This window comes from Arvicanthis niloticus, chromosome 2, assembly GCF_011762505.2.
Source record: "Arvicanthis niloticus isolate mArvNil1 chromosome 2, mArvNil1.pat.X, whole genome shotgun sequence".
NCBI classification, from domain to species: domain Eukaryota; kingdom Metazoa; phylum Chordata; class Mammalia; order Rodentia; family Muridae; genus Arvicanthis; species Arvicanthis niloticus.
Genome location: NC_047659.1, coordinates 24,402,745 through 24,474,833, shown reverse-complemented (window position 1 = coordinate 24,474,833; position 72,089 = coordinate 24,402,745).

The window sequence follows — 72,089 nt, the reverse complement described above, 5'->3', positions numbered from 1 at the left end:
ATACTATCCATGTTGTTTACAGTGGAGTTAGTCAGTTTATTAGTTAGAGTGCTTCATTATGTATATAAAAAATGCCAATGATAGTCTTCTAGTCAAAATAAACAGGCATAAAGTGTTCTGCATACACAATTTGTGGGGAATAGTTACTTTGCTATTTATTTAATAATTGACCATAAATGGAGTCAAAGTGCAAAGGGAAAAACTAAAAAAGCAGCTCACTAAGGGCTTTTTGAAAGATTGATAAATAATGTGGAATCTCAATTAGGCTGGAGAAGGAATGCAGATATTAAAAATTTGGTCAAGAATCTAATTAGCTGGAGGTAATTAAACAGTCTCACACGGGGTCATTAATCTTTTCCATAGACCTTTGATGTTTTGCACAGTGTCTTCTAGTCATTAATAAAATTCATAACACTCCACTTTGTGCTGTTTTATCATCGTGTTTTTTACTCTGTAAGAGCATAGAGCAAGTGTCATTATATCACAAGGACCTTACTTTAGTTAATTTCTTTTCTTCCCCATATACTTGTTGGGATTAACTATTTAGAAACCCAGATGAAAAGTAAAGGACACAACTGAATGTATACTTAACTTTAGTAAATAATTTAATCTTACCCTTTTGTTAACAATTTGTGTGTTTTTTTTTACAAAAAAAAAAAAAACAAACAAACAAGGTCCATGCAAATGTCTCTGAAAAAGGTAAATGATTTTGGAAGGTAATTTAGTTATCAGAAGATGTACAAAGTCACATATTAAAGTTTCAATTCCTCAAAGATAGGTTTACTTAATAAAATAAAATGAAAAGAAATTATTGAGCAAAAATTATACATTGAATAGCAATGGACCAGGATGCATTAGTACTGCATTATTTTGATAAGTTTCCAAATATTGACATATTCAGAACAAGCTGGATTATATAAGACAAGGAAAATACATATCCTTCAGAAAATATGATTCTTATGATAAGGAGAAAAATATTTTGTCATCAGAAATGTAACATTTATGCATACATTACTTTAAGTCTTTAAAACAAAGAAAGCCTATTGTTTCATTTGAATTAATTGTATCTATATTAGAGCCTGTTATTTCAGAACCCATTTTTCATATACCTGGGCAGACCATATTAGATTAGTAGTGGGTGCTAAAACAGATTCATTTATTCCAAATATTTGGCTCAATCACATAGCGGCATTAGAAAATGTAGAAAATGTATCTGAACATACAGGAAGCCTTAACATTTATTCACTAAAGAAGTCCACAGAAAGGATTATCTGCAAATACATAGCATGCGAAGCATCATTTTTTACGCATGATGTTTCTAATGCAGTGTTTGTCAGCAAACTAACGAACCCAGGCTTATTTAACTAAATTCACCTAAATTTGCTTCTGGATACTTAGGATTTTAAGATATTATCATCTTTGTTTCAGAATCTGTAGGTGTTGTTTTCAAGGTTCACATATTACAAATAATTACCTTTAGTTTTATAAAAATCATGATAAAGAATATCTGTATGATATTAACTCCTAAATAATATCACATTAAATATTGTAACAAACTATGGGATTTAATAACAATACATACGTATTTTTTGATTAGACAACAGGAAGAATCAAGTCATGAACATCCTAAAAGAAAGATCCTATTAAAGAAAAATATCTCGACTTTCATTATCAGTATGTTGTATGAGAATGTGATACAACCCGTTTAGGTTAATATGAGGAGACCTCATGTACACGAAGGAATCACTTAGAAAAATCCATTTGAAATCCCCAGTCAAAAATAAAAACACTCACTCACATTGATTAAAATTTAATAGTGATTTGACTAATCATGGTGTTTATGCTAAGCAATTACATTGTATTGCTAATTGTTAATTTGTATAGCTTTGTTATTCTCATTAATCTAAAGCAGGTTGAGCTTAATGACTAGAGGAATGTAAATAAAATAATAAAGTATTTAAATTTTTTCAGGGGCTTAATACCATGGAGGAGTAACCAAAAATAAAATAAAAGTAAGTTTAGATCAGACTATGAGATACAGGCCACCTGTGATGGATTTTCTGCATTTCATTTGTGCAGTAATTATCTGTCTTATATGAAGCCCCAACAGTTATCTATTTTAAGAAATTTAAAATAACTTCATGCAATAATAAAAAAATGTGCACAGGGATGTTGGTAACACTGAATTGAAGTAAAATTTAAAATAGAAAAGCTTGCTTAAGATGCTTATATGGTTTTTTTGTATGCTTATATGTTTTTAGTGAGGTTTTAGGCATGCCAGTTTTATTGAATATTTTTCATATAGGAGATACTGCCTATCTTAGAAGAAAAAATAAACAGACCACATATTAATGCAATTTATCATCTTGTGGCATATAAAAATCTTTAAAAGCGGTTTTAAAGCAAAATGATTTAAATGTAAATAAAAAATCTATGTATTTAATAAATAATATCAACGCTGTGTTTTCATGAGTAAATAAACTACATAAATATTAAGGCACTAGACATTTGTTATTTTAATATTTAGGTGCTTTACATATAATGGTTATGTTAGCTCACTGGATATTCATGTGAAATTTAAATAGTTTGCTCAAAAATTGACAACTGTGTTGTTTGTTAAAGGAATAAATATTTTCTTTGTTAGGTTCATCTGTATCTTTTAGTCTGGGGCTTTTGCCTCTTTCTTTATATGAATATCACCTAGGAACAAAGCAGTCGCACATTTGGATCTGATGGAAATCTGAGGTTCAATACTAACCTCCAATTTCCTGCTTAACTGTAAGGTCATTCCACAAACAGCAGGGCATACAGAAATACACAATTCAGGACTATTATATCATTTCCTGTCCTTCTCCCCATCAACTGTTCCTGCCAGAATGGTAATCATGACCTATTTTCATCAAGTAAAAGTAGCTAAGAAAAGAAACATGCAGTAGGAGAAATCTCTTTCCTAAATGTAGTTATAAAATCTGGACTTAAGAGGGCAGGAGATACTCTGTATCCAAACAGCAGAAGATGAAGAAAAACTCTGAGAGAAAAAAATTATCCTTATATTCGAGTGTATAATAAGGTGATTTATCTTCAATAAACTCTATAAATGCTTTAGTTACATTGACACCATGATTAACTGGATTTACAATATTGGAAGTTGTGGACTTTCCTACCCACAGTATTCCGTTTGTTTACTTCATTGAATTTGAATTGACTATGGATTTTTTGTTGTTATTCTTTTTTTTTTTTTTTTTTAGATATTTAAATTTTCTGGTAGTTTTTGGATTCATCAGGAAAAGGGGACTTAACTTTAAACTGTGAGTAGGGAACATACCATTCACTTAAAGTGGCATGTAAGGGGTTTCAAATCTTTGCTTTATACTAAAATATATTCCTTATAATCATTGATAACATGTCATGAATGAATGCATCACTGAATTAATATAAATTTCTATGTGCAATTAATGTTGAATTTCTAATATCTCAATGGAATGTCTATGCCATTCATTTTCTTATTAAATTTAATTTTAAAAATTGGTGGAATAGGAAAATCTAAAACAATAAACATTTTGGAAACTGAATCATTAGTGATGATCATTTGTAGTAAGATATTCAGGAAAATCTGTCAATAAGTATAATGCATAGTAGCATTATTTTCATGTGGCAAACGTGTGTGTGTGTGTGTGTGTATCCACTCATACATCTCTAATAACATATTCAAATAATTTTGCAAAAAGTTCAGTGTTATTTCTATAGATATTTTCAAATTTATTATTTATTTCATTACCAAATTTTTATTATGTGAACAGGATACTTTATCTATTTTGACATTCTTTAAAATCCAATTAAATATGAAATTTAAGTTGTAACTATAATAGATACTATTTGAAATAAAATATTTTTTAAAACTTTTTATGTGTCTCAGTATTATTCCACTGACTAAACACCATAAAAAATAGAAATAGAAAAAAAAAAGTAAACAAAACTGTCTACATTCCTTAGTATTTGAAATACTTAGGGAGCTGAAGAAGAGGGTTATTAGGAGGCTAAGAATGGGTATAAAGAAATGGACACTGGACTTATTCTCATTTTGGAGGATGTTATAAATTCTTCCCCTTCTCAAAGTATGAATACTTCCATCACATTGACCATTCTGAACACTGTCTACTTCTCTCATGAAGTCACTAAAGTAAACAGTGGCTTTTTATTAGAGGCTTGTTTGCCTTGTATCTAAGCATTATAAAACATTTTTACTTCTAAAATCACAGGATGGACTCTGGGTTACTTCTGGACTTGCCCTGTTAATGATTCCCCCTTTTACAAATTCTTTATTTTTGAAATTATGATTATATCAAACTCCTTCTATTTTCCCTATAAACCCTTCCATATACTATTCACTGCTCTTTCAAATGTGTCATCTTTTCTTTTTTAATTATTGATACATACTTTATATTTATAAATAAAACTTGCTCAGACTATATAATATTACTCATAAGTTAATTTTTTGATTGATACTGGATAATCAATTGTTGAACCTTCTTTTAGTGTTATTGCAGGAACTAAAGAACTGTGAAATCTGCATTGAGACTTATTTTTATTATTGCTAATATCAACTTACTAGTAATTTATAGACTTGAGTGAAGATCATCTCTGATACAGAATTAGTTCACAGGCAATCCACAATATTCTCTGTACCATTATACCTTCATGTGTAGCATTTCCTCAGTAACATACCTTGGGACTTTAATCAGTAAAATGAATTTTTAAATCAAGGTGTTCCTAGCATATTCCATCTAAATATCATACTCATGAAATATTCAATTTATATACTTCAAATGTTCTACAATTAAATTAAAATATCTCGTGTACTTATTGATCTAGTCTTAAGAATCCTGAAAGGCTTTGGGTCATATGAGGACATAATAAGTTTGCTATTTTTCATGATGTCTCTGTACTACTTAGCTCAGGACTGAAACTACATTCATAGTATCAGACATAATTGCCATGTTTCTGCAGGGATGATTCCTCTGCAAGAGTTTCAATACTCGCTCTAAGGTAAGATAAGTCACCTCCTTGTACGAGGTAACTTCTTGACATTTGCTTTCTATTTTTTTAACTTCCTGAGATTTAATACATAAGAAACACCGATCACCTTAGCCAATACCCTTATTCCAACATTTTGTAGTGTGCTCTATTGAGCCTTTTTCTGAGGAAATTAATCAATCACTGCCTATGAAACAAACAAAGGCTTACTGAAGGAGATACCAACCTAGACACTGATGATATCTTTCATTATACAAACACCTTTGCCTCTACAACCACAACTAGATGTAAAAAAAAAAAAAAAGTAATTTGAAAAAGTCAGATATAAATCTGGACCAAGATATGCTACACCCTTAAAGATCTTAATGAGCTTTCTAAATAATATAAACAAATTTTTGAGAATATGTGTCCAAGTGGATATCAAATTGGTTGGGCAGTGAGAGAACTATAAAGCTAGATTAGGTTGAGTTTGTTAACATATGTCCCTGGAGCTGAAATTGTGAGATTATATTCATGACTCTGTCCTCAATAATGGGAAGTCTGGGAGACATGCCCTGCATTAACCCTATAAGAAACAGATTTCTGGGAGATGTACTTATGTCATTGATTAGTTGTGCTAGATGTGATACTGCCTAATGTTACAGTTTAAATACACTGGGTCTAATTAGACCCCATAGTATCAAGAACCAAAGGCATTACTGAGTCACCAAAAACAAGGTGAAGACATTTATTATAACAGACATCATAGCAAAACAATGTTCAAAATTTTCCTACTGATGTAGACCCTTGACACTAGCTCATTAATCATAGTGTTTCCAGAACTGAAATAAACAACACTACTGTGATAGCTTGTTTTAGTTTCCAGCTTTACGCAATCTAGAATCATCTCGGAAGACAGACTTAATGAGGATTGTGCAGATTTGGTTGGACTGTATGTCTGTCTATAGCAGATTGTCTTGGTTACATTAAGGCTGGATGACTCACGTATCATGGGAAATACCATTTTCTGAACTTGAGTGATGAACTGGAAAAGTGTGGAGAATGTGAACTGAGTATGAGCATGTATTTGATGACTACTCTGTTCCTAGACATGACATGATCCAGTTCCTACCCCAAAACTTCCTTGCTATGGTTGATTGTAAACTGGAATTTTGAGATGAAAATCAACATGTTGTCTAATTTGCTTATCAGCAAGAACACTGAAAATGGTAGTAAGATACCTACAAAGATTTTTCTCAAGTTGCATAAGTAGAAAAATTCCATAACAAATAAATTAAAGAATATCTTAAATGACACCAATTTCTATAGTCAAGTAATTTTTCAGACCCAAGCCCCCCTAATAGAAGATGACCCCCCTTTATCGAGGACGGTCATCTCGATAAAGATCTCACTGCCACAATGAAGATAACTCACTTAATATTTCTCTAATGCTTATTCCAAAGAACTATTTAGCTACTTTTGGTTACTGCTATAAAATACTTTAAGGAAAAGCAATTTGTGGAAAACGTTTGGGGTCACACTTTCCCAGAAAGTGTCCATAAGGTCAGGGAAGGCATGGGTACAGGTGGAAGATCTCATCTTAACAGATCTTAACAAGCAAATAATATGCGGGTTGGCTGAGGCTATAAATTTTCAAATCCTGCCCCACATACTGTACTTCCAACAGCAGTGTTCCATAAATTCATCAAACAGTGCTACCACTTGAAGACCAAGTGATCAAGTACACAAGCCTATGGGAATATTGCATATTCAAAACTACACATCTTACAGCTTTCTACACAAATAACCAAACATTTTTTTTTGGAAAAAGAAATAATCAGAACTTTTAGATCCAATTGGATAGTGGCTCTGGCTCTGAATTAACATTGATTCCTGTGGCCCCTAAACAGCTTGTTGACCTCCAGCTAAAGTAGGGAATTCCAAAAGTCAGCTGATCAGTGGAGTTTTAGGCAAAGTCTCATTCATTGTGGAGTACAACAGATCATTGAACTTACCCTGTGGTTATTTCCATAGTGTCTTAATGAATAATTGGAAGAGATACACTTAGAAATTGGCAGAATCCCTACATTAGTTCCTTACTCTGTAGAATGAGTGCTATTATGGTTGGAAAGGTCAAATGGAACTTAATAGAGTTGCCTCTGCCAAATCAAATAGTGAAGCAAAATCACATCACTGAAGGGACTACAGGTTTGTGGAGTCAATTGAGATTTTAGAAAACTGGTCTGTAGACAATGATTCTTGTTTTAAGAGATAGCTCTTATCTTCCTATTGGGCTTTTAGTGTAAACTAAATTCTTGATTGTAAGTTACCATGCATCTTGAGCTCACAAATATGGCACAAGTGAGATAGATTTAAAATTCAAGAAAGTTGAATTAGCATAGCCACAATCTATCATTAGATGGAAATGATACATATCTAGTCAGTCCAGAGCAAGTTCTCAAGGCAAAATGATATTACATGAATTTGTTGCATAATTGCATTTTCCTGATACAATTCTTATTACCTTCACAAAATTATTTGTGCTTTTACAGTCATGTGATATTAGTGTATGTTGTAGAGGAACCGAGCAAGAGGGTTTGGTCTATGAATATTTCTGCAGGCTATGGAGACACTACCTGGAACTGTAGACCTGGAGTATCACAGTCCCATTCTAGGACAACAGTAAAAGGTAGAGGTGACAGAAAACGTCTGTCGGCAGAACACTGAGCACTGCTCATGGATGGACATTTTTCTGGTAAGGGAAAACACCAACTATGTGAATATATAATAATTTACGAGCTGTAGCCACTAGTTAAGTTGTACAGTTGGAGACTTTGTGGTATGATACCTAGAAAATTTGTAAGAAAGACATTTGAGGAACAGGTTGTATGGGTAGATCACTTTAAATTTCCAAAGGGCATAATGATACCTGTGTCCCATGTAAATGTATATCAAAAGGTGACTTCAAAAAAAAAGTACCTCACAGACACTAGATAGTATGACTCATTCTGTCAGTAGTAATTTCTTTCCCTATTCATCCCAGTCATAATCCAATGTTCCCATGAATAATATAGCCATAGCCATGGTAGCAGAGATAGCAGTGATTCATGCGCCCACCAACATGCATTTTTATTCACAAAAGCAAACACAACTATTATTGATGCTTAGTGATAAGGCCTCCTGTGGAGACTAATACTTAACTCATAATGTGGCATAATTCTCTAGGAAAAACATTCAAAGATCTGGTGACAGGTTGTCTACATTGTATACACTGTCTATGTTGTGTATATTATACAAAGGACAAGCATCTTGTCTTCAGAATAGATTCTTATTCTGGAAAAGGATTTGCCTTTTCTGTACATAAGTCCTCTGCCAAAACTACTATCTGAAGACTTAGAGATTGCCTATCCTCCTCATCTTATTCTAAACAACATTTTTTATGAACATAGTTCACTCGACAGCCAAAAATGTGCAACAGTGAGCACATGCTTATGGACTTCCTAAACCACATTTCCCATAATCTCAAAACAGCTGTCTTGCTAAAGGTGTGGAATAATCTCTTAAAGCTATAGTTACAGGATCCAGGAATATGGCTTAGTGTTAAGTAGCACTAACTGTTTTTTAAATAGGACCTAGATTTAATTTCTATCACTCACATGGTAGCTCAAAACTGCCTATGGATCCTGCTCAAGGGGATCCAATGCTTTCTTTTTTTGCCCTTTGTGGGCACAAGACATATGTGATACACATATGTAAGTGTAAGCCTCATACATATAAATAAAATAAATAATTTTAAAATATGTTTATTAAAATAGAATTGCATTACTTTCCTCTTCCCTTTTCTTCGCCCAGTTCCTCCTGGGCATTCTCCCTCTCAAAACCTTCCTATGTTCCCAACTATCAAGAGAGACAACCTACTGATTCAACTTTGTTGCTTGTTTTGATATGGTCTTCAGTGATGAACACTCTGTATTGGCACAGGAGACCCAGTAGAAAATTGGACAGAATGGTGATATAGAATATCAGGAAGCCTATTGTGAAGCAGTCTGTCCTAGAAATAGCTGCAAAGTCAAGACAAGTACAATGACAAGCAATGGACATCTTAATATGGAAGGGTAAAATTTTCATTGGGACCTCTCTTTACACAAAGAACCATAGGCAGGTAATGACTGCTACAATAAGAAAAATTAGCCTCTCCCATGGGTAAGCCACTTTATTGATTGTTCAATAATTCTCTTTATAAACAAATTGACCTAATGTTTACACAATGGACATGCTTGCTGACAGGATCCTTATACAGGATCCTGAGAGGTTCTTCCAGAGTCTGACAAATACAAAGGAGGATGCTCACAGCCAACCATTGGACTGAGAGCAGTGTCCCTGATGGAGGAGTTGGAGAAGAAATTGAAGTAGCCGAGGGGGTTTGTAGCCCCTTGGGGGGAGCAACAGTGTCAAACTGCCAGACTCTCCCCAGAGCTCCTGGGGACTGGACCACCAACCAAAGAGTTGTGGTCCATGGTTCCGGCAGCGTATGTGGCAGAGGATGGCCTTGTTGGACATCAGTGAGAGAAGGGGCCTTTGGTCCTGTGAAGGAAAAGCGGGATTGACTAGATGAGAGGGGGAACACCCTCATAGAGGCAGAGTGGGTAGGGGGGATAACATTAGAAATATAAATAAAGAAAATATCCAATAAATGAAAAAAAAGGACAAGGCTGAAGGGACTACAAAAGAAAAGTATCTAAAACATTAATTAGGAGACAATAGGTTAAAGGGCTTTTGTAGATTATCCAAAAGAGGGTACATTCTTTGAATCTGTATTTACTACATAAAATCTGCATTTACTATGGTGTTCCTTCTGAAGCTAGAATTCATGGGTCCAGGAATCTGGGATGAAAGTAGTAATGGCATAATTCACTATCATCCCAGTGACTCACTAGGCAAATTTCGCTTCCTGTTCCTATGACATTCTCTTCTGCTGATCTAGAAATTTTGATTTCATGGGGAAAATGGAAGTGGGAGTACTTCTCCCAGGAAGTGTAACAAACACACCATTGATGAGCAAACTCTTCCTGGCCACTTTGCATTCCTGAGATTAATGAGTCAACAGGATGACAAAGGAGTTACAGTGATAGCAGAGGCAATGGACACAGTCAATGGGAAAATGTTCTGCTTTTCCACAATGCAGTAAGGAAATCTATTTCTGGAGATTAACAGAGGCTTTCCAGTTCTCTTGGTGTTACTTCATCATGTGCTTAAGGTTAGTGATAATTATAAAAACTCAATCACAGCAGGATGATAAATGTCCCAGACCCTTTAAGAATAAAGTTTATGCTGACAACTGGGACAAAGTGACTGTGGTGAGTTTAATAAGAAAATTATTCATCAGAGATATGTATAGGTATCACAAGTGGTTTTTCCTTTTCTTTTTCTTTCTAATAAAGCAGTTCACTCCTACCAGTGGAGGGGATGGGTGGAGGATAAAGGTTATTATGTATAAACCCTCCAAGTAAAGAACCAAGAAACAATCAGGTTCTTGTTGGTGGTGGATAAAATAAAGTGTGGGTAGCAGAAAAATTAATTATAAACAATGGGAAATGCCACTTGACTGTTTACAGAAATAGTGTGCTTAGAGTGTTTCTTAACTATTTTTAAGACCATGGTTTTACACATAGGCACCTGCATTGAGTTTATACTTGTGGCTTTATTCCTGTTTGCTTTTCCTTTTCCTTTTCTCTCCTTTTCACTTCTTTTCTTTCTCAACCATGTAGTGTAATATTGGTTAAGTTAAATGTATGTATATTTGTTATACTGATTCATATATTCTGAGAAAGAATAGTATATTTTAATTTCTATACAGCATATTACGATAGGTATGATTATGGCATTTTTATTCTCCTTTGGAAACTATGTACAAAATAAAATTATTTGATTGAGTGGAAAATTCTATAATAATAGACTAGTGATGGCCAATCTTAGTTGTCAATTTGAGTGGCTCTACCATAAACTATGAAACATGCTTTCTCAACAAGTATTTTATGACATTTCCTGTAACAATTAGTTGAGATATGACCCTCTTCCAGAGTAGGTAACACCTTCTGGTTGTTGCCCAGATATAAAGATATCTGAGGAAAAAGTAGTGCTACTTTTTACCTATCTGTCTTTACACCTTGATGGTAAGTTCATGCACTCTGGTATTGCTACAGATGCAGCTATTCTTTGGTGACAGCAGAACCCAGCATCATTAACCCTTCAATATGGACTCAAGATTATATTTTATATGATCCTTCAAGTCTTCATTTTTTGCTAAGACTCTTGAACCATGTAGTGGACTCTGAGAATTGACTTGTCTCCAATGTTAAGAGTCTTTTGGGGCAAAGTTCATTCTATAAATTGTGTTATTTTATTCTAGACTGAAAAAATGTCAGATGAACCTTCATAGTCTTTTTTTTTTTTCAAAGACTTTTAGTTCAGCTGTAAATGAGTATATGGTTAGAATACCCATTATCCTTAGGCAAGTCACATGATTATACAGATACAAGAGATTAATTTACTTCTTTTTTCTTTTATGCTTCCTACTTAAAATAAGCACTAAAAAATTTTCAGTGTTGGCATGGCTTTGTTTTCATCAGATTGACTTTCTATGTTTATTTTACCAAGTAGCCTCCAAATGTTATTCCCAGAGATGGGAGGACTAAGACCACTGACCCAAATCATGTGACCAAATTAATTAAAACAAACAATTAATTAAAGCAAGGATTTGTATTTGTGTACACAGGCTGCCTCCATCTAAGGCAAGATTCCAGAGGTTGGCATCGGAGGCAAGGAAGACAATTTTTTTATAATGCTCAAGAGTAGTTTCTAAATGGGGGGTTTGGAGGGCACAATATGTAGGGTTACAGGAGCAGAACATAAGCAACACAAGTTAGTCCTACAAACCTGCTCAAGAAAGACATAGTTATACAGTAAACACAACAAGAAGCTAGCCATAACATTCCTTTTGAAACAAAGGTAGGGTTTCAAGAAAGTTGCTAACTTTTGTGGGAAAAAAAATGATTGCCATACCTGAAACAGGCAGTACAGAGTCACTTGTAGTTAAGGTTTCAGATAGTATATAGCCTAATCCTTGAGAAACAGAGGTTTATTCATAAACAAGAAAGAACATTGTTTGTCTGTATTATAAGAAGGACTTTAGTCAGAGGACTGAGGGAGGCTGGGTTCTTCATCCCCCCCCCCTTTGTATTTCTTATTTGTCCCTGAGGGGTGAGAGCAGGATTGAAGCCCAAGGGCCAGGAGAATGAATGGAAATATGCAACCTAAAGAGGTGGGAGTGGGGGGGCACTCTAGAATGTACCAGAGACTTTCTAGGTGAGAAATACTCAAGACTCAAAGGGAGGGACCTTAGAGGAAATGTCCAGCAGTGGGGAGAGGGAACTTGTAGAATCGACCTTCAGTAGAAAGACAGGGCACCAGATTAAGGGATAGGGTTGCCATTCCACAGTCAAACACTCTGACCCAGAATTGGTTCTTTCTAGAAAAACTACAAGGACAAAAATAGAGAAGAGACTGAGGGAAAGGAGGTCTAGTGACGGGCCCAAATTGGGACCCATCTCAAGGAGAGGCTTCAAGGCCTGACACTATTATTGATGCTATGGTGTACTTACAAACAGGAGTTTAGAATGGTTGTTCTCTGAGAGGCCCAACAAGCAGCTGACTGAAAAAGAAGCAGATACTTACACGCAACAAATGGACAGAAGGTGGGAACCACATGGTTGAATTAGGGAAAGAATGGAAGAAGTTGAGGAGAAGGGTGACCCCATAGGAAGGCCAGCAGTCTCAAGAGACCTGGACCCCCGAGAGATCTCAGACACTGAGCTACCAACCTGGTAGTATACACTAGCTGATCTGAGGTCCTTGGCACATATGCAGCAGTGGACTGCCTGGTCTAGAGTCATTGAGAGAAGACACACCTACCATGTGAGAGACTTGAAGCTCCAGGGAATGAGGAGGGCTGGTGGGGTGTGGGGATGTGGGAATGTGGGATGTATAGACATCCTCTTGAAGATTGGGGAAGAGGAATGGGATGAGGAAATGTTGAAGGGCAGAATGGGAAGAAGATAAAGACTGGACTATAAAAAAAGATTAAAGATAAAAAATCTTTGATAGGATTTTATCATTTTTTATTGGCTTGGGAAGGGAAAATTTTTTAATGTAGTAAAAAATGCACTGCCAAATCATAAATTATACCTGTTTGTTTGGCTAGATAGAACAAATATTTTTAAGGTAATATAATTTTGATAAATCAATATGTACTACATGTAACTATTTTATGCAATGTATTTTCCTCTGTAACTACATTCTGCTGAAATTAGAATGTCATTGTCAAGGACCAGGGAGGCTGGAATATTAATCAATACCCAGGAGGAGCTTAGGAAAATGGGACATTCATCAGAAGCATCTGGTTTGCTGAGCCAACTGTAAAGAAAGGGAATAATCACATGGACTCTATTAGTTTACAACAGCTTTCAGAAAATCCAGGGCTTTCTGATTTTTAAGGGTTAGCATGCTGCAGATCACCTTTGGAGAAGTTTGTAGTTTGCATCTGATTGATTCTGGATCGTCTCTTCTAGCTGAATGGAGTTCTACCAAGACAGATACAGACTAGAGATAGAAGTTAATGATAAAGAAGTTAAAGAAAACGTTTATATTTGGAGCTTCCCTCTCATGAACAGTCAATAGTTAGGAAAGCTTACATTGTTGATTGACAAGAGTTCTTACCTGAAGTCCATTTAAGCTATGAGAGGTGGGTAAACATCTTCAGTTTTTCTTTGACTCCCTGAAGCTTATATTACCATTATTTGTAATTTGCACTGAAATTCATATTGTAGGAAAAGTAGGTAACAGGTGTCTGTTAAACAGTTGGAGTAGACTCACATCTTTGAGTCATAACAAAAGCTATTGCTTTGCATTTAAAAAAAACTATGAATATTTGTTTGGGCTGATATACAGATCAGCATAAGTGTTTTTTAGTAAAATAAGGAGCATCTTTAAGTTTATATTTAGAAGAAGACAACCAGAGAAAATTTAGTATCTTGAACTTGGGACTGATAAGTAGTATTCAGTGGTTTGCCTGTTTACCAGAACTCCATTGATCATTGTTAAAATTATTAACCTCTGATACAATAGAGTAATTTATACTTACTTTGGTATATAAGTCATTTTCTTACATCCTCATAACTTATTTGTACTTTTTATATCTTCAGAATTTTTTTTTTTAGGTTTTTTTTTTTTAGTTTTTTTGAGACACGGTTTCTCTGTGTAGCCCTGGCTGCTCTGGAACTCACTCTGCAGACCAGGCTGGCCTCGAACTCAGAAATCTGCCTGCCTCTGCCTCCCAAGTGCTGGGATTAAAGGCATGCACCACCACTGCCGGGCTCTCAAAAATTTATAATCCAAACTATTTTTAGGCCTTTGTAATTTATATAAAGCTTGAACTTTTTTCTTTTTCTAAAAACTATGTGCAGTTTCATTAATTCAAGGAATTATTAACATGCAGATCAAGAATTTGCATATTTTTTCTTCCTTTGCCTCAATGCTCACATATGAGAGAAGTAAAAGTGCTATGCCTTTTCAGAGTAGAATTCCATACAGCATGAGGAACTCAGGAAATCCTACAGAGGTTGCAGGGAGGAAGGATTGTAATAAGCAGACAGGTCAAGGACAAATATATATATATGTATATATATGTATACATATATTTATATATGTATACATATATATACATATATATACAAATATATATACAAATATATATACATATATATACAAATATATATACGTATATATATATTTGATATATATATTTATATCAAACTAACAAACAAACAACCCTAAACCCCACAGAACCAACTACTCTAGGCTCATAGGGGCTTGAAGAAATCGAATCACCAATCAGATATGCATATATGTTAGAGTTGTGTGCCTTGGTCTTCTTGCAGGACTCTGACCAGTGGGAAAAGGGGCTGTCTCTGGCTGTTTTAACTGTCTTTGGGGCCCTTTTCCTTCCACTGGGTTGCCTTGTCCAGACTGAATACAAGTGATGATGTCTAGTCTTACTACAACTTGATATGCCATCTTTGGTTGATAACAAAGTTACCCAATGATTTATCGTTGGATATACTTAAGTCTTTGATTACTGAGAGCAGACTTTACAAATCAATTAATTTAAATAGTCAAAGATACAAATGAAACCTGTTCATCTTTAAATATGAAGCCTGTTAGTAAGGCAAACCTGTCTGTGAGTTTGCATTTTTTTAATCAGGCAAATCAGGGAAAAATAACGCCTGTTTTTATATGTGCAATGCATTGACCAGGCAGTTGCTGCTAAATTGATGAAGCTACAGTGAGCCCTCAACACCATCAGGAATCTGAGAAGGATAAATTATAGGACAATAGAATCCAAATGGACTATGTATGAATTAAAATGACAGATGCCCTAGGCTTCCCTGGTTTTAATGGATTTATTGGAGGCAGTGGTTATAGGACTTTGACTGCTTTATAAGACAGCATTATATCTTCAGGTACCACATAGGATAGTATCAGCCTTTGGATGCCAGACTCAGGTCTGAGGGATTTTGCTATAGACAACAAACCTGGTAGAACAACTTTACTTTGATAAGTCAGAGAAGAGCAGTCTGCCCAATAGTGTCCATAGTTTGTGCAAGGCCCTGGTGACAGGTGAGCTTGAGGCAGTTTGCCTAGTTGTTAGCATTACCATACTCCAGATGTAATCATCATTCCCCATATGTCTTCTTTGGAGTCCTTTGGGTTGCCTCTTGTTCGTGGAATCTGTATATAATAGCAATCTTTCTCCATTAACATTTAAGATGCTATATTCAGCAGATCTCTAAAAAGGTTTGAAGGCTATCTATTAGCTATACCTAATTTCAAATAAAATTTACTTGGTTTTAGTTACTTGTTCCATGTTTAACCTTGAAAACATATACAGGAGGTTAAATAAAGATTGTTCTTGTAAATGAATTTTGTTTGTAAAGAATTTGAACATTTATAAGATGATAATAATCTGCATCTCTTAATTACCTTTACTAGTTTATAAAAAGTTAGTAGCTTTTATATGATTAAGATTCTCACTTTTATCCTTGTTAATTTTAGCCTTAAAAATTACAATTCTTAATTTGAAGGCTTTTTAGTATTAAAATAAAACATTAAATTACAAATACAGTATATAGGGAAACTGGCATATTTACTATCCTGGTCCTTTCATGATACACCATTTCAGCATATCATAGTTTCTTGTATGACTTAGTTTATCAACAATAAATAAAGCTTAACAAATTAACCAAGACAAGGAGGCTAGACGTATATGCTTAAATCAGTCTCTGTTAGACGGAATAGACCTTAGGTTAGGAGAAATATTATATATGCTCTGTATCAGACTCTTTAGGTCATTGTCTTGCTGTTCCATAAGATAGTACTATCCCAGTTTCTGGTGTTGAGTAGTTGTGGCCCTTAGTTGGCCAACAACATTGCTGGGTGTTTTGGAGTCCAGTGTAAACTTTTTCCTTTTTCTGGATGAGCCTTCAAACATAAAAAGCATGTTTTGGTTTGAGATATTTCAGTTAACAAAAGCAGTCAGAGGTAGAACTACAGGAGTTAAGAAGCACATTTGAATATTTACCTAGAATGATTGAGACAGCGATGAATATATTGTTATCCTGTCAGCATAATCTATGTAGCCTTCTAATTAGTAACCTTCTATTATGTTTTAAGTCAACTTTTGTGACCAATTCTATAGATTTTTAACCATATCCAATAAGCTTATACATACTGAGGTACAGAGAGCACACATACATCTTACAAAGACAATATTTATATATTATCTAAAGATTCAATCAATTAAACCAACAGTATGGTTCTTAAAGGCCATCTTGTACTAAGAAAAACTAGTTCATTCCTGTTTATGATTAAACCACAGTTTCTCAAGGATTGGGCTATGACACACCTGTAGCCTTAATTACAAATGGTTCTAAATGGTCTGTTGCAGGAATGGCAATCATGTCTTCTTTTCAAAAGTTAATAACAATCTTACAACCCTGCCTTTTTTTCAAATGGGATTTATGTTACTTTGTTCTGATTACCTGCTCTTATGCCTACTTTGCAATCATAGGAGAGTGTTAGCAGCTAGAGCTTAGTCTGGCTCCCAACTGCACCTATAACTGGCACAGAAACACATACAAGAGAGATGGAAAATGAAACCAATACAAAGAGCCCCAGGTTGAATGCACAAGAACAAGCAAAACAGAAGACAATATATACAAAATATAACAATAGCGACCTTGAAAACAGCAATTAGGGTCATTCAGAGTTTTACCAGTTTGACTAAAGAAAATTTCTTAATAAATAGTAGGTCTTCTCAGTTATCTCTCTGCATAAACCTGGATAGCAGGAACCCACCAGAGATTTTCCTAACTACTGGTTTTCTCAGGTTCGCTTAGGCTGGATCTTTGTGAGTTCCATCTCAGCTCTGGATACGGCTGACGCTCCACAATGTACTTCTCCTCACTCTAAGCTTGTCCGCCAGTGTCCTGGCATATCCTTAGGGTTCTTCCTTCAACTGTTGTGCATCCTAGGCCTTGAACCCCTGCCAACGGGCACTCAGGCACAGGCCTTTCCAACTTTCTTGGCCCTTACATCCCCAAGTGGGGATTCTATAGTACCAGAAGAGAAGCAGAACTAGATGTCACAGAAAAAATTAAAAGCTTTTATGACTTAGAAGAATGAGTCCTAAAAAAGAGATAAATGTGCTTGCTGTTTTCTATTTTGATGGAGAGCATTTGCTCAGGCAGTCTTAGGAACTGAAGGCATGCCTCAGTGTGTTCTCAGATTTATAGCCCCTAGGGAACAGCTTTCCTGTCCCTGAGGACCAGAGGGAAGAATACAGCTTCTGAATTTCTGAATTTTGGTTATATTACACACACACACACACACACACATATATATATATATTGAACTCACTGGGGTCTGTAAATTTTAATCCCAAAGATAAAAAGAAAAAAAACCACTGACTCAAACTATTATGGCTAAACTAATTAAAACAAGCAATTAATTAAAGCTAGCCATTTTATTTTTTCATGTACACAGGCCGTCTTCTCCTAAGGTTGGGTTTAAGAGGTCAGCATTTGCGATGAAGAAGGCTTTTTTAGTGATATATTATAAAGCTCAGGGGTAGAAAGTCTTCAAATGGGGAATTTGGCAGGTAACAGGAGCAGAACATAAATATAGTATATTATTCGAAAGGATTTCCTGAAGAAAGACTTGGCTACAAGATGGGCACAATGGCAGATATCATAAGACGATAACCAAAATACCACTTCTGAAACAAAGGTACAGTTGCAAGATGGTTATTAACTTTTTAAAGAGACCTGATTGCCATTCCTGCAACAGGCAGTACAAAGTCACACAATTGTAGTTTCCATTTTAGGTAGTCCTATACTTGAGAAACAGAATTTTCATCATAAACATCAATGATCCTAGTCTATCTATAATATTAGATGGCTTTTCTATTTAAGATGGAGGCAGGATGGTTCTTCATATGATCATTTTTGAGGTTATGTTTTAAAAAAGACTTCAGATTATAAATAATCATTATATAATATCCATATATCAATCCATAGACCATTTTCTACATATTGACCAGTTATGGATTTCTGTGATGATCTCTATCTACTCTAAAAGGAAGCTTTTCTGGTAAGGGTGGGAGCACCACTTATCTGTGGTTACAAAAAATAGATGTTTAGAATAAAGCTGGGAATTAAACATCATAGAAGATAGGAGAGAATACTTGTATGAGGCAGAGGACCAGGGCACCTGATGTTATACCATGTTTTCTAGACATGATACAGTAGCTGAACCCAGGAAAGCTCAATAATGTGGTTTCCTAAGCAAGACATATGCCTCAACAGCAGTATGAATGGAGAAACTGCATTAGGCCAAATACCTATGTGCTTTCACCACAGGCAGTTAATGCAGCTGAGAGAGGAACACTCATTCTCTTTCAGGTAAGCCTCCTAATAAGTTCTCAAATTCAAGAGGATCATCTCTAAACACATATATGTACTAGTTATATGAAATGAACTTAGCAGATTGTTTTTAGATGTGTGTGTGTGTGTGTGTGTGTGTGTGTTTGTGTGTGTGTGTGTGTAAGACAACAATTAGAGAAGAGTAGGTGTTCATCAATTTAAAACAGAGTTGAGGGATATGGGAGGAATCATAGGGCCTAGGGGTAGAAATGTTTTAAATATGAGACTCATGTATGAAATAAAAAAAAATGTAAAATAAAAATCGAGTTTTTAAAGCTGTATTACTATTTGCCAAACACAAAATTTTGTTTTGGACAGATGTGTCTTTTTGTTATTTAGATTTTTGTTACTTGCCTTAGTAACTTCTGTTTGATTGATTTGACTTTGTTTTTAGAGAGTGAAATAGAGAGGGAGGGATGGAAGAAGAAAGGGAGAGAGAAAGGTACAGACAGAGAAAGAAAGACAGAGTAACACATGAAATTGAATGACTATGGAGAAGCAAGAGGATATCTGAGAGGATGGAGAAATATGATTAAATTTATTGTATTAAATAACATTGTATTAAATAAGAATAATTGTATTAGATCATTTTTTAAATTTTTCTCTCAGACATTACATCTCAAACACAGTTTTCCTCCCTCTGCTTTTCCCAGTTTCTCATCCTACCTACTCTCTCTCTCAGATTCACTCCTCTTCTGTATCTCTTCAAATAAAATATCAGGTATCACAAGTCTATCACTGAATATTACATAACAAAATACAATACAACTAGATACAAATACTCATCAAAGATAAATGGCTGGAAAGGCAGCCTCTCCCAGGCAGATTAAAATGCTCCCAAAGCAGGCAAAGGAGTCAGACAATTTCCACATCCACTGTTAAAATTTCCATCCTGATAAGCCCTTAGAAATAGTGATCACATGAGTGATCAAGGGACTCTGTTTATTGTCGTGCATGTTCTTTGACTATCTAGGTTTATTGCCTTGCTTGTTTCTTGATTATTTGCATGTATTGTATTGCTAGTTCCTCAACCTAGAATTGACTTTAATACTTGCATGTAATTTAAACAGTATAAAGGCAAAAAAAAAAAAAAAAAAAGAGAGAGAGAGAGAGAGAAGGAGGGATGGAATAGGGGATTAATAAGCTGGGGGAATGGGAAAGGGGGATGGCATCTGAAATGTAAATAAATAAAATATTGAATAAAAAAAGAATATCACTACTACTACTATGACTTATATGCAAAAGACATAGCTCACACCCATACAGGGTCTGTGATTCTCACCTTAGTCTCTGGGATCCCCTATGAGCCCTGGTTAGTTGATTCTATGGACCAAGTTCTCTTGTTGTCCTTGAATCTGCAGGCTCCTATAGTCTTTCCCCTTCCTCTTCTGCCAGGTTGTTCTGACTCTGAATAATGGTTTGCTCTGGGTCTCTGCATCTGTTCCTATCAATTGCTGGATGATGCCTCTCTGATTATGATAATTTTATTTTCCAGTGTTGTTTGTTATCATAGATAGATAGATAGATAGATAGATAGATAGATAGATAGATACACACACACATATACTTGTATGTGTAGTCTGAATGCAGCCATGTGGATGAAAACCTTAATAAGCTAAAACATTTTACATACTAAGTGCATATATATTCTTTAGAGATTGTTCTAGATCCAAATGAGGCTATATTAAGTCTAGAAAAACCAGTATATAGCTCTTTTCTATGACTGGTCAAGTTTAAGAAAACTGGAAAATAAAAATAATTCTAAGAGATTAATCATAATATTTAACAACAAATATGAAAGTATATATGCAATCAGACAATAATTGTGTACAATGGCTAATAGTGTGTTATGGTGTTGAAAATAAGATTTGAAAATATGACTCATTACAATTTCAAATTTAACTAATTGGCAAATAGTTTAAAATTAATTTAATAGTACCTCAATTAGTATTAGTTGAATATTTTTAATATCTTAATTTATTAATAATTTCATAAAATATATTTTAATCATATACATACTTTAGTCGTTTCTATAACTCCTCTCATATCTATCTACCTCTTTATTACAATTTATTATTCATATGGGAATAAATGTGATCACACTGTTTCCTAAACATGCAAAATAACTAAAAAGTCATAGATTTTTGAAGTGTCATATTTATCTACACAACTCATTCATAATTCTCAACACTATCATACTTTTGAACAGTGGAAGGATCAGAGAAATGTGCTTATACACATAGATGGGTAAACTAAACAAAGAAATAAACAATAATCTTATAAAATCTAGAAAAGGTTGTTCTGGAATTGAAAAGTATCCAGGAGATAGTATTCCAGATGTGTTTTCTTTGGAAAATTCTGAATTTTCCACACCCATAAAAAACACAGACCAAAAAGGCTATCTTTATTAAATAAGCTACTGTCCTCTTTAAAGAAACTGATAAAAACTGATTTGATTTATCCATCTTAGTCCTCAAATTCTGGATGTTTATCTCATTAAAAAAAATCAGCCATTTAGTTAAGTTAAATTTATTTCAAATCATCATTGTTATTCAGTTTTAAGGCAAGTAAAAAAATTATGCAGTACTATAAAATTTAATTTTAAAGTTTTTTTTTTATCTTGGACAAAGGAGCTTGAAATTTTTTCATTTGTCAAAGAGGTCTTTTAAGTACATGTGAAAATAAAAGTAGTTTTTAGTTCATTTTATTTATGTCTTACTCACACACATGGAGATGCAAAAGATGTCCTGAGACTCATGGCTTTGGAAGAGCTTAACATTATTTCAAGAAGTGCATACAGAACTTGGACTCTCACTACTGGCTCTATAATAACAGCTGGGCTCTCTGTAGCTCTTTTCTAATCTTATTAATGACTACTTTGTGATTTGGAAGGAAATTTTAGACTCACCTTTACACACACACACACACACACACACACACACACACACACAAACACACACACACACGCACACACACACATACACAGGAGAGGGAGAGGCTGCTTAAGGACAACTTTCCTGCTGTGCAAAGAAGATGCCAAGATACTGAATGCTTTTTGATGCCTGCAGGTCACTAACGAAATGGAGAAAGTAGAAAAACACACTCACATGTTATGGCTCTAATTCAAAGTCATTTTTCTTTACTTTTCCATCCATGGTGTCCAAATAGGGTCAAAAAGCCAGCACCTCAGTTATTTTGTTGAAAGTATAACAAATGCCTTAACTCTCTGCACCTATTACAGCCACAGTGAACACTAAGTAAATCAAACTTTAAATTACTAATGTTTTCTTCTAGATACAACTGGACCTTAGTGGTGAACTTTAGAAATGGGTTGAATTATGTATAATGATTTTACCAATATAAGTGGATGATAATTAAACTAAAGACATTTTTCCTTAAGAATCACATGTTTTTCCTGCAATGGGATAGGTCAGATTGGTTTGAAATCTAATATAAAGCTTGACCAATTATTATATCTTGCTTTTTTTAAAAAAATGAAATTCAAGTCAGTCATTGTGTGTATAATTTGAACTTAAGAGAAGATAGGAACCCTTAAACAATTTCTTATAAAGTTCAAGTATGTAATTTTTATTTAAAAAAACTGTAATTTTCTTAATGCACTTTTTAGATCATCACTATCAAGAAAAATCTACGACTCAATGAAATGGAAATAAGCCAATGGATTGCCTAGTAAATATTGAAACCAAACAAATAAAAATGGTCCATCTATATACACTAACTTAATTGAAAAGATAATTCTAAGTGGATAGAAGAAAACAGTCATTTCCACATGCACAAGTCTCAAAGAACAAACTGTGCATATTGTTGGAATTGAATAAATTGGCTCTGTCACATAAATATCTTTATTGCACATCAAACTTCTGCATACCTGATTTTGTGACCCTAGGTTATGGTATTATGAAGATATTTGTGTATCCAGCAATAATTTTTATATAGTCATTATATTCAAAATAAAAATCAACTTGAGTATGACAAGAAAGTCATACAAAGTATTTTCTCTGAAGTTATTTAGGTAATTAACAGTGCAGCTGAACTGTAATATGTTCCAACAACCTAAAAGTATACTTGTGCTGTGCCTTCAAGTATTTAAAAATAACCATGAGATGTGTTACCAGGACTCTAAATAGTTTAGTAGTACTACTTACGGGAAGAACATAGACACATTCATTTGTATTATTACTAATAACCAAATAAAACTTTATGGAAAAGAAATCTACTATTCTGATTGTTTAGTTGCTTTTATAATCCAAATATTTTTAGTATTTTCAGCAGTTTTACACAGCTTGTCTCTTTTTCACTGTAAATGTACTTTACTCAACCTATATTTATAAAACTATGAAAAATTCAAATAGCTCAATCAGTGCATGTTTATATCCTGATAGGTATATAGAAATATTAATTTTAATTCCTTATATTTTGTATAATGAGATGACCTGTTAAAGTCAACGTATTCTTTGTTAATGCCTGTTGCACATGTGTAATGGATTCATTTCATTTCTTGTTAATGGCAACTAATTTGAGAATCAGATTATTTTATCTCTAACATCACATAATTAATTTTCTATATTTTTTTACTTCTCTTTTCACTTTTATTGGTTATTTTATTTACTTACATTTCAAATGTTATCTCCTTCCCAGTTCTTCCCCTATTCCATCCTCCTCCCCCTGTCTCTATGAGGGTGCTCCCTGATCTGTCCACCCACTCCTACCTCAGCACCCTACCATTCCCGTACCTGGGTCATCAAGACTCCACAGGACCAAGGGGGTCCCCTCCCAGTGAAGCCCTGTAAGGCAATCCTCTGGTACATATCCAGCTGGAGCCATGATTTCCCCCATGTGCACTCTTTGGTTGGGGGTTTAGTCTCTGGAAGCTCTCGGGGTGTCTGGTTAGTTGATGTTGTTGTTCTTTTGAAGGAGTTGCAAACCCCTTCAATTCCTACAGTTCTTGCTCTAAATTCTCCCTTGGGTTCCCCGCACTCTAAATGTTTGACTGTTTGACTTATTGTTTTCAAGGGGTGCCATCATCTGAGTCAAAACACATTTCTGAGTCCCTAACTTACTACCTAATTTTCTCAGCAATTCTGTCTTTATCTTCTCTGATTAACATGATAATATTCTATTTCCACAATTAATACAATGTATATGACATCATAAGAGATTACCTTACATTTCCCCAAAAGCTCCTGTTTTGTCATTTCAACAACTTCATATAGCATTATTTGGGACATTTCTCTATTCTATAGCTAAAGACATTCTATAGCTAAGGCTTGGGAATGATATCACTGTCTAAAATTAACACATATTCTGATTTTCTTGTAGTCTTCATGTCGTTTAGATTTGCATGTTATATTCTCAATATGCAGTATAATTCATAACAGTGTTTCATCAGTTTCCTATCAATGTAACCAAACTTATATTGTTTCTATCATCAATATCGTAGATTCCTTACATATTATATAACTAAAAATATATTCTGACTTCGAACTGGAATGTTACGTTACTTGATAGAAGCAATCTTCCAATAAACCATACCTCACATAAGTCTAATACCTTAACATATCCTCATACAAGAAGCAAAATAGTATAGGTACTTGTGCTGTGCAAAACTACTCAGGAATTAATGAATTAATAATGATATTTCATGAATAATTGAAGAATAATGTTGTTTGCCTCAAACAATCTTTATCTGCAAAACAATAAAATCTTTTAATGCAGCTATGTGACACACAACACAAATAGGAATGGGGTTAATTTTATCCTTCTTGGAACATGTATTATGCTCTCAAATTTTATTTTCAGTGTAAGGATTCAGTGTAGAAATATGACCTTAGTCCAAGTAGAATTTAGCATTGAGCTTAGAAGAGAGTATAAAACAGAGATTCTGACATTATTGTGAAGGTAAACTATTTCTATAATAAATAGTTTCATTTGGGACTTTTAATTATTTTTAAGTTACTATAAAAATTGATAATATTACTTTTTATGAGATATACTTTATAAGGATTCATGAGTGTCTAATTTACTTCCCATCATGGTGTGGAGAAAGAGGAACATTCCTCCATTGCTGGTGGGACTGCAAGTAGGTAATTTAAAAAATAAAATAAAAATATGAAAAGAATTTTTTTAGAAATTAAAACAAATAAAAAGCTAACAAATGAACCAAATATGACAATAGCAATAGCACTCCAGTAAGGAGACTTATTTAATTTCACAGAGAAAGCAATCCTGTTCAATTTGCCTCTGTCCATTCATACCTCCCATTCTACTGTCTAAACTTCTACAACACTAGAAAAATATGAATGAGAAGAATCATCAGAGCAGCAACACATAAGAAATGTTTCACTTTACAATCTCTCATCTAAGCTGTTATATGTGCAATTTTTATGTTCCCCTTTAGAATACAATTATTGAGGGTTGCTTAAGGATTATAAGAGATAGAACACACAAAAACCTTACTGTAAATATATTCAGGAAAATCCATATCACCTGTGTATTTAGGTGATCATGGCCAAAGTATAAGTCAAAATAAAATAATATTTCTCCTTTCCATATAATCTTGAGGTATTATTAAAGTACCCATACATTTTCACAAATTGCACCAGTGAAAAATGTATATTTACTACTACATGTGTCAGTATTGTAATTTTTATTTCTTTAGTTTGCATGTAAATTATACATATGTAGTTTTCACATAATCTGATGTTTTATATCATGAGTCATGCACATTTACATCAATTTTTAACTAATAATTCTACTTCTATGCATATATAATATAGAAAGTAATCAGGAAATATAGCAAGAGCTACTCATTGAAATATTCTTTAAGGTTTTAAAATGTATAAATGTAATATTCCAGAGTAACATGACAAAATCAAACATTATGCACTCATTAAAATGGCTTAAATTTAACAACATAAGCAAGATGAATATTTCCCAGTGTGCTGGGAGGACAAAAGCTAGACACCAGCTAAGTGAGATCTTCTGATGAACTCTTCTCACAGACATACCATTTTGAACAGCTGTGACTGCAACAAATTATCAGCATAACAGCTAAGCAAATCTGAAGAAAGGCCACAGAACCCAATCATAACATAACCAATGGAAAGACACACTGAAGAGGGCAGAAAAAAAATGTTGGAATTATCTCTCCATGGCCTCAAAGCAAACTAGTATGTAGACATGTATGTCTACCTCTATACACATATAAAAGAGAAAAAATTAGTAAGGACAGCAAGAGGTATTCATGGAAGCAACAAAGAGAAACAATTCTTATACTTGAAAGATATTAACAAACTATAGTGAAGCCCAGTACTATTCAAATCTCAAATTGAGTACCAAGCCAAATCCTGAGGAATTAGTCTCCAGAACTATAGTAGGATAGATAATTTCACTTATCTCTTCTCAGATGTCGACAGTGGGGTAGAAAACTCTTCATCTCTCATGTCTTGACACTAAATAGCATAACTATCACAAAGCTACTATTTACAGACAGAGCTCCAGAACATCCAGAACTTCCATCCCACAGTGGGATGTGTATGGTATCCCAAATCATCTGTGTGATAAATGTTGGTACAACCTTCAGTCTATATGGGTACCTTTGATTGTTAGATTCAACATGACCAACTTCACATTAAAGTAGGCAAGTATCTACCTTTGTCAACACTATTGGTTGTATTACATAATATAAGACCCAGTTTTTTAGACTGGAACATTGTAGCAGAAGCAAGACCTCACCTTGTAACAATGGTGGGCTTGTGAACAATATTGTTAAGAGGCATAACTCTGGAAGGGTTCTAGTTCTTGAACATGACACAAATTCCTGCCCTCTGGACTGCTGTCCAAACAAGCCTCACTTGTGATTGATTCCTGTAGTTCTGGCCTATGATTTCACCTCAGCAACTAGCAGTCCTCACAAGTGTAGCCATTGGTCAAATTTCAGTATAATGATTATCTTGAGGTGATATAAACTCCAAATGGGTCTATGCTTAACAGGATTTGGTGAGAGATCAAAGCCAAGGAGTATTCTCTCCTTGGTGTCTTTCTTACAGAGCAAAGATCTTTGGTAGCTGAAACACAGGCATTGAGGCTTACATAAGTCTCCAAGAGCAGCTGTGGAGATAGACTGTTTTGGATCCATGTACTCTTTGGTTTGTTCTGAGCAACACATTAACATATGATTTGAAGTAAATTTGGCTTAGACTGCCCTCTAGTACTGAAACAGGGATAATATAGTCACGCAAGAATCCTGATATATCTGGACCTGGATGCCATCTAATGCTGAAATAGTGAAGATGATTACAGACTCAGAGAATCAGAAAATAAATAAATAAATAAATAAATAAATAAATAAATAGTGAGAATTCATGAAACGATAGCAATATAAAAGATAGCAATATAAAAGATAGCAATATAAAAGCCAAAGTAGAGAAAGACTGCAACAAGCATTTCATCCTTATGTTATAATGTCAGAAAGGGTTAAGAATCTTCAGGAAACTATGGTTTGATGCGATACTCAAAACTATGTAGTGACCAAGCAATAATCAGTCAAAAAGACCTATCAGATAGTCTAAGCATGGGATCTCAAAGAGTTAAAGACAACAGAGATGAACACTGAATACTCTAACTAGGAAATTAAAGAAGTGAGGGCCATTAAAAAGCAAGCAGAAAATCTCAATCACAGGGGGCACCCAGTGACATGATATAGTGTAATGAGAGCATTAAACAGAATAAACCCATGTCAAATTTTTTTTTGTTTGTTTTTTGTTTTTTTGTTTTTTGAGACAGGGTTTGTCTGTGTAGCCCTGGCTATCCTGGAACTCGCTCTGTAGACCAGGCTGGCCTCAAACTCAGAAACCCGCCTGCCTCTGCCTCCCAAGTGCTGGGATTAAAGGCATGCACCACCACTACCTGGCCTCTCCCCCTTTTTTAATTCATAAGCAAGCCTGAGCCTGTCTTAGGTCATTCTAACAAGAATGACTTCCTTACCTGGCATGGAAAATGCATTATCAAAAGCAATGCACTTCTGTCTTAGATTGGTAAGGTTCTGTGCAAATTCTTACCCATTCTTGGCTTGCCAGCCTGTTAATTTAATAACTCTGTCTAGGGGTCTATTTTCAGGTTTAAGACATGTACTTTGACTGCCAACATGTTGATGTTGTTAAAGACAAGCTTTAATGGGATGGGCAGGAATAAAAGTGTTCCTAGGACAAAAAGGGTTAACATGATCAAGCTGATATGGGCCAGGGACAAGAAATTGGGCTGCTTGGCAGGAATCTGACATTGGCCAAGGACAAGGACAAGGCTTCAGGTAGGAATCTGACAAGAGGCTACAACAAAGAAGTTGTTTCAGGCAGGAATCTAAATCTTAGGCTAGACCAAAAAAGTAATTTCAGACAGGAATCTAAATTTTAGGCTAGAACAAGGAAGTTGGCTTCAGACATGAAAATGACTTTGTGCTAGGACAGGAAAGTAGGCTCAGATATTTTGGTCATCCTGATAAGCCCTTAGAAACAGTGATCATGGGAGTGATCACAGAACTTTGTTTATTGCCTTGCTTGTTCTTTGACTATTTGTGTTTATTGTCTTGCTTGTTCCTTGACTATTTGCATCTATTGTATTGCTAGTTCCTTAACCTAGAACTGACCTTAATACTTGCATGAAATTAAAATGATATAAAAGCAAAAAAGGGGAGGAGGGATGGGATAGAAGTTTTCTAGGAGGGGAAATGGTGAAACGGGATGGCATCTAAAATGTGAATAAAAATAAATAAATAAATAAATAAATAAATAAATAAATGATTAAAAATAATAATTCAGCTCCAAAACAATCTGAAAACACAGCTGAAAAACCAAAATGCAAACTAGACTTTGGAGAGGAACTAGAAAGCAGAGAACACAATTTTTTAAAGTTTGGATTTTTGAGATTTGGGAAATTTTGAAAACATTAAAAACATTCAAAACATTAAAAAGCGTTTTCAAAAACATTATATCAGAAAGCTTCCTAAACCAGAGATACAAATGAATGGAAGAGAAGGGGTGTGGCTTTAATGTGAAATGTCTTCTATAGGATCATGTCTTTGAACACTTGGTTGTGGGATGGGAATACTGTTTGGAAAGCCTTGGACTGTTTAGAAAGTTTAGTCTGGCTGGCTAGGCTCAGACCTCTGCTTTAATCTAGCCTCCTCTGCTAGTCACCATGGCTGCACTAAGCCTTCCTGTATCCCTTTGGAACCATGATATTAAATAAACCCTTTAACCTTTAGCTTAATTTTGTCAGAGGGTTGGTTGTTCATTTGTTTGTTTGTTGTTTCACAGCAACTGGAAAGTAACTATGACAAATAACTACAGTAAACAGAAAAGGAATTATTAACATATAAGAGATACTGTAATCAAAAGCAGTAAAAGAGAAAGGTCATTTATGATGATTAAAGAAATGAATCCTATATGAGAAAATAATACTTCTAAATATGTATCTATTAAACTTTGGAACATTTTAGCCTAGAAAGTATATGTTAACAGTTCTCATGGAAAAAATACTCAAGCACAGTAATAATTGCAGATATTACCATCATACTCTCAGCAAGGTATATATCATCCAGAAAGAAAATCAATGAGGAAACTATTAACAATAATAAAACAAACAACCGCCTAGTACTTCATCTAACACCTTCAAACATACATTTATTTGTTCTCATTCATACACAAAAATTTCTTCAAGACAGAACCTATGTGATTTCCTCATAAGGCACAGAAGACAGTGAATAGAATTTAACACACCCTCATAACACTTTTGAAAAAATTAGGAATTCAAGAAATATATCCCACTGCAATTCAACAGCGTACATCCTACCATTCCAATTATGCTGCTCAACTTGGGGAAAGTTGAAACTGTCTATGATCTGGAACAAGACAAGAACTTTTTTTTTTTTTTTTTTACCATTTTTCTCAACATAGTGTGGGTAGTCCTACCCAAGGGGAATAAGTAAGAAGATACAGAATGCATGAATTAGGGCTGTTTGCAAATGACCTGATCTTACATAAAGAAAGCCTCCAAAATTCTTCTAACATAAAACTGTGAGAAATAATAAATCCATCCTGAAAAATAGAAAAATTAAGGTTATAATACCAAAATACACAATTCAGCAATACAGCAATAATATTTTTTTAAATGAAGCCAAATGCTTGTAAGTATAAAGTCTAAAAAAAAACCTAAAAGAAATGAAATAACTATATTCAATAAAAATTTAAAACATTAATGAAAGAAAAACAAAAGGAAGCAAAAATGGAAAAAGCATCTTATTCATGGATGGCAAGGATCACTATTGTTTAATGATCTGTGTTGCATAAACTATTTTGAATATTCAATGTAATTTCTTCTTCAGGTAATTATAATAAATAACTTTAGCATTTACATGGAACCACATACCCCATATAAAAAGCTATTTGAGAAGAAGGAAGTAAATAATTATACTTCCTGAATTTAACACATGTGAAAAACTTTTGACAATCAAGACAGCACAATGAAGCATTTAAAAGAGACACAAAAAGCAATATAAAATAGAAAATCTACATTTTCACAAAACGGCTGATCTGTTTATATATCTATTTTGTTATTATCATTATTATTGCTTTTTAAAAAGTGACAATATGTAGGGACAATGTTTTCAATAAAAGATATTGGAGATACAAGTTAACTGCATGAAAAAAAAATGAAGTTGAATCCTTATCTGTCACCAGTTACAGAGTTCAAATCAAAATGGATTAAAGACTAAGATGTAGTCCTTTAAAGTGCAAATCTGCCCAGAGATAAATCTACTCAAAGACAAATTCTTCAGATAATGGAAATGGGGAATGAATTTTTTTGTTAGGACTCTAAACTCAGAGAAAATAAATGTAGACCTAACAAAGGAATTATGTTAAACTTAAAAAGCTCTCTAGAGCAAAAACATAAAAACAAAACAAAACAAACAGAAAACACTTGTATTCTATACATCTGATAAGTTGTTGTTACTTGGAATATATAAGGAAATACCAAAACTCAATGGAAAAAAGACAACTAGCTCCACTAAAAATATGCAATATATTTTACAGATACACTTATAGATATGCATACATGAGATATTTATTTCTTGAACATGTACATATGTATACTCTTTCATATTTAAACTCATACTGAAATTCAAAGTTCTATAATCAGAGCACAAGATAATTTAAGCGTTTGCTGAAGTAAACAATGTATAAAAGAAACTAAGTGATAATATCTAATCAAACAAATCCAGTGTTAGTACAAAAGACCAAAAATTAAATATCGGTAAAAATATTTTTTTCCATTTTAAGTACAAAGTAAATACAATATAATAGTCACTTATTATCAGAATGTTTTCCTCATTTCATGTGAATATAAGAAAATTTTATAGAAAAATCTATTTGCCTAATATAAATTAATATCACATTTCCCAATTGCATAAGCCAATTTCTTAACACCCTAACCTTGTTCTTTCCTACATTTATACTAATTCCATTTTTTTCTAGAAAGTCTTGCAAGTTATACACAACCCCCACAGCAACAAACAAACAAACAACTAGAACCACTTATTTAGAATGTCTCTTAGGCAAGACAGAGTTCTACAGAAAAAATTATTCCTTGGGTGCTGCCCAGTCCAACTCCCTGAGGATGGATCATAAAAACTGTCAGGTTCAGGAGAGTTCATCGTAATTTTCCTAAAGAGCTCATAGTGAAGCATAACCTTTAATGCCGTTAAGCGTCAGTTATTTAGATATTTATAAACCAAATATTTACACCTTGAATTTTGAAGTAAACTTGACAATTATTAAGCAATGTGAATAGAACCTCAATATAATCTGAACAATCCTACAATTTCTAAGACATTTTACTTTATGCATCTGAATTCTGGTAGTCTTTACTGGACGGACCCAAGAAGAATGGATTGTAATAAGCTCAAATAGAGGTATGAAGCAATAAAGCGTAGATTAGAGATCCCACACATCCTTCTCTGGGTTCTAATCAGGTGAATCTGCTTGATTCTTAACTCCAAGAAACCCCTAGTTCAGGTCCCACGTCCACTATCATGATATGGTATGGGCATCCCTTGCTTGTACGGAAACTACTCTCAAGGATTCTGCCAGGACATTCCTTGACTGTGCCAAGATGGAGGCCTCACCCAAAAAAAAAAACCATCTAAACTCTCCACCTAGCCAGGCTCTTCTCCAGGGTTTAGCCTGGTGAGTCTGCCTGGCAACCTCATAAACACACTCTTCCCAACCCTCAAATCTACTCCTACACTCTAGGCTTGCCATATTATGTTCATCCTTTCCATCTGCCTTGTCCGCCCTTTCTGACTTCATTCAAACTAAGTCAAAATATAGCAAGAAATAAGCTTCTCTTGGTTAGACTCTGTAAGACTGAAGCAGTACCAGTGAACTGAGTTGGGCTGAACTGAATTTCCTTCTTGCCTTTCATGGCTCATTTCTCTACCAGCAGTAGTGTTTAAAGGGACCCCCACAACATGGAACTGACAAAAGCAATATACGTGTTTGTATCTTATCCCACAAGTACAAACAACAATGAAAGAAGAAACCAGCGTATCCCCTCCAAAACCTATCAATCATTTAGAAATCTCTGTGAGTGAGAATTACCTAGAAGAATCCTAGACACATTAGAATCACCATAGCATTCAAAGAGTTTAAGACAACCCAACAAAACAGCTCAATAAAATTAAGCAGAAAGAACTTAAAAAGAAAACCAGCCAGTTGGAACCCAACCATTTAAAATCATAAGGTTGATAGAAATAGCAAAGACAATCCAGGACTTGGGAACAGTAAACAAGATTCAAGCTGACCTAAAATAAAACTGAAAAACTCAATAATCCAGTTAGAAAGCTTAACAGAAAGCCTTATAATTAGAATGAAGTAAGCAGAAGGCAGAATATCAGGACTAGAAGATCATAAAGGATCTAGATAAATTAATCAAGAAATATAATCTTTAAAAAGCCACAGGAATGGGGCCTCAGGAATTAGATTATATATTATGTCTAAGGAAAACTTGGCAAGTGGTAATGACATATAATATAATCTACATTTAATCTCTGTTGCAATTTTGTAAAAATATGTATTTATCCTCCATACATTTTTATGAGAGTAAGTACAACTGTCTAATTAGTGTTCTAATTACATTTAATCTTCATTCTACATTTTGTATTATGCTGTTTAGCTATTGTTTGTCTAGATATTTACTTTTGTCTTAATAATCTGTTCTTTTAAAATTTATGAGTTAAGATATTATTGCTACCATGTTAAATTTGAAATGTAGACATGGATTAGAGATATTATAGCATTTTATTCTTAATTGTCCCTATACACAGAAATTCAACATTTCCTGAATTAATCAGTATTTTGATATCATTAGAAATGTTCTTTGTTTAAAATTGTTTCTGTAATGAGTTAGTCATTAACTATAATAGAAGCTTCAAGAGAGAAATTAAAGTACTTTAGTTTGTTATACATAAGTTGAGACATTCTTCATTTTACATTGTTATTTCATATAAGAATTTAATGCTATTTTATCCTGAGACTCAGGATCATTCAAAGGGAAGCTCCAGTTTTCTTTTTCTCCTTGTTCATTTCACTCTTAGAAATTTGGCTGATAAGGCTATAAAAAGTTTAAATACATTGAGATAAGTAAGCAAAAAGATTGGCACTCATGACAAGTCTGAATGTTGCTTGGAATTGTTCTCCATATGCATGTTTGAATTTTATTTATTGTGAAATAAGTGTAAGTCTGTTTGTAAAAGAGTTTGAAAGAGATCACTTATACGTATACAAATATGTCACTTTAGAATTAATATAGAGTCGATAATTTTTTGATGTAAAAATTGGTACCCAGATGTTCACCCATGTATATTTATTCAAGATCAATAAGTGACTCATTTAGAAAGACACCATGCAGGGTAGTGATGGAAAAATTCTTCTAAATTCTAAATTATCATTAAAAATATTTGAGAGCCAATAAATAGAAACACTTTACAATGGTTTAACATTGTATTTACAACTCTATGTTCTGTAAAAGAAAATATGATATTTATCAAATTTGGTATACAAAAGCTTAATAGCTGTACAAAATACTGTGACATTCATGTCATATGCTGCTTTTTCTCTAAATCTGTCTTTGGATATAGCATTTGTCAGTTTTATCATAGTTACTGCTCCTTTACAAAACTTTCAGATGTTTATATCAAAATTAGCATGTGTTTCATTTATACACACTGTATAATTGTGAACTGTTTATACCCCTAGATTTTATACACAAAAAGCTGATGAGTCTTTCTGTCTCCCAGTGAGCATTAGCATTACTTTATGAATATATGAAGTAACTCTAAAGTTAAAAATTACATTTTGCAGACATTAAATATATACATAAGTATCCATAACAGATTGGTAGACAGATAGATGATAGATAGATAGATAGATAGATAGATAGATAGATAGATAGATAGATAGATAGATAGATAATAAAGGAACAATAATATCATTTAGATAAATAATCAATTAAAATATTCTATTCTTTATATGGCTATAAAGTTTTAAAAAGTGAACTGTTTGGGACAAGCCCCTATGTAGCACAAGCTGCTATCAAACTAACAACATAGCTGAAAATAACATTTGACCCCTGATCCTCCCGTCTTGACCTCCAAGATACTGAGATTAAAGGCATACACCACTACCATACCCTGTGTCAGAAAGGATGTCCTGTAACATGAGGTTTTATTCAGAATGACATGTAGAAGGGCAAAAACATCTAATATCAAAAGCTAAATCTGTTGTTTCTATGTTAAAAATTTCCAAATAATGTTATGTTCCAACTAGCCTATGAAAATCAATGTTGGGTGGTACTGATTTGGGATATGTATATGTTTAGTATTTGTGGTCCCAATTTCTTTCAAGATAATATCTTTGACTCTATATCTAAAACAAACAAACAAACAAAAAGGAAATGTAACGGAAGTTAAAATAAGAACATTAATGCCAATGTTGACTGAAAAAAACTGAGCCACATGAAACATAGGAGGCTGGTAATTATTCTCTATAGCAAAGATCATATTTTTGCTGGTCCAACATAAGACAGGCTGGTTGTAGTTGCAGAATTAGCTGGAAACTGCTTTGCTTTGGAGTCAGGAGGAAACTGTCAGTGAAGCATGATGAATACTAGGGAGGCATTGAAAGAAATTTCTAGTTGTGTCATGTGCTACAGTCTCACATGGTATTTTGCTGAGCCACAAACACAGTACTTTCTTAAGACAAAAAATGATCATGGAAAGAAGAAAAGTAAGGCTATGTAGAATGCAGAAACCCACACTAACATTGTTTTTTATATATTTGAGTAAACTATAAATGAGTCAGATTTCAGATGTGAAAAAAAAGGCAAAACAAAACAGTCAAGCCTGTGTTTTATTTCACCTCTTTAAGTATTTTCCATTAACATAATTTTAGAAATTATAAGTAATTTCCAAATCTGTTCCTGTGACTTGAATGAGATATTTAACAGTGTATCTGTATCTAGTTGAGCAGATTCTGTATGCTGATTTAAATTTCTGGTATTTATTAATTAAAACTCTTTTACTCTGTACTGATAGAATTTGTTGGGAAGCAATACAATTATCACTGCATAAGTCATCTATGATAAACTAGAACGTTGATCCTTAACTATGTTTCATATTAACCCAAGTACTGAATATTAGTCTGGCTACCATATGCTGCCAGTATAAGAAGTCAACATTCCAGCCATCTCTACTCAGGTGAACTCTTTGCAGAGTCCAGAGAGTATTTCTTTCCTCTACCTCTGACAGCTTTAGGAGGGCAAAGGACAGTGTCCATGGACAAGACAGAGCAGAAAATAGTCATAAAATAATCAAGCAAAGCTCAGAAGAGTTTACTCATCTTATACTTTACTTGTGTTCTATATTCCCCACAAGCCCGTCTTTAGCATTCTGAGACAAGCTTTGAAAAGAGAAATGCTGTCATAAAAACCCTATGACAGAAACCCTTCACTAATGACAGAAATAAGTCCATAGACCGTGTGATTTAAGTTGGCATAACTTCAATTGAAATATATGTTTTCATTAAAATGGCAGTTATAATACATATATAACTCATACATAATCTTTGAGATATTCATTGTCCATTACATATAGAAATAATTTAATGCAAATTCACATTATAACTTCAGCAACTTAATAAATGGAGGCATGTTGTTAAAAAAAAAAAAAAAAAACATTGCCTCATTTATTTCCTCAGACATTCTGTCATCCAATGCAACAGGTAAAGAGGATGGCAGAGAAGACGGAAATGAAGAAAGGAGAAAGGAACCGAAAGACGTTTGGGAAAATATACTCTCATTTAAGACCATGCCGTAGCACAACGAGGGTGCACTCCAGTAGTAGAGCACTTGCTAGCACACATTGGAATCTGGATTGGTGTACAGCATGCAAAATAAATAAACAAACAAATAAGCAAATTTGCAAGTAAAACGTAGTATAGTTTAATATTTGTTAATTATGATCGATTTTATTAGTTCCTTAAAATAGAAATAATTCACTTTTTGCACTAAAAGCAAACTGAAACAAAGATGATAATAAATTTTTCATTACTGAACTTTAATGAGAAAGATATTATACGACTAAATATTCCTGCCACCCCCAAAAGAAAAAAACATTAAAACGGGCAGCGGGAGAGAACTTTCTAACAGACTCTCTACCAATCTGGTACTCTGATAACTTATAACTTACTAGTAACTATAAATAGAAACTTAGCTCCTGGTAGTTATATTTTGGTGAAGGTTTCTCTTTGATTTTTGTGTTTTAAAGTAACTAATTTAGCAAAGAAACAGCCTAAGCCAGACACATTATCCCACTAAAATAAGAGAGTGAAAGTTATTTCTAACTCAAATTTCCATCTGATGATGCTCTGGCAGGTTTTTCTGACTTCTCTTATAGATAAGTTTGAGTTTGATACTTCTGTTCAAGTATTATGTCTGAGGTGTGACAAGAGTCATTAGACCTTTGAAAGTATATTCCTCAGTTATTTGCCATACTGGAGATCAAAACCAAGGCCTCATTCATTTTAGTTAGCAAGGATTCTGACATTGGCACACCCCACTCCCCCACTGCTTATATATAAAAGGTAAAAACTACTGACAGTTAAATTAAATGAGACAACATGTATACAGCAGTTCAAACCAAAAATAGCACATAGCACAAGCTACAATGACTTGGTTCCTGTGAGTCTTCATTGCTATGGAAAAGTCATGCTGTAAAGAAATATACTGATATAGAACGTCCCACAGCACACTCCGTTATAAGCTTCACTGAAGCAAAACCAAAATAGTGTTTAAGGATATAGTCCTCTCTGTAGTCTGACATCAAGTAGATTGCATTATTAGGTATATGCCAGATAAAAATCTCATTTTTTACTACGGTGATCTACTATTGAGGTTATGTAGGAGATTGTATTTTTAGGTGTATAATTTCTGGAGATGCCTAGATTGATCTTAGGATGTGATTGTATAAATAAATTTTCATGCTCCTGGCTGAGTTTCTTGATGTTCTCATATTCATATGATTGGGAGGAGGTGAGTTTCTCAGCCTGTCTCTGAAGCATACTACACTAATATTCTGGGATCCATTTGTAGTATCTTTCTCTTACTATCATGACACCATCCTGAATAAGGAAAAAATATTTTGTTATCAAGCTGTCCAGAGTCTTTCTTATGAGATCAAACAGTCTTGAGACTTGTTACAATTTAATTTTTGTTTCTTTGAATTAAAATCAAAAGTGAAAATGGAGGCCGGGGTAACTAGATTGGAATTTTAGCACACAGGGAGCTGAAGCATAAGTACCTCAAACTTGAGGCCAGCCTGGACTATGCATTGATTCTCCATCAACCCTCATTTACACAATGAGACCTTTTATAAAAATAAAAATAAAAATAAAAATAAAAATAAAAATAAAAATAAAAATAAGACTCTAAAGAAAAAGCTGAAATATCTACAATAAGAAATCAATACTCACCACACCTCCAAGAAATGGTAACTAAGTATTGGAGATGTTAACAATTTCAGATGTCCTTGCTGAGAATTTCCAATGTTATGGTGGTTTAATGTTTATTGAGAATAAAGGAAGCTGCATAAGCCCTACATGATTACCTCAAAGTAGTCAAAGTTAGCTGACTAGAAATACTGACTGTCCTGCTCTGTGTAATATACAGTAGCATCTCAATGAACATGTCTTTCAAATAAAAACACTAGACATGTGTTTGTGAAATGTTTGTGACTTACCAGGCATAACTGGAAACTCATTGTGTACACACAGCATTACATGTCCAACAGGCATGATGACCTTTTACAAAAAAGACTTATTTATTTATTTAATGTATGTGAATATACTCTTGCTGTCTTCAGGCACACCAGAAGAGGGCATCAGATTCCATTACTGATGGTTATGAGCCACTGTGTGGTTGCTGGGAATTGAACTCAGGACCTCTGGAAGAGCAGCCAGTGCTCTTAACTGCTGAGCCATCTCTCCAGCCCCAGGCATGATGATCATTTTAAAAAGAATAGTTTGGTTTTAAAGAGTTGGTTGTGGAACTTGACAGGAACAAGATATGGCGAGTCACTCATGGGTATCTAAACGGCAGAAGTCTTTACCTTCAAAAAAGAATCATAGAAAACAATAAAACTTGTGAATAAGATCTCTAAAACCAAGTAGACTATACAACAAACGAATAAGCATAAATGTTAAAGTTTTTGTTTCCACAATGATATAGAATATTTTTCAAGTAGTTTCCTTTTTAAAACTGAGAAGAAAAATCATCAATTCAAATGCTGAGAGATTTTTCTTCCAAACTTATGTTTCAATTTGCAACTTGCTAATAATAGAAGATAATGGTGAGGAAGCCCAGTCTTAAGACTGGAGAGAAACATAAAACATCTGATCTTGCCCAGTGGTACACGCTGGCCAGAGATCATTCAATAAAAGAAAATGAATATATACGAAAAATGTTCAAAAATAATTATGCTAGTTTTTCAGCCTAAATACCTTGGAATTTGCAAAGACAGCTCCTAGACAAAAGGGAGACCACAGAAATTCAGTGCAATAGATTTCTCCATTGGAAGTGACAGGAACATCTCTCTCAATATTACTTAGCTAATGAAGGAATAGATCTACTGTGAAGTTCCTAGGAGGCTCATTTTCTTGAGTACAGTAGTAAAAGTTAGCTGATGAATGACCTAAACTGCTAAATGCTTCTCCTTATAACTTGAGAGCAGCAAGGCGTAGCCAAGCAAGAACTGAAGAAGTTATCCTCCAGGGGCACTGCTGTCCTTGCAGGTTGTCAGAGGCAATGAGCCAGGTTTATTTCAAATGGCTCCTTAAATGAACATTTATTTTGTGCCAGTAACACGTTTTTGATTAACAGCTCCTTTTGACTAATTTGCTTCCCAAAACAGCCCAATAAATGACTCACTTAAAACATAATTAAAAGCATGTTATTGCAAGTAGTTAATACTGATTAAAACAGGCATTAAGACAATTACCATTGAAGGAAAGTAAGCACCCTATAGTTTGTACAGAATACATCCTTACTTTTTAAAGGCCTCATATCCAGGAAGAACTGCATGAGAAAAATCCAGAAAATTCTCACTCTTAATGCAAAATCAAATAGGCTTATATTTTTGTTTATCATCATGCCTGAACAGGGTTGCAAATTGGTATGCTGTTGAAGAACCCTCTCTCCACACTCTGTATGTGTGAGTGTGTGTGTGTGTGTGTGTTTGTGTGTGTGTGTATTTGTGTGTTCAGATGCTTCACAGGCAAAATCCCACTTCTAATATTCATCAGAACAGATTCTATCTGAAGGTGACTTACACATCACTTCCTGTAAGTAGTATATAAAACAACCCTTTACTCACATTATCTTCATGCTCAACATTCTCGGTTGAATTCAACATGAGATTGTCTTAGTTGGGGTTTTTACTGCTGGGAACAGACACCATGACCAAGGCAATTCTTATAAGGACAACATTTAATTGGGGCTGGCTTACAGGTTCAGAGGTTCAGTCCAGTATCATCAAGGCAGGAACATGGCAGTGTCCAAGCAAGCATGGTACAGGAGGAGCTGAGAGTTCTACATCTTCATCTGCTGGCCTCTAAGAGAAAATTGACTTCCAGGTAGCCAGGAAATGGGTCTGATAGCCCAGATCCACAGTGACACACCTACTCCAATAGGGCCACACCTTCTAATAATGCCACTCCCTGGGCTGAGTATATGCAAACCATCAGAGAGCAATAAGAAGCTTCTACAGTTCTTTGGTTCTACGGGTGCATTTGTTTTCCTGTTGTTATTCTTTCAAAATATGTTCTATTGTCCTGTGGAAGATAAAGGACATTTTTAAATGATTTCTTCTCTTTTTAAAAGCATATTTAAAAGGCTTGTAACTTTGGACTTTAGTATTATATATTAAATACTGCATTGCATTTCTGTAACTATGTTTTGAATGAAAGTATGAATTTTCTAAAATTGTACAGGTAATATACCAAAACATATGTTTAGTAGGATTAAACAATTGAAAGTTAGAATTATAGAAAGAGATGATATTTCACACAATATGGTCTACTTTGTGAAAATTTATTTTGTGATCAATTTATACAATTAATTATAACCTATCTTTTTACTGTTTAGAGTGGTATAGGGTGAAGCCAATTTTCCATTTTTAATGTTTGAGTATGTAAATAATACTACTTTTGGAGAAGGGACTCCTGAAAGTCATTCTAAAATTCTGCATAGAACACTACAGAGATAAAAACCGTTCCACCATCATGTGCTTCAGATTTCCATTTTGCAGTGCCACTCCCTGGATTGTCTCACACAGGGAACATTTATCAAGTGCCCTGATCACTCACATTCACTCATATCACTTTAAATTCCTTCGTAGACACAGGCAGGGCCAGAATTCACCATTGTGTTCACAAGTTGATGTACACATTGAATAAATCCTGTGAAAATTAAACAAAAAAAATGAAAAATAAAAAATAATATGAAGCATTAGGGTGTCCGAAATTTGGGAAAAGAACATATGTTAGTTTAATAGGGCAAACAATGAGAAGTATTTTGTCACCTTTGATACTATTAACTGCTTTTCCTCTTCTCCTGGCTTCTCTGGATGATTCCAAACATTTCCTTTGTTCTCCTTTGCTAATGTTTCATTCTATCATCAAAACTGTTCCATTATTCCTATTTATTTTTGAAAGGGTCATTAGCCTTGAAGTATATTTAGCTGCTATTATTACTATATTAGTACATTAGTATATTATTGTGAGCTTACTGTACTGGGCAACTGAAGCTGTGTCACAAACAAAGCTAAAACAATTTTCCCTTTTCCAAGTATTCCTTGAACACACCACTCTAGTGTGCCTGAAAATTGTTTTTTGCCCTACTTGAATTATCTTTCCCCACCTTCTTCTATTTACCCCGGAGTATTCATATTTACAAGTGAAAGCATAAGAGAACTTGGTAATCTTGAATTTTCGATAAATAACCAACACGTTTTAGGGCAAGTATATTCCATGAAAAATTAAAACATACTTTTATGCATCACTGATATTGTCCATATATATATAAATATATTTACAACCATGAGTAGAATTATGGTTAGTAAATTAAATTATCAAATCCACTTAAACGAAGAGATAACCAAAGGGACATTGTTACTGTCACACATCATGGAATGAGTTTATTGGATATTAAGAACACATTTGCCTATGTAGGAGACTTAGCTGGGAAATCTTAATTGCCTAATGTTCCAGTTTCTTCATCTACCAAATGAAGAGATAAATTCAAAGAGAAAAACAATAGGTCACTGAATATGAATAAAAATAGTAAGGGGTTTTGGAAAGCATTCAGCAAGCATCACTTAAAAAGGCTATGTCAACCTCAAATGCACACAACAGTACCAGTCACTGCAGATGATTTTAAAGTACTCATATATATGTGTGCATGCATCTAAATGGTTGTATTTTTTGTCAACTATCTCTTCTCTGTTTAAAACACAGGACAATCATTCATGCAAATATTTGACTAGGTGATCTAACAGACTTAACAAACTGTCAATCACAATGAACCAGGCAAAAGAGTTCTCAGAGCATCGCTGCCCTGAACTTGTGCTGTAAGTTTTTTTTAGAGGAGATTGTTTCTGGTCACTGGGTCACAGGTCAATGGGTGACCTTTCCATATGACTATATGTGCCTATGAAAATTCTTAGAATCTCTGTTTGTTGTTCCTGAGAATCTACATCTTGCTTATGTCTTTGTAAGTAGTTCATCAATTAAGATTTTCTCAATGGTTCTCATTCATTTCTTCCAAAGTTCTTAACTAAATAAGTACTTACAAGGAACAATTTGACTTCAAAATTATGTTACAACTTCTTTTAATCATTTAATACACTTGCCCATTGTCAAAGATATTGACACGTTTCCATTGCCAAAGTAAATTTGTAATTTTGAGCATTATCATAACAGATGGCTATTTGAATTATATTTTATCAATAAAACTGTTTTGAGTTTATAGCAATATTAGTTTGCTGTGTTGTTTGTTTATATCATTTTCCAAATTGTGGAAAGACATTGCTTTTAGTGATGTGTGAAGCCAAAGCTGCCTAGTCTATTTATGAGATAGGGCTATAACAGTGGGACTGACTGAACAGTGCATCAGCTTGCCTTGATGCCTTAATGCTAGACGGTGACTTGGATTCTAGCAATATTTAAAATAGGATCTGTTGTATTTACAGAAATGTGTTTGCCTGTTTTGAGAAGCTAAATACAACAATATGATTGTATTTTTAAGTTGCAACTGTTTTACTTTTACATTTCAGAAAGCTTGTGGATAAAATAGAGAATGCACAGCTAGAATAATACCAAAATATTAGAAAGTAGAGGGTATATATATATATATATATATATATATATATATATATATATATGCTTCTGGTGGTTTTCTCTTCACAATATTCTTATACGTGTAAACATAGATCAATTGTAATAGGGCCAAAGGAGCAGTGAGCTTGCTTCTGTGAGATTGTGTCTTTTAGAAATGTCAAAAGCCACACCTATAAAGAATCACCAACATGACTACCTCAGGGTGAGCTGGACAAACATCACAACAATAGGTTTTGCCATGCGGCTGGAGAAAGTCTATGGTACCTCAATAAAACACAAAGAACTACAAGTATCAAAGGACTGTTGAAAGAGGGAGTAGTCTCCTCTAGCGAAGAGCATGTCAAACAATTGGATACCCAACACAAAGTGGTCAGCCCTGAAATCATATGTAAAATAATATTATACAGACTAAATATTCTATCTATGTATTATATTTATGTATATATTTATGAGTTTGTGTATATGTAAACTCATATATACATAAATACATAAATATTATACATAAATATAAATATTATATGCATGCATGTAGTAATAATCAATGAGAAAGAGACCATGTGTTTGAAAGTGATTAAGGAGGCGTATATGTGAGTGTCTGGAAAGGAAAGGGAAGGATGTTATTACATAGTAATCTCAAAAAAAAAAAGTTTTAGAGAAAAAAAGAGAAATTGAGAGGAAAAAGAATAATTAGACAACAAGAATGCTCAAAAGAAAGAATAAAATATGAAAATCATAAAAACTGAGCAACCAACAGTGTTCTAATTGAATATCAGGTCTTCTCAATAAGAGGGTAAACTCCCTCTTATATACTTATATACCATATACTTAACTGTGACTGGAGATCTCACAGACCTTAGAGGATAACCTACAAGTCATTTTCTTACATCAAGATAAATTCTAAAGAACTGGTACTGCTTTCTGCTAGCTCATCTCCTGCAGCTTAAAAGCTCAGCATTTATTTTACATATCAATCCAGTCATTTACTCCAGGTTCCCTTTTGAGATAATCCTAAGAATCCTCAGCCCTTTGATTATTAGGGGACAGGAAACACTTTTATTATTATTATTTAAACACTCAAAAAGAATTCAGAGATCTACCTGTCTTTATAAATGTAACTGGGTAGGACCTTGTCCTGAGATTAGCATTCAGACCACAACTGGTTCTAAATTAGCTGTGTCCCAGGCTGACTGCGAACTCAGAAATCTACCTGCATTTGTAAACATGAACAACAACAACAACAGCAACAACAACAACAAAAGACTTTGCTGAGTGAGATCTTGTCTTTCAATCACCACTTCCTAAATCTCTTTGTCTCCTCACCTATGTATATTTCTGACAAGCTGGCTCACAGTGCAACTGCCTCTGTTCCTTTATATCTGTGAAGCTCCTATACAATTCATATTGCATCTTTATATTTTTGCAAATATTTTTGAGAAAGTACGTATTTTTAAATTCATGTTTTTAGAGTTATTTTTCACAGCATAAGGGCTGTCCTGAATCCTAGCATCTAGCACTTTGGAGTGCATACCTGTGCCTCCCAGACTCATGTTGTCTCTGATTATCATGGAGTCATTAATGTTAACAGGGAGGAACATTCTCAGAGGAATTTGAAAATATGTACATTATTATACAAACAAGCCTTAAGCCCACAGCAGGCATCAACACTCAAGGAGACCTGTAGCCAGATATTTTCCCCACTACATTTGCAATAAAGTTCTGTGATTGGGCAGTATGAAAGGTAGGTGGAGTGAGTAGTTGGGAGGAGAGAAGGACAGGAAGGGGAGGAGAGTAAGAAAACTAGAGACCATGGAGGAAGAAGGATGGGTATAAAGCAGTCCTGCGCAGCAATTTTTATCAAAAGGCTAGATATTGGGTAACAATTCTTATTATGTGGGCATCTTGTTATTTGAGCATTTCCAAATATATAAATCTATTGGAATATTTTGAAGGTTAAAGAGTCTTCATTCTACCAGGTACTGAGCAGATGGCTGATATATTCTGGGGTTCAGTCGAGAGCTTTGTGGATGCAGCATGGTGGATTAGCAGAGCCATTCCCCATGCTGGCGTCTCATGGGTCTAGTTGTGGCACGCTTGGCCTCTTGCTGCTTCTAGCTGTGGTGTGCATGGCTTCTGGCTGCTTCTAGTGTGGAACATGGCAGTCAGAGCTAAACAGAGCCACTGATAAGATAGTGGCCCTCACCTCCCTATCACAATATCTCCCCTTACAGAGACCCACGTCTGCTGGCCCTGTCCCAGGAGCAGAAACCATATCATTCTGTCTCTTCTGAGATCACTTAGGACTCAGAAGTTCTCTCCCTGCATCAAAGAAATATCCTATGCAGGAAATGGAGATTATTACAAAATCTCTAACTGGCCTAAATGTAGAGAATACATACTGATGTACTATCCATTTCAAATTGATATATACACATAAGATTCACATTATGTGTATACATATATACACAGAGGATTCAGGGACAGTAGCCAAAGTAGGGTCAGAAAGATTGTAAGAGCCAGGAATCAGGACCCATACTGGGATATACTTTTTTTCTAGACATAACATGAATGCTTTACCCATAATATCAAAACAATATGGTTATCCAAACATGACCTTCATAGTGAGCACACAATAAGAGATGCCAGTTTAGATCAGTAGATTTTCACATGGCACTAACCCTAGATGACAAACTATAAGTAGTCAATGGCTTCTGTGAGAGAGAGATTATATTTTCTCTAAGTACAAGCCCTCTTATAGGGTATTAAATCAAAAGTGGTGAGTTCCGAGCATCTGTATATGGTGGTAATACTAAATGGAGTCAGTAGGGGTGTGTGTGTGTGTGTCTCTGTGTGTGTGTGTGTGTGTGTGTGTATACTGAAGGAGACAGAAAGCCAGAAATAAAGATATGGAGAAATAATTATAGAAAAAGACATGAGTTTGAAACGAAATGGGTGCATAGTAGGAGTTGGAGTAAGGAGAGTGGTAGGGATACTGTAAATACAATACACTTATATTAAGTTCAGATCACAGACATGGTCCTGACATTTAGGAGTCATTTCACAAATAACTCAAATCATGAGCAGTTGCCTTCAGGACACAATTTTTGAAACATTTGTAAAATATTGAAACATATTTTGGGGAGCCGACAGAAGGCAGCCATCATCCTTGCAGCCATCTTGAGCCATATACCCTGACAAGAGACTTGTTTTCAACAGCCTATAACAGCTGAGCACACTCTGATAACATCTTGTTTTATATACACATCTTGTTTTATGTGACTTAAAGGCATGACTTAAAGGCATGACTTGATAAGTCAGATTTATAAAAGACTAGAGGCAGACAGAAGAACTGGAAATTTGGAACTTGGAGGCACTAGGGACTAGGAACTAGGGACTTGGGACTTGGACTAGGAACAAGAAACTTGGAAAGAGAAGAGAGACTTGAGAATAAACGGGACTGAATCACACTCTGTCTGGTCTCCATTCTTCGTGTCTGCCTTCACTCTCTCTCTTGCTGAACCCTGACCCGCAGGGTCTAACAATTTTGGCCCCCAAGCTTTTGGCAGTGCAGGTTCCAACATTTGGCAGAGAGATCCCCGACAACCTATAATTAGTTAAATAATGGTCTTAAAATAAGATTGATAAAAACAAACAAAAAATATATTCTCATGAGATAATGTGTAGTGGTGAATTAGTTGAACCACTTTGGCTCCTGGCTGGTCACACAGGCACCTGCCCAAGAGCTCTCTGGATTCTTCAGTGAAAGGCACCTAATTTGATATGTCTTGACTAGCTCAATGGTTGGTCTTTTCTAATCATTTCTAGCATACATTTTCCCCTTCAACTTTTCTGAGTCAAAATCAACATTTCATCTCTTCTATTCCAGATCCAATTAGCAAGAGTGGCCACTAGGCCCATTTTTCCTAATACATGGCTAGTTGCTTTCTTTCCTTCAGCTCTTGCATTTAATGCATTTAATTTAACTCTCCCTCGGAGTCATGGTGATTCTCTTACTCTCCCGTCTCTCCCAGTCTCTTGTTCACACAATCTAAAAGTGTGGCCCCATCTCCCTGCCTAGCCAATGGTTGTATGGCAATTCTTTATTATCAATTGAAGGCAGCTGGGGGCAGGGACCCTCAGGTCTAGAAAAGTGGCTGTTTGGGGGGCAAAATAAGATAAAACATATCTTTTATCTTATTATAATGAATATAATGAATAGAACTGAATTTTCTTTCTAAAAAACAAACATCAATAAAAGTTCTGTGCAACTTAAAACTCACTATGTACCTACTTTACTTCAGATATAAAGTCAAAAGTCATTAATAAAATATACTCTAATTTCTGAGAGATTTTATGATCAAAATACATTTTTGATTATTCTGAAATAAAAATGTTTCCATAAAGCCATAACACTAAATTCAAACTTACATGATTTTTTTTATTTTCTAAGCAATTCTTACAGTAAAGGACAGGTAAAGAGGAAGTATCTCACTGTCCTTTGAAAACAGGTAGTTAATATTCATTCATAAAGACAACTGCCTTTTGGCAATAGTGAAATTTCCTAAGATCCTTGTCTGTCTTTTGGGAAGCAGTGTGGTGAAACTTACTTAAGAGAAATGATTCAGATGTCAAAGGAGAATCTGTTCTAAGTTTAAGATTTATTGCACCAATAAATTTTCTTTAAGTGCACAGTATTGGTTGGGGATTAGAAGTTTTATATGTTTAGGAATAGCAGAGGATAAAGTATTGAAACTACAGGCAGATGCCACATACAGTTTCTCTTATATGCTTGACATGCTATTAGTCCACTGTTGTCCAGTTGGCTGGCACGGAGGTCATGCCAAGCTATTAGACTGGACATGTATGTTTGTCCTGAGAAGAAGAGAAGGGGATAGACCTCTTAAGAATTGATCTAGCAAAAATATAAAGAAAAATCTGGAGAAAATCTTGGTTTTAGAACACTGAGCTGCTGAGAAGCACTGACACTGATCCACCAAGTAAACTGTGGTCATAATTGAAAGACCTCACTGAATAATTTTTATAATTGGCTTAGTAGGTGAAGTACTGTGGAGCTTTAGTGAATAACCATTCAAAGACTTCATGACAATTTTAATCAAGGAATTTCTACCCCTACTAGAAGAAATTGCAAAGTACTTGTTGAAGGAAAATACGGGAATTGACACTTCCCCACAGGATGAATTTTTGGTGTTTATTTAAGAACCTGACCGCAACAGATATATATCATCCTTAAAATATCTCATTTGTTCTAAAGAAGAACATGATACCATGCACAGATGCAAAATTTCATGCTGAGATAAATCATCTTTACTTTCATTTCCTGAAAAATATAAATAGATTATTTATGCAACTGAAATTTCTGTAGAAAAGTAAATTTGATTTGATGTGGTGGTTTGAATATGCTTGACCCAGGGAGTGACAATATCAGGGTCTGTAGCCCTGTTGGAATAGATGTGGCCTTGTTGAAGGAAGTGTGTCATTGTCACCCTAGCTGCCTGGAAATCACTGTTCTTCTACTAGCTTTCAAATGAATATGTAGAACTCTCAGTACCTCCTATACTATGCCCGCCTGCGTGCTGCCATGTTTCCACCTAGATGATAATGGGCTGAACCTCTGAACCTGCAATCCAGCCCAAATTAACTGTTGCCCTTATCAGAATTGCTTTGATCATGGTGTCTGTTCACAGCAGTAAACCCCTAACTAAAACATACTGTCTATCATTTATAAAATAGCCTAATAGAGCATGTAGAACAATCGATTTATGTGTAACTCTGTACCAAATAACTGCAAAATAAATGAAGTACTAGCATTTTCCTTCTAATTTGCTGTTAGTTAAGGACCTAGGATAAACTAAATGTGGAATTTAATCACAAATGCAATCAAAATAATTTAAATTAAAAAACTATGAAATATTTTAATGACTTGTTAATGACATTTTTAAGTCTCTATCATGTTTTAATCTCTCACTTTTGCATATTAGTTTTAAAATGAACTTAAATTATCAGAGTCATCAAATGAACTGTGTACCTTCTAAAATTATTTAAAATAGTCATAAATGAACAAAACCACATGATCTTCTCAAAAGATGTTTAAAAATTCTTTAACAAAATCCAATACCCCTTCATAATAAGAGTTTTGGAGAGATCATGGATACAGGGACATACCTAAACATAAAAAAAAAAATTATACAGCAAGCTGATGGCCAACATTAAATTAAATGTTGAGAAACTCAGAACAATTCCACTAAAATCAGGAACAAGACAAGGTGGTCCACTCTTTTCATATCTATTTAACATAGTACTTCAAGGTTTAACTAGAACAATAAAATAACTAAAGGAGATCAAGAAAATATAAATGGAAAGGAAGATGTAAAATTTTCAGAAGATATTATATTTTACCAAGAAACACCTCAAGCTAAAAAGTATCTTCAGTGGAGTAGCTGGACACAAGATTAACTGATATATATATATATATATATATATATATATATATATATATATATCCCTCCTATATACAAATGATAAACAAGCTGAGAAAGAAATCACAAAATCAACATCCCCAGAATTGCCACAAATTATATAAAATATATGTATAACTCTAACCAAGGGAAGAAGGATGGGGAGGGCTGGGGGTGGTGGGGTATCATCTCAGAGGCAAAGGGTAGGGAGTATTGGGTAAGGAAGTCTTGAATGGGGTTAAGAAGAGGAGCAACATTTGGGGTATAAATGAAATATTTAACTAAAAAATAATAATTATAAAAACAATGACATCATGAAACTTGCAGGTAAATGAATGGAATCTATGTACCAAGGAGAGCTCAAGAGGGAAAACACAAGTTTTCCTGGGAAGTTTTCTTTTAAGAGATCACACATATGCATTTTAACAGTGGATTAAAAACTCACATTTTTAAATACAGCCAGAAAATCAGTTTCTAATTCTGTCAGGTTACTATTACCTCGCCTCATCATTCATTGCTTCCAAAGTGCTTATGACTGTATTTTCTTGTGCTACGTTTGAAACATCACAGGAGCTCAGGCATCAAAGTTTTCAATAAATTCATTCTTACTTGGGTAACAAATGCATTTATCTCATTTAAAATAATAATCTAATAATAGTCAAAATTTTCTGAAAGATCTGTGCATTCTTGGATTTCTATAGAGAAGTAATTTCTTAGTATAGACACCAATGCCAAGTAATAAATAAGAAACAGACACAGAAAATTTCCTGGCAAACAAGTCTACAAAACTAAGAACTGTTTGTTCTATGACTTTTAGACCAGTCCCAGGGAAGGATGTGCTGTTACAATAACAAGAACAATGTACACATATTTAGCTATATTAAAATATGTAGAAAGACTATTATGCATATCACATGTATAGAGCCATAGTTTTATGGATGCATTAATCATGGCTATTTGTGTGCATTTTTTAAAATTCTTATTACCTAGGCTTGAAGAAATTTTTACAAAACAGACTCAACAAACATAGAAAAGCAGAATGAAAAGCACATTCCCATAAAGTGCCTGCACAGCAGAGAAATGTACAGTTTTTGGCATCCAGTCAGTTTTGTGTGGTATATAAAAATTCATACATTTAAATCTGCTCTATTTTACATCTTTTTATGTAAAGCCTTAAGTGGACTTGATGGCTTATCCCATGTGACTTAGCCATGTGATGTATCTTAGGTTGGGAGCTCACATTCTGTTCTGTTTTCTGTCAGTACTCCTCAGCTCAGCATGTGGGGCCAATTTGTTCTCTCTGCAGTGAGAGGAGAGGGAGTGGCATTTAATTTAAGCCTTGACATAAGGTTTAATTTGCTAAAAAGGAAAGCTATACCACTGTAAATCCTTCAGGAGACACTCAGGTTGAGGAGTAGTCAGCCCCGTAGGCTTAAGCGTCATTTGAGGTGTAGTTAGAGTAACTATTACTTTCTAAATCTCACTCACCTAATTGAATGAATGCTTCACTGAAAATATAATACTGTGCTTTATCCTGATTTACCTTTTTGTTTTGAGTGAGACATGATAGATTACATGAAGTTGTCAGGCTGAGAGTAGATACAGAGATTAGATCAATTACTGAGTATAAAATCCACAAAAACTTTACATTTGTTCTTATATTTTAGTTTTAAAAAGGAGAGAAAGTTTAAAGTAGCTCCAGTAGGATGGGCAGAGGACAAAATACAGGAGATTATTAACAGTGACAGTAACTTACCCTGAGGAGTATTTGTACAGAAAGCTCAATAATCTTTGATTTTAATATAAATAGACATTTATGAAGGTAGATGTAATATTTACTGATTTCTCTATAAGTTTTACTGGGACTTGAGCAGTGGAGGGACAAGCAAACGTTTACTTCTCTTGATTCATTTTACTTATAATATACTAATAATGTTTATTTATAATAACTAATAATGATTAAGAGAACATTCCATGGGACTAAGTATAGGAAGCAACAACAGCAACAACATGCTGAAATCCACATAAAGTTTGTATCATTGTTTTGCTATTTCTTCACTATATTTGCAGTTAGAAATATATATATATATATATATATATATACATGTTATATACATACACATGTTTATATATGTGACATAATATATAAATATATATTTATACTCATGGAAATTGATTACTTGTACTTGAAGTGCATTGTGTTGGTGACATGCTTGGTATTATAGAACAATACAGAATGGCTTCAGGTTCACTTTATCTGGAGCTATCTCTTCTGTATTTGCAGTGTAGTCTAGCGATTTGTTATTGTTTGAGATTTGAACATAAATTGAACATAAATTTCTTCAGTGTGACTATGTCTTTGTTTATTATTATTGTTGTTGTTGTTTTGCATCTTCTTTTAGAGTTATTAAATCTGCATAAAGGCAATCAGGGTGTTCTGTTTATTGATTGGTACTTAAAGTATTTTAGTAAGGAATGGATTATAAACTTGAAGACCAGTTACTTTCTTCAGACATCTGAAACTTTGAACAAGCTTCAGTAGATATTGGTCCATAAAAATATCATTATTCATAGATGAATGTTTCATATTATGAAGTCCACAATGCCATCATTGCTCTTTTTATGGGCTACAGTATTGGATATGGTGGGACACTATGTGAAAGAAATCCAAAGAGGAAGGACACTTCAACTATCTTGTGACATGAAGTGCAAGTGCACATTTGAGGAAGATCAGAACTTAAAAGAGGAGGCAATAATAGCTACTTTAAAGCAAAACAAAACAAAACGACCCACAAAATTCCTAGTGGATACAAACACTCTGTAGTTGGAATTGGAAGCTTAGTTGGGTGGGAAATTATACTGAAGGTATTTTTACTTTTGTTCTAAGGCAAAGCAGACCCCTTCATTATGGTGCTAATCTCTTTAAAACTCACAACTTTTCTTCCAATATGAACCTTTATTGTAACATTAAGCTTCCTGTATCTGTTGGACTCTCCAAACTGTATGGTTTATATGTATTTATACCTTTATAGCTACTTGCTCTCTTCCATTTGAGACCTTCTGAACCATTATCAGGGACAACAATGCCACACATTCAATATTGTGCAGTCTTAAAATTTTCTTTTTTTAAAATTTTCTTTTTTATTTTTATTGGATATTATATTTACATTTCAGATTTTATCCCCTTACCCCATTCACCCTACCACCTAGGAACCCTTTATCCCATCCCCCCTCCTCCTGCTTCTATAAGGGTATGTCCCCACCTACCCCTTACTCCCATCTAAAGAAATTACTTCATTATTTTTTTTTTAATTTAGATTTTGGCAAGTGACAATAGTCCTTGGTGATAGATTATTATTTTTTTTTTTTGAAAATAGTCATGGTTTGTCTAAACATCCCCTAAGATCCAGCTCTTAAATGCTTAACCCCTAGCCACCATATGATAACTTGTAGTTGGAAGTTGACATATGCTGTTTAGAATATTTGAGCCCTAGCCAGTTCTCTCTTTGCTATTCTCCATCATAATATTATGTGTCACTATGGGCCCCAAAGAATAGGTCAGCTTACCATGGACTGCACTATTCAATCTTGAGCCAAAATAAACATTTCATCACTATAATTTGATTATCACACATTCTACCAGAGCAAGAGAAATCTGACTTACAAAAGATTACTGAAAGACATTTGTCCATGATATTTGTAGCTAGAAATAAAGATATAATGGGTTTAAAGTTCCCCAATACAATTAAATGTTTTAGTCCAAAAGTATTAGAACCAAACCAAAGCAAATTCATTAATCACTATAACTAAAAACAAAAAAGAAAAAGAAAAGAATGAGGAACAGCAGCTACTAATATGATATTGTACACAAACGTGAATACATAGTTTAGTCAAAGAGGGTTGAGAATATTTCATGTTATTCATGATTAAAATAACATACCTCTTCGAGGGAGTGTATTATGTGCCAAGTAAAGATTTAGAACTGTTTAGGATTTTGCTTTTCTTTTTTTTTTATTCTTTCAGCACCAGTAGGTTATATGAATTATTATGTTTTTGTTTTTATATATTAAGAAACTGAGATACAGGAATGGCTTTATTTCTCAGTCACAGGGCAATAACTACTCAGAAACATACCTGGGTAATCTAAATCTTTTGTTTCCTCCTGTAATTATGCTTGTACAATGAAGCTTGAGATGCTGGATGGGTAGTCAGCAATACAATGTGAATTACAATGCATCTGCTTTGCTACTGCCTTAACACTGGGAAGGGAAGTACAGCTTTGCAGGGACACAGAGCACTTTTTTTCATTGAATCTTACCATGTAATTCCTCAAGTTGACTCTCGTAGATTTCAGTTATTTACCTTTAGTTGTTTTGCTATAAAGCTGCAGATCATTGTGCCATGTAAGACTCTGATTTCAATTTAAGCAGCATGTATTAGTGTCTTAATTTGCTATATATATTCTGCTTTGTAATACAATTGACCAAAGAAGGTTGTGGTGTTTTGTCTCATTTGTTAGCCAGAATAAATAAACAGCCCTTACTTTTCCAGACTCTTTGCCAACATTAAATTAATTTAAAGTGTGTTCCATTCTGTTCTGTTCTCTGAATCTCTCTTCCTTGCTGTTAATAATAATAATTATTCTTTCTTAGCTCTCTGATCAGCTAGTAAATTTCATCAGTTGATCAAATGAGGCAAATGGGATGAAGCAAAAATCTCAGATACATTTATATTACTTAAATCCTCACTATAAAGCAGGGTTCTTTCAACTCTGTTACTTTATATAGTGTGTGAAATTATGAACCACATATACCAAGGCTGTATAATACATCTTAGAAAAAATGTAAAACAGCAGATGAAAAGACATTATCTTGTTTGCTGCTTTTGCTACCATGAACTTTCAGTATATCAGCACTATTTTAAACATTGAAAACATTTGAGTGCAATGGGGCATCATATATATTATTTCTTTGTATTACAAAGGAGTCTGAAAACCTTCAGTACTAATTACGAAATACAAGAAAGCTATGGGAAACAAAAAAGTAACCGTAACAGCCATTACAATTTGCTGTGACAACATACATATCGAAAAGAACTTAAAGGGGGGCAATTTACTCTGGCTCACAACTGGGAAGTCTGTGATCATGTCAGGGAAGGTGTGGTACCAAAAGCTTAAGTCTGATGTCCCTAAACTGTACCAAAATCAAGGAGTACAGACAGATATATACTGGTGCTATGATCACTACATAACTTTTATGTAGCCAGGTCCCTGGCTAATGGATGGTGCCAACCTTTCTCCAAGGTTGCTTTTCCCTCCTCAGTTCATCATCTGTGGAAACAGCATGGCCACAAGCATGGCCATGTGTATGTTTCTGAGGTAATTCTAAATCTATCCAAGTTTACAGTGACAACTAACCATTGGGATTTTATACATTTTTAGTACCTGGTGAACCTTTTTGATGGACCAGAGAAAACATAACATTTCTTTGTAGTGGTTTCCAAGCAAGAAAACCCTCCCTTTGCATTTTTTATTGAAGATTTCTCATTTTGTACGTATTTATGTTTTACAAGTAGGAAGCATCAGTGGGTGGAAGATTTCCCTCAAGTATTTGTACTACTGTCTCAATATCCAGCATGAGGTTTTTGTTGTTGTTTTGTTTTTGATAATGGTAGTAGTATCACCTGCTCTCTCAGTAAACAGCCTGTTTACACATTTAAATTTTTCCATATCTTTTTCTTGTCCAAATTGCACAGTTTTTGTATCATTGTGCTTTACATTTTCTCTCACTGTGGATCAGGATAATAGCTTTTAGTAGTAAATATGGCCTAACCTAAATATTATTCTGTTTCAAACTTTTTTTTACATCAAACAAATTACATTTTTATTTCTGAATTCAGTCTTACTCATTTGTCTTCTCATAACATGGTAAGAATGTGTACATGTCATTTGCCGTAGTGTATTATGAATGATCCAGTTATTTGAAGATTTCTTGCTTCCTTTGAAATTTCATGAATGAGAATGAATTCTGTTCTTCACAAAGAATGGTATACTAGTGCCTGGTTATAATAATCCATGATTTTTCCCAAAAGCAGCTGCAAAGCTCTTCAACTTCTTTCCTACATGGCCAAGTTTATCCCAGCAATAGATGCACTCAGCACCAGTATTCTGTATTAGTTCAAGTTTCCATTTTTGTGACAAAACAGCAGACATGAGTAAGTTAAAGAAGTTGTCTATTTTTATTTTAAATCTGAGCGTACAATTTATGTCAGCAGGGAAGGATGGAGGCAGGCGTGTGAGGCAGCACAGAGAGAGATAAATGCTAATGGTCAACTTATTTCCTTCTTTATATCCAGTTCAGAAACCCAGGCCAGAGGATGATAGCATGTATATTTATCGTGGGTCTTTCCTTCCACTTAACCCTCATTGGGAACACTTTCTTGGACATATCCAGAGGCAAGTATTCTAGATGATTCTGAATTTACTTAAATTGACCATGAAAATCTCTCATAGGAACTGAAACACTCTGAATATTAGACCAATTGTGAGATACATTTTTCTTCTGATACTATCCAAAACTGAAATTCAGTTTTTAAATAGACATGATAATATACAGACCAACATGATGTTTATGATAGCCACAGGCACAAAGATGTGTGGATGTGTGGTTTGTAGTTAAGTGTCCTGTCTTTACAGCAAGAGTGATATTTTTGAACTATTCATCTTTCTACTAGAAATAGTCTTATTTCCAAGAGTTGTAACATATCTTGGTTACCTATGAATGTTTTTCTAATTGTCTTTAGGAATCATCAGTGTTTTCTAAAGGTCATTTATGGGTCACCAATATCTATTTTGTTTTAAATCCTGATAGTGTGTTATAAGACTTTCTAGAATGTATGAACAAACATTTATATACTCCAGATGGGACACCAAATACAGAACAAAGAAATGTCTACACCCAAGTCCAGATTGATAAACTCATATGTTTATTAAGGTTACCTAATAAACTTAGGTAATTAATTAATAAATTAATTAATACAGGAGCAGTGATAATTCAAAGACAACTATGTAATGGGTGATGATCTCTAGAAGCTTCATCCTTACTATCTTTTAGAAAGTGAAATAAAAGTGAAGAGACAAAGAGTCTCCTCACTTTCAATATCACTTCTTTATCTTTCAAGTTTTGTTAAATCTGGAAGTAGCCTCAAGAGTTGTGTAATTCTCTGATATTACTGGGCCTAGTAATACTTGTTAGATTCTTGCATCATTTGATCGTTTCAGGACGGAATGTTTTAATTTGGAGGGAAAAAAATCTACACAATAACAGATCAATATTTTTTTAGCTGTTACATGTATCCTACCTTCTCATTTTTGATTTTTGTGAGCCTTATATGGGGATACTACTCTTTACTCTGATGACCAAGCATTGATCCAACATATCACAGCAACATTTACTTACTCTTTGCAGACTGACTGGTTTTGAGTCTCTGAAGTAACCACTGCCTAATGCAACAGATAAATATTCCTTCATGCCTAAGGCTGATAGCAGCAGTATTCTGAGACACACAATTAAGAGACAATTTCATAGGCATCTCATACTTGGTTAACAAAATGTGTTAGTTACTTTTCTGTTGCTGTGTTAAAACACCATGACTAAAGGAAACTTGAAAAGAAAGAAAAGTTTATTGGGACTTAACTTTTTCAGAGAGATAATACTCCAGTTGTGATGGGGAAGCATAGCAGCAAGGACAGGCATGGCAGCGAGGGCAGGCATGGCAGCAAGGGTAAAAACTAGAATGCTCACATCTTGAATCATATCCATGAAACAGAAAGAGTGAACTGCAGAAGAGTTGTGATCTCTTTCAATGTGTTTTAACTATCAGAAATGTCTTTTTCCACAGGAGCAGGGTGCTTTCATTTATTTTATTTAATTGTTCTTTTTTAGAATTATTAGTGATAATTTTTTTAAAAAAGTGAGACAATTTTACATCCTGCTCTCATATATTTCAAGCAAATATCAATCAGTCATTCTGCAAAGAGAAAGAGAAAAATCGAGACAAAAAGAACACAATAAGGAAGCATTAGTATCCAAAGGTCCTATCATTTGAATCAGTCATTTGGTCCAAACTCACATCCTTATCCTTTGGAGCTGACATGGAGATGCCATGTCACCTCCCACAAACCAGCAGCTCAGTTGTTCTGTTTTGTCATTGGTTGCCTGGCTGGAAGCCACTGGAAAAATAACCTGCCATGCTCTTGTCTCAGAGATCTAAAAAGGTCTGAGCAAGACTCTGACTGGCCTGGCCATGTCTTTCTATTGGCTATCTCCCTCTGTTGAAAAGAGCCAGAGTGTGTTAACAATTTTGAGCACTGTGGAAGAAATGTACTCTGCATGCCCTGAAGAGATAATTGTGTACTCTGGGAACAAACTTATTAAGCTAGACTTCTGATTTCCTCTTTTCCTAGCTTTGGTGTGAACTTATGTTCATGCTGTAACTACTTGTAAGCACACAAGCCCTGAATTTGTTTATCCTTGTTTCATCTAGAGAATCATGTTCCATATAATTATTGTGACAGTTGCTTTTAAGTAACCCAGACATGCTACATTGTCTCTTCTTTCTTTTTCTCCTCACTGTTTGGCTGTTCCTTTGTTTTGTTTTGTTTTTGTTTTTACTGTTTTTCTACCTTCTGAACCTGGCTTTCATGTCAGTCTAAGTCATTTATGAAGGATAGAAATTTACTTAGTTTGTAAAGTTTGTATTACATTACAGAGTTTATGGAATTTAATGTAACATTCTTGAGGTTACAGAATAATTGACACTTTCATTGATACTATTGTGATATAACTATACATTCTTGCAAATAATACCTCTCAGACACCATGTTATCTTAGTGATGTCTGGATTTTCCTAGTTGTCTTAAAAACCCCTGATGATCATGGAGATGACAGTTGTTGAAAAGAGTGTTCCCAATGGCTCCTAGAAGTCAGTCCATTGAAGACTGATTTCCTTCTCTGTCCATATTTTGAAATGTTTTTACTCTCAGGATGAATTAATAGTTATATCACCTGTTTTTCATTTCACAGCAGTCAAACTAACCCCATTTCCCCCACGTCTCTCTATTCTTCTCTATCTACAGATCTAATCTATCTATAGATCTACTTTATCCTATAGATCATTTGCCTATATAGTATGGCTTCCAGTTTAGTGTTTATGGAATTCCTTAGTATATGAATATGAAGTGCTGCTTCTTTTGCCTTCTCTTGTTCTTGTATCCACTTGTTAGTTTTAACCTGATATGATGTGTCAGTTTTTATTCTATCTGATTTTATTGTATTTCATTCTCATCCCTTCGAATCTTGATTTTTTTGAAATGAGAGACAGGAAAGGGATGGATTTGGATGGAAAAGAAAGAGGGGAGAAACTGAAAAAAGTAGAGAGAGGGAAGTTGTAATTGGGACATATTATTTGAGGAAAAATCTATTTTAAAAACATAATGAATACATAGAATATTCCTTGTTTTCTCAGTTTTCTGTACTGGGCCATTAAATTTATATACTTAATCAAGGATTTCTCTCCTTTGTATAAGTCAGATATTAGTTACTTGTTGAGGATATATTGTAGTGCTAAGTGTGGGTCCCCAATGCCTGGTTGCCCAGGAGACTAGAGAGTCACACTTAGAACCAAGTAACACTATTTAACCTTGTCCCAAAGTTATTGCTGATTGATGAATAAAAATGCCTACAGCCAATAGCTGCACAGAAGAGGGATAGACAGGGTTTCTGGTTTCTGGGTTTGGGGTCAGAGGAGACCAAGAGAAGGAGAAAAACTAGACTATACTGTGACAGTTTGAATATGCTAGGCCCAGGAAGGGACACTATTAGAAAGTGTGGCCCTGTTAGAGTAAGTGTGGCCTTTGTGAAGTAGGTGTGGCACTGTGAATGTAGGCTTTAAGACCCTCATCCTAGCTGCCTGGAAGCCAGTCTTCCACTATCAGCCTTCCACTACTCTAGATCTAGAATTCTCAGCTCTGCCTGCACCATGCCTGCCTAGATGCTACCATTTTCCAACCTCGATAATAATGGACTAAACCTCTGAACCTGTAAACCAGTCTCAATTAAATGTTGTCCTTTATAAGACTTGACCTGTCATCATGTAAGTTCACAGCAGTAAAACCCTAACTAAGACAGGCACCATAGGGTAAGAATATTAAAAATAATGGCAATATTGGCTGGCTAGTTGGAGTTAAGAGTAGCCCAGATAAAACATGACAAATTATATAATGGGATTATTGGCTGGAAATTAGACATTATGTCATAGAGGTAGGTATCTGGCTCATGATAAAGGCTTCTTATAAATATAATGATTGTGTATATTTTATCCTATAAGTTAATGGTCAAAATCAGGGTAGACATCTTGGATTGGGATTAAATCTTTTCAACAAAACTGCTCATTCTATTATGTCTACTTTAGATACTCTCTCCTTATTTTCTGAAGGTCCCCATTAGTACCAAGTGCTTGGATCCAAGGAATGCACCTTAGCCCATCTGTACTTTGTGTTCTTTCCCTTTTACTCACATTGTCAATCAAAACCACCCTCTAATACTCATTTTTTTTCCAAATTGGAGAAGAATGTGCAGGATAGCCATAGCATTAGCAGATCTTTTCACTATGTGATTTTTTTCTTAAATAAGCCTGTTTATTCTAGGTAGACAACTGAGCCTTGGTTGTTTGTGTTATCATTTATGCCAGGATTCGTACAAGTGACGCGCCAAGATACATTTTTGGTTTTTGTGGTCCTGTTAAAACCAATCTTGGTGCATAACTTTTTTCTTAGCTTACATGAAAAAGAGACATTTATTCATATCATAGAGGTTATCAAGAACCAATCAAAAAGAAAAATGATAAAGGATTTCTATCAGGCCATTCCCTGACAGGAAAGTATCATCCTGAGTTGGGTAACTCAGACGCAAAAGAATACACATGGTATGTACTCACTAATATGTGTATATTAGCTTAAAAAGTACAGATTTCCATGATATAATCCACAGAACTCAAGAAGGTTAACAAGCTGAAGGGCCCAAGTGAGGATACCTCATTCCCACTTGGGAGGGAGAAGAAAGGTCCAGTGACAGGCCCATATTGGGATCCAGCTCAAGGGGAGGCCTCAAGGCCTGACACTATTACGGATACTATGGTGAACTTACAAAGAGGGGCTTATCATGAATGCTCAACAAGCAGCTGAAAGAATCAGATGCAGATATTTACTCACAACCAATGGAGTGAGCTGGTGACCCCTGTGGTTGAACTAAGAAAAAGCTGGGAGAAGCTGAGGAGGAGAGCAACCCTATAACAAGACCAGCAGTCTCAACTAACTTGGTCCCTGGGATCTTGCAGATGCTGAGCCACAAACCAGACATTATATACCATCTCATATGAGGCCCCTGACACATATACAACAAAGGAATGCCTGGTCTCAGTGATAGAAGATGCACCTAACACTTGAGAGACTTTGGGCCCCAGGGAGTGGGGAGGTCTAGTGTGGTGTGAGTAGGAGGGGACATCCTCTTGGAGACGGGGAGGATGTGTGGGATGTGGAACAGTTGAAGGGTGGACCAGGAGGGGGATAAAGTCTGCACTGTTAAAAAAAAGTTTACATTGGTACCCTGAAGGCTGAGCACTGAGGGGGTGGAATCTGAGGGTGGGGAGGGGGGCTGGGGGTAGGTGGGTAAACACCTTCATAGAGGCAGGAGGAGGGGGGATGGGATAAGGGGTTCCTGGGTGGTGGGGAAATATGGTAAGGGGATAAAATTTGAAATGTAAATATTATATCCAATAAAAGAGGGGAAAAAATAGAAAAGCAGTTAGAACCAACATTCTTAATAAAATGTCAGCCCTCTTTAAAAAAAAAAAACTAGCTTGATACTAAAATTTGTTTGGAGAATTGTATATTGCAGAATGATCAGCCTTGGTGTATCTACTCAACAAGCAAGCTGGGCAGACCTGCTCAAACCTCTGAGGTCCGGGAATTCCATCTGGAGGCAGTGTAGACACAGCATCAGAGGATTGTCAATTTGCTCTCCCCCCACTCCTCTTCTAATATCTCAACGCCCATAATCAGCTTGAAGAAGCTAATGATGAGTCAGCGCCCCTATTCCCTGGGCTTGGGGACTAAGTTGGTAAATGTTGGGCTGTCTCTCTAGGGAAAAGTAGTGGTTTTGTCAGAATAGAGAGAATTAGCTAGGGTTTATTGCATAGCCATAACCTATTAGTAGAAATCTGTATAATTAATATCAAGATGAAGATATAAATTCTTAAATGGCACCAATTTACTTTGTTTACAAATTTTAAGGTTTTCATTGGCATGAGCTTCTTAGTGATATAAGAGTGAGATGAATATTGTTACTCTCATAGGCATTGTACCAGTATAACACATTTAGGAATACAAAGCTTATACCCAGTCCTTCTTTAACTTTTTTAACTGATTTGATATGGTCAGCCTGTGAGTTAAGGGACTATAGCAAATCCATGACTTGGAGTTTATTATAAGGGTGTTCTCTATGTTTTATTTAGAAATAGCTGAGTGGAGTTAACAGGCAACAGTCCAGATTACCTTATATGGATAGCTGGTTTTCAAAACATCAGAAATCCTTAGAATTGACATGACAAACATTTCAGTATTAATGTTCATTTTCATTAGAGACCTGTCTGCTCCGGACAGCTTCCTATATTGAATTCTAAGAAGAAATTGAGCATCCTTGGAGTTACTCCAGTTGTGGTGAGACAGCCACTAGGCAAGAATTGCCACTTTCCTTCTACAGACAAATTACTGTCCAGAAAAGGACACACTTGCAGAATAGTTGACTGATTATATCTGCCTAGACAGAGTAATCAGCCCTTAATAATTCTGCAGCACTAAGGTCTGTCAGATGATCCTGAGCCAGAAGGCAGAAGAACAGATGCTCCAATGTTGTGAAGTAGAGCAAGTGTCCAGGTGTTCAGAGGTCTCTATAAATTGGCTAAGCTTTAGAAACTATGATTTGTGCTTCCCACAATTATAGTTAACTCAGTCATTCTGGATTTCTGATGGGGTTGAAAACATATAGCTATTGACCTTAAGAGAAAAGATTTGAGTGGATGGTCGTCAGCTGACATTCATCCTAAAACCAGGTTCAGAACTAAATGTTTTAGTTAGAATAGATGACAGAGGAGCTGGTTAGTCAACAAAAGGATGGACTGGGTATTAGGACTATCCTGTACCTCACTGGTACAAATTGGCATAATTATGCTCTAATTGTATTTTGAGAGAAAAGTTTCATTTTAACAGGAAGGGTGATGTGTAGGAGGAGCTAAGGTAGGAGGAGTACTGAGAGGAAGAAAAGGAGTAAGAAGAGGAGAAGAAGAAAGGGAGGAGAAGCTAGGTGATGAAAGAGAGAAAGAGGGGGGAGACAGGGAGGCAGATGTTCAAGTATCTCCACCAGTCAAAGATAGTTGTTATATCTAGGTTGGTCAGTGGGTTACACCTCTGATTGAACAATTCCAAACTTATAAAGCCTATGATTAACATTATTTTTAAAAAATGTATAAATGCAAAAAGGAAAAGGGGGCATGGGATAGGGGTTTCCTAAGGGGGGGTAGGGAGGAATGGGGAAAGGGGATGCCATCTGAAGTGTAAATAAAATATCTAATAAAAAAAAGTAGCACAAAACACCTTGAATTAAACATAGTCTAAAAGTTATGATCATTCAATTTAGGTTTGTTTGAACTTTTGATAATAAAAAATATCATGAATCCAAAAAAAAGTTTAAAGAGTCATTAAAAAAAAAAGAAAAAATGGGATATAATACTAAACACACAATTCTCAACAAAGGAATCACAAATGGCCAAGGAGCACTTAAAAAAAGTTCAAATCCTTAGTCATCAGAGAAATGCAATTCAAACAACTGAGATTCTTAAGATGTTACACCAGTCAGAATGGCTAAGAACAAAAACTCAAGTGACAGCACATGCTGACTAGGATGTGTAGCCAGGGGAACACTCCTCCATTGCTGATGGGAGTACAAACTTGTACAACTACTCCAGAAATTAATTTGACAGTTTCTCAGAAAACTGAATGGTTCTACCTTAAGACCCAGATATACTGATCCTTGATATCTACCCAAAAGATGCTCCACTTTACCACAGGTACACTTGCTCAACTATGTTCATAATATCTTTATCCACAATAGCCAGGAACTGGGAACAACACAGATATCCCTCAACTAAAGAATAGATAAAGAAAATATGGTTCATGCACACAATGGAATAATATTCAGCCACTAAAAGCAAAGACATCATGAATTTTGCAGGTAAATAGATTGACTTGAGAATGTCATCCTGAGAGAGGAAACTCAAACCTAAAATGACATGCATGGTATGTACTCACTTATAAGTGGATATTAGCCATAAAGTACAGGATACCCAAGCTATACTCCAGAGACCCAAAGAAACTGAACAAGAAGGAAGGCCCAAGTGAGGACACTAAAATATCAGATATGAAGGGGAAATAAAATAGTCATAGGAGGCAGATAGAAGGAGAGAATTGGGTGGGAGAGGGTATGGGTAGGGAAATGGGGGATGGTTTCAAGATTAGGAGTGGGAGAGACAGGAGAGAAGGCCAGAGGGCCAGGACAATGAATGGAAATGTGCAGCTGGCAGAGGTGTGGGAATGGGGGAATCCCAAGGAAGTGCCAGAGACATTAGATGAGAGAGGCTCCCAAGAATTAGTGGGGGTGACCTTAACTGATCTTCATCCCAGTGAAATTATGGAACCAGAAGGTGCCACCTCTTGTAGCCAGATAGAAATACCAGTGGAGTGATAAGGACGCCAACCCACCCTCAAACATTTTGATACAAAATGTATTCTGTCCACAAGAAGTGCAGGGACAAAGATGGAACAGAGATTGAGGGAATAGCCAAACAATATTTAGCCCAATTTAAGAGGCATCCCTTGGGCAAGTACCAATCCCTGACACTATTAAAGATAGTTTGCTATCTTTTGTAGACAAAAACCTAGCATAGCTGTCCTTTGAGATGCTCTACCCTGACTGAAACATATGCAGAGACCCACAGTCAAGCATTGGATGGAATTTGAGGTCTCTTATTGAAGAACTGGGGGAAGGGAATAGGCATTCCACAGGAATACTAACAAAATCAACTATCTTGGACCCTTGGGGGCTCTCAGAGAGTGAGCCACCAATCAAAGAGCAAACATGGCTAGACCTCAGCCCTTGCACTTATGTAATGGAAGCGCAGCTCAGTCTCCATGTGGCTACCCCAACATCTGGGACAGGAGCCCTTAGTAAAGGTGTTGCCTGTCTGTGAAATATGGTCTCCTAACTGGCTTGCCTTGTCTGGCCTCAGTGAGAAAGGATGCCACTAGCCCTGTAGAAACTTGTCTGTCTGTCTGTCTGTCTGTCTGTCTGTCTGTCTGTCTCTCTCTCTCTCTCTCTCTCTCTCTCTGTGTGTGTGTGTGTGTGTGTGTGTGTGTGTGTGTGTGTATGTAACCAGGAGGACTCTACCCTCTCAGAGAAGAAGGGGGAATAGGGGAAGGGACTATGTAAGGAGGGACCAGGAGGACACAATGAGCAGAATGTAAAGGAAATAAAAAATAGAAAAACTCAAAGATTTCAAAAGATCCATTATTACTGCAGTACAAATAAAAGAAGACAAGGACAAAGAATGGATAAAATAGGAAAATTTAAGATGTGGAAATAACAGTTTGAAAACTTAAAGAAAAGCCCAACTAAAATGATTCTGGAAATCTAAAAATAAAATAAGTCAAAGACCATAATAGAGCCTCTCATTAAATAATAGATCATGTTTCAAACAGAACGTCGGTGTAGAAAACAAAACAGAGGAACCGAATCATTCAGTAAAGATCAATGAAAACAATTAATATGCATATACATGAATGGAACAAGGGAGAGATTGGGCACACTGAAAAGATATAACCTCTATTCTGAGGCATAGAAAGAATTAATATTATTAATAGGGGTAGAATATATATATATATATATATATATATATTCTGTTGTACAATTTGGGGTTCTTTGTTAAAAAAAAAAAAAAAAAAAAACAGGTGACCATAGGTGTATGGACTTATGTCTGGGTCTTCTATTTGACTTCATTGAACCACATGTCTTTTTTTATACCTTTATGTGTGGTTTTTTATTACTATAACTTTTATAAAATCAGGAATGGTAATGTGTTCTGATGTTCTTTTATTGTACAGGATTGTGTTTACAGTCCTGAATTTCTTATTTTTGCATATGAAGTTGAGTATTGTCCTTTCACATCTATAGTAATAGAGGTCTCACAGATTTTAAACATTACACCCTATTGCACTGCTATTCATTACCATCCAGAATGTGATAGATAATGTGATTCTATCATTGAAGACACCACACACATAAGTCAGAGAACATTGAGATATCAAGCTGTTAAGGATCGGAAAGCATCATTCTTTCTGTCTAGATTTCATAGTGCTAGAAGGTGATATGCATTCTCTAAACAGAAAAGTTATCATTATTCTTGTATTGCTATGAATTTTTCGAGCTGTAAAAATGACCAGCTTAGCAAGGCATTTTCAATTGGAAAATAATGGAATGAACATTGCAGGACTAAACACTTTCTGATTGGATTTTAATGTATACCTGACACCAATGTTGGACAAAGAATCTGTGGCTAGACAGGTCATAGGTCCAAGGGGAACAGATACTAGTATTATTATGCTAAATGAAAATGATATTAAATGGAATCCTAATAACTTATTGTTATAACCACAAATTAATTCCTTTCTCAACCCTCATCACAAAAGCTCCTATTTTTCAGTTGATGGTATTTAACACAATGGTTCACAGCTGACCAAGGTGCAGAGAGTTTTAAATGGAGCAGCTTATTCTGCACTCCTCCTCCCAAGGTTCATGAATTATTGTGGTGGAGGTGGCAGGAAGAATGTAAGAACCATCGGCAGTAAGTGAATGCAGGGATCACTGTCATCTAGCCACGTCAATGCAGCTGCATATGTAAAATCACAGACGTCATAACCTAACATATAAAGGCATGCACATGTCTTAGGCAAGCTCAAGCCGATCCAAGTACTAGCATAAAAATAGGAATTAGACATAGAGTTCCAGTTCTGGTGAAGGAGGTATTGTCAATAGATAGCTGCTGGGAGAGGTAAAATCTGTTTTATTTAAGAGTATTGCCATTACTTGGTCGGCAATGTGTTCTTGGAAGACCACACATCAGAGTACAAAGACAGCACAAACTGAACTAAATAGGTGAGAAAGGACACAAAGTCAGGTTGGTAGGCAAGACAGGTAAAACTGAGAGGAGTTGGAGATGGTGAGAATATGGTCAAACCTCATTATTCAGAATTCACAATGGATTCAATGTAGGGGGACGTGGCGATACTAATGTCTGGTTCCCTAATCTGTTCTTGATTTGGTCAATAAAGGAGGCTGGGAGCCAATTGCTGGCCAGAGGGACAGGTGAGAGACTTCTGGGTCCCAGGACGAAAAGGAGACGTAGTGAAAGAGAAGAGGTTTTCTGGACCAGACTTTGGAAGGAGAAGCACACAACAATCATGGAAGATCTGGGGGAAGTTGGAACCAGTGGCCTCTGCCACTGGTGGATATCCACAGAGGTTGGAGGCTGCTGGCTGATACCAGGCTACCTGATAAGCTTAGTGCAGGAGATTGTGTGCTCAGCAATTGTGCTAGCTGGCAAGTTCTAAAATAATAAAATTGAGTGTGTCTTTGTTTGCGCTGGTAATGCAGCACCCAGGTGAAGGTGGTAGCTGGTGGCTTGGCAAAGCTAAGCTGGGAGGAATGAGCAAGCTGGCCGTGAGGCTTGCGGCAGAAGATCTTGGAGCTATGGTAGAGGGTTCAGAGCGAGGACCGCAGTCCTGGGCAAAGGCAAGAGTATGTTTTTAAAATTACACGCTACAATTCACAACAATAATAAAATCAAACAAATAATGCAACAAAACATAATACAGCAACAACAAAAACCATATATAAAATTATGCCACCAAAGTCTTGGCTGATTCATAGTTTAGAGGTGTTAAAATACTATGAGTTAGTGGTTAGCTATCATGCATGAGTAAAGATTACTTATCTGAGTCTTGTCTAATGGAATCTATAACTTAGTCTATACCCAATAGGCTAAGTTAATAGCCCTCACCCATGTGCTTAAGTTGGGAAAAAGACAGTAAATGTCTACACCGATAGCAGGTAAGCATTTGCTACTGCATGTGTATACAGGGCCATCTGCTAGGAAAGGGGGTCTTCTTACAGCAGAAAATACCAATCTGGATTACTACCAAAGTGGATATAATTTATTGACCTGGCCATCAAAGTGGAGATTCCCCAATAGTGCAAATAAATCATAAAGCAGAGTAAGCCACCAAGAAAGTTGCCAAAGTTCTGATTGTATCTGACTTGCCACTGTTACCTTCACCAGCCCAACATGAACAACCCTTTACACTGAAGACCTCGGGGCCATTCAAAGGTTCACCAACACCTCTGCCACAAAAGGTTGGCACTTCACCATTGACAGGAGATGATTCTTTCCCCCAGATGCTGCTAAGAACAATGGTACAAAATTACATAGTGGGGCTCATCTAGGTAAAAATAAATTGACTAGTTTACTCACCAGAGAGTGCTATAGTCCTGGTCTGAACCAGATTCTGCAAACTCTATTGTCTTGTCTACTAAGTAACCAACCCCACTGGGAGTTTATGTACCAAATGTAAAAAACAAAGGAGAACATCCTTAACTAAATTAACAATAGAGACTGGTGAGAAATGGACAGCAGTCCTCCCCTTTGCCCTTTAAAGAGTTAAAAACACTCCCTACATTAAAGAAGTGACTCCTTAGGAAATAATGCAAGGAAGATCTATATATATTAAGGGTCCTAATAACAGATACAGAAATTATAAATACTCTAAACCGAAGTTCGAATTAGTTGCAGAAATATCTCACCAACATTTACTCTTCTCTGTCCATGTCCCACAAAAGATCTACGATCATTGGTCCCTGTTGTAAGCTCTGAACAGCCTTATCCCCCATGCTACCTCCAACTTCATCACCCTGTAGGGTTTCCAGTCAGGCAGACAGACCAACATACAACCTTCATTGTAGATTTTTCAAGCAATATGTTGGGTATGCATTTATGTTTGACAAGTCACAATGATAAAAGACCTGTTCACGTAATAATTACCCATGTCAATGTATATACTGTTTTAATGAAAATAGAGATCATTTGATTGTTTTGATAAAATGCTATTGGCTGATATCTTTCATATGTGTGTCTTATGTAGCCTCTGCATGGTACCTGCAATAGTCATTTCAAATACTGATACATGTCACCATTTTGGTTTCATTCTACTCTGAACGCTCCTCCCTTCCTCCCTCCCTTCTTTCCTCCCTCTGTCTTTCCTTTCCTTTCTTCCTTCCTTTTTCATTTTCCCCTTCTTCTATATAGTTTTTGTTACATTGTTGTGAGAGGAAGCATCTAGGTGGGCCCATGCTGTGGAGGCCCATTAGCTCTAAGACAGGCCTAGTATAAATGGAAGTTTATTGGGGGAAGGAGAGGGAAGGAAAGTTGACCTGGAAGGGGGTAGAGATAAAGAAAAGGGGAAGAAACAGACAGAAAAGAGAGGTAGAGGCTATCAGGACCACGTGGGGACAAATGGAAAGAGGGAAGGAAAAAGCAGTGGAGAGAGACTAGGAGGTGAAGAGATAGAGTGGGAATGAACAGTCATCTTATTTGACTGGTTCCGGGCTCATACCTGGAAGGCAAAGACCCAAGCTGTTGTTTGGTAACTATTGGGCAAAGTCAAGGAGAATTCCCAACAATTTTATTCTCTTTGACATATAAATCCATCCCAGTGTCTAATGGGAAGTTTGACTCTACTGTTCTACAGCAGCTCGTATATAAACATTTCTGCCCTACATATGTGTATTTACTTAACAAATACTATAAAACTTTTACTATCATGCCTATCTTTACCTAGCTTCTTAAGTTACCTGTTTTTATTTATTTTATATTGATGTGAGCTTTTACCATACAGATCTCAGAAGGTAAAAGAGTTTAGCTCCAATCTCACCATCCATCATGAAATGAAATTCAAGAAGAGATATTCAAATGATCAAACTTCTCCTAGCCCATTTTTAAATAAATATGTATTAATGACACATTTAAATATTAGCAACACTAAAGGAATTACACCCCTTTCCTTCAAGAACTACAGTAAGATATTATAAAGCTTCTCCAAAAACAAGAGAAACTTTAAAATGAGACTCTAAAATTGCAATTCTCCTTTAAGATTTTCATTTAATTTCAAGACTGGACTTGTCTTTAGCAACCAGTCAATGTACATAAGGGTAGTCTGCTGGATGAGACATTTCACAAAGGGAGAATCTCAGGGTTATAAAAACAAAGCCAGCTTGAGAAAAGAGTTTGTACATGCCTGTTTTGCTCTGTATCTTCTGAAAGTAACTGCACTGCCTGTGTTTCTTCGAAAAGCTCTATTCAGGAAATCTGCTTTGTGAAAGGAGCTGTTTTATTGATTTTTAGGATGTTTCCTTATCTGACTAATCAGTATGTACCTGCTTACTTTCAGTATGTAGCTTGGTTCTATCATTCTGAGAATTTTTTTCCTCCAGGATTTATAATGTCATACCTTATTCCTAATGGAATATGAAAAGCCTAGCTTGATGAGCTAGTTCTGTGCCCCTGAATAAAAAGGACCATTAACTCCTTATGACACATTCATTGGTGTACAGGTATTAATTTAATTGTTCCTTTATAGGAAGCATGGTTGGAAGCAATTAAAACTTACTGATGTGATTTCTTCATGGTTATTGCATACATTTGATAGTTTATTATAATCATAAATGTTACGAGTTACATAACACATTATGAACTATTAGTTTATAATTAGCTATAAATTCATCCTTATTTTGGTAGTAAGAACATGATAAGTAAATCACTGCCCATGGCTATGATCAATAATAAATATATGCACTTTATTTTAAAGAACTTAAACATATTCCAAATTTGCTAGTTAATATGTAACAGAGTTCTCTGTCTCTATCCCTGAAGGGAGCTCTAAACTGGAGTATTATAAAGTAATGCCTTTGCAGGGTGACTTTACATAAGGATTATTAAAATCTCAGAGGAAACAAATCATTTGTTTATAAAGGAATATTTTTTCTGGACATCACACTTGTAAACAATTTGTATTACCCAGAAAATTGGCAATTTTAGACTTTAATCTGCAGAATTAGAAAAGGATGAAATCCTAGAATATACATTCTTTGGATATAATCTAAACAAGAAAAATGTGACTATAAATTGTATATATGTGTGTGTGTGTGTGTGTGTGTGTGTGTGTGTGTATACATACATAAATTGGATATGTGCTCATTATTCTGTATTATAAAAAGTAAGCTGTCACCAGCATTAATAATTCCATTTTACTTCTTAAAATTTGTGTAGAAGTCAAAGGTCATGAATTTCAGCTATTAATCTTTCCTCTCTGGAAAAACAATAGAATGTCTGGCTGGGAGAAGGACTTCAAGCTGTTTACTCTGTAGCACAGAGGTTTAAAACTAATCTCTCTTAAATTTCAATGACATATGTTTTGCTTTATTTACCACAAAATAGCTCTCAAGTGTGTCCTGATGTAACCTAGACCAGCTCTATGGTCATTGGAAGGGCTGCAGACTAAATTGAATTTTGGGTCTACTTTTCTTAAAACTTATTAAAAATGTTTCTCTTCTAATGTTGTAAGTTTTGTTGGAAAATAAAACTAAGCCTTTCTTTTCTTAAGCATGAGAGCAATTCACTGTGTCTTCCTCATTACAGTTTACTTCATTTATCAGAAAATATGTGTTATTACAAGATTTTCGCAAATAGCACTATGGAAGAAAAACCTACAAGTGATATATCATTGTGGGGAATGTTGCTGGAATTCAAAGTCCAATTTTAAAATTACATAGAAATTTTATGTGTTTATCATAGTAGAAGGATTACTTTTTCCCAGAGATTAGAACGTAAACTTTCAGAAGTGTACCCATGCTGTGTTTAGCAATATAAACTTTATTGTGAAAACACCATAGGGCTCTTGTCTTTTCTTGATAATTATGAGGAAATGATCACTTTATGATGAAATCATCTTCAGCTTGTGACTCTGAACTCATTTTTCCATCTGGTGTTTGTCATGCAAAGATGTCCAGTCAGCAGAATTTAGCAGCTTGAAGAACCACCAGAGTGCTTTGTGCTTACAAAGGGCCCTCCAATATATATATTGTCTTATTCTCCTTCATTCATTAACCCATTCTCTCTCTCTGTCTCTTCTCCCCTTGAACATCTTCAAAGGACAAAAGAGTACTTGATTTTTATTTTTGATTTTCTTTAAAATGTTAAAGTACAGG